Raw genomic sequence first — 72,089 nt, 5'->3', positions numbered from 1 at the left:
ATTAAAATGTGAAATACAAGCTCGCTAACAATGAATCCTAATTACTAAACGTACTGTAAGAAGCATAGCAGAACCAATAGAAGATTGTGGTGCTACCCTTAAACACAGGGACAAATTTTCTGACATCAACAGAGTACTTAAGAGTAAGAAATTTTCTTCAGTGTTATTACTTACAGTTTTATTACTTACAGTTATTACTTACACTTACAGTGTTATTACTTTTACTTTTTAAGTTTATAGAAATTAAATATGCACATAACTTAATAAATGAAATAGCTTTATAATATTTGGTGAGAAAAAAAATAGCTCGCCCACTCATTCCCCACTTATATCTTCCCAGAGACATTTTCGACTATTTCAGTCAATATTTTAAATGTTAACCTCCATTTCTTTAAATAAGATTGAATATTGATGTATTAAACTATTCCTGCAATGGTATGAAGAAATACCTAAGACTGAGTAATTTATAAAAAGAGATTTAACAGGTTCATGGTTCTGCAGGCTGTACAGGATGCATAGCAATATCTGCTTCTGGCGAGGCCTCAGAAAGCTTCCAATCATGGTGGAAGGCAAAGACAGAGCAGGCATATCAGGTGACGAGGACAAGAGCAAGAGAGTGAGAGATTCTGAGGTGAGGGTGTAACATACTTTTTAACAACCAGATCTCATCTGCACGCAGAGTGAGAGCTCACGTATTACCAGGGAAATGGCCCAAGCCATTCATGATGGATCCACCCCACGATCCAAACATTGCCAACCAGACCCCACCTCTAAGACTGGGGATTACATTTCAACATGAGATTTGGGTAGGGACAATATTCAAACTATATCAATTGATATTTATTGATTTTATAATTTTTGGGCATTAGCCATTGAATTTTCACTGTGGAATATAAATATTTAGCTGTATTTTTCATCCCCATTTTGCAATATACACGTGCACATTTCAAAGTCACCTATGAATATAATTTTATTATGGTTTTATTTAGATCATCATTAAGATTTTGCCTGCTTATTTATATTACTGGCAACTTATAACATAGTCTGGATACTTTTTATTTTGTGCACTTTATTTTATTTTGCCTCGAATTAATTATTGCTTTGCTTATTTTTTATTTGTTTCAGTGGATTTATATATTTTTTACAGCTGTATAAAGGTATTTTTGACCAATAGAGATTTTATATGTTTACAGAGTACAATATTATATTTTGAAATATATATATACACACATTATGAAATGATTAAATCAACTAACATATCCATCGTGTCACATACTTATTTTGTGATGAGAGTATTCAAGATCTACTCTCCTAGCAACTTGCTAGTATAGTATATGTATTAGGCCATTCTCACATTGCTGCAAAGAAATAACTGAGACTGAGTAATTTATAAAGAAAAGAGTTTTAATTGGCTCTTTTAAATGTTAAGAGTTTTAAATGGCTTTGTGAGTCATTTAATTGGCTCACAGTTCTGCGGGCTATACAGGAAGCATGGCCAGCATCTGGGGAGGCCTCAGGGAGCTTTATTCATGGTGTAAGGCAAAGAGGGAACAGGCATTTTACATGGCAGGAGCAGGACCAAGCTGGGGAGGAGGTGTTAAACACTTTTAAATAACAAGGTCTCATGAGAATTCTATCATGAGAACAGCACCTATAGGATGGTACTAAACTATTCATGAAGGATCCAACACCATGATGCAATCACCTGCCACAAGACCCTATCACCAACACTGGGGATTACAATTTGACATGACATTTGAGCAGTGACATCATTTAAATTGTATCATATACATGATTATCAAATAGTCACCATGCTCCACAATAGACCTCTGAAACTTATTAATTCTAACAGAAAGTTTTTACCCTTTGACAAACATCTACCCATTCTCCCATCCCAACGCTAAAGATGACTTTGAGCCACCAATATTGCACTCTCTGCTGTTATGAGTTTGACGTTTTAAGAATTAACATGTAAGTGAAATTATGCAGTATTTGTTATTCTGTGCCTGGTTTATTTCACTTAACATCCTACAAATTTGTCCCATGATTGAACAAATGTCACTAGTCCCTTTTTTTAAGGCTTAATAATATTCTCTTGTGTATATATACCATGTTTTCTTTATCCCATAGGCAGAGTATAATTGGATCTTTTTTTTTTTGACGTATTCAATCCCTCCATGACATTTTATTGGAGAATTTAATACATTTATATTTAAAGTAATTATTTATAGGTAAGAACTCTTGTCATTTTCTTAACTGTTTTCTCAATGTTTTTGTTGTTCCTTTGTTTCATTCTTCTTCACATGTGCTCTTCCTTTGTGATTGATTATTTTTCTGTAGTGGTATGCTATGATTTGATTCTGTTCTCTATTTTTGGTGCATCTACTACAGGTTTTCTCTTTGTGGTTACCATGAGGCTTACAAAAAATTTATGGTTAAAGCAGCCTATGTTAAGCTGATAACAACTTCCTTTAGACTTCATACAAAAAACTCTACATTTTAACTTTTCCTTCCTCTACCTTTTGCATTGTTGATGCTGCAATTCACATCTTTTACATATAATGTATTCATTAACTTATTATTGTACCTATCATTATTTTAATAGTTTCATCTAATTTTTATGACAATTAAAAGTGATGTATACTTTTATATGACAATTACAGTGATAATATACACCATTACAGTATTAATGTGTTCTGAATTTAACTATATTCTTACTTTTATAGTGAGTTTTATAATTTTATAAATATTTATGATATTAGTTTGCATCCTCTTATTTCAACTTGAAAAACTCCCCTTAGCATTTCTTTTTTTAATATATATTTTCAAATTTTATTTCAGATTCAAGGGGGTACATGTGCAGGTTTGTTGCATGTATATTGCATGATGATGATGTTTGGAGTACAATTAATCTCATCACTCAGGTAGTGAGCATAGTACCCAGTAGTTCATTTTTCAAGCCCTGACCCCTCCATCTCTCCCCTCTCTAATATTGCTATCTTTATGTCCATGAGTACCCAATGTTTATCTCCGGCTTATAAATGAGAACATGTGGTATTTGGTTTCTTGATCCTACATCAATTAGCTTAGAATAATGGCCTCCAGCTGCACTGATGTTGCTATGAAATACATGAATTCATTCTTTTTTATAGCTGCATAGTATCTCATGGTGTCTGTGTACCCCATTTTATTTACAGAATCCATCATTGATGGACATCTAGGCTGATTCCATGTCTTTGGTATAGTGAACAGTGCTGTGATAAATACACAAATACATGTGTCTTTTTGATAGAATGATTTATTTTCTTTTGGATACATACCCAGCAAAGGGATTCCTGGGTCAAATGGCAGTTCTGTATTAAGTTCTTTGAGAAATCACAAAACGGTTTTTTCACAGTGACTGAACTACTTTACATTCCCACCAACAATGTAGGAGCATTCACTTTTCTCTGCAGCCTCACCAACATTTGTTGTTTTTTGACTTTATAATAATAGCCCTTGTGGGCCGGGCTGGGAGGCTCACGCCTGTAATCCCAGCACTTTGGGAGGCCGAGGCAGGTGGATCACAAGGTCAGGAGATCGAGACCATCCTGGCTAACACGGTGAAACCCTGTCTCTACTAAAAGAATACAAAAAACTAGCCGGGCATAGTGGCGGGCACCTGTAGTCCCAGCTACACAGGAGGCTGAGGCAGGAGAATGGCGTGAACCAGGGAGGTGGAGCTTGCAGCGAGCGGAGATGCACCCATGCACTCCAGCCTGGGTGACAGAGCAATATTCAGTCTCAAAAAAAAAAAAAAAAAAAAAAAAATAGCCATTGTGACAGGTGTGGGATGGTATCTCATTTTGGTTTTGGTCTGCCTTTCTCTGATGAGTAGTGATGAGCATTTTTTATATTTTTTGGCTAGTTTTATGCCTTCTGAGAAGTGTTTGTTCATGGAATTTGCCCATTTTTTAATGGGATTTCTTTTTGCTTGTTCAATTGCTTACATTCCTGATACATTCTGGATATCAGACCTTTGTCAGATGCATAGTTTGTGAATATTTTCTCCCATTCTGTATGTTGTCAATTTACTCTATTGATAATGTCTTTGCTTGTGCACAATCTTATTAGTTTAATTAGGTCACACGTGTCAATATTTGTTTTTGTTGCAATTGCTTTTGAGGATTTCGTCATAAATTATTTCCCAAGGCCAATATTCAGGATGGTGTTTTCTAGATTTTCTTCTAGGATTCTTATAGCTTGAGCTCTTACATTTAAGTCTTTATCTTGAGTTAATTTTTGTACATGAAGAAATATGGGGTCCAGTTTTATGTTTCTGCATAGGGCTAGCCAGCTATCCCAGCACCATGTTTTGAATAGGATGTCCTTTCCCCATTGCAGACTTTCATTAACTTTGTTGAAGATCAGATGGCTGTAGATGCATGTCTTAGTTTCTGCCTTCTCTCTTCTGTTCCATTGGTCTATGTGTCTGTTTTTGTACCACTACTATGCTGTTTTGGTTACTGTAGCCTTGTAGTATAGTTTGAAGTCAAATAATGTGATCCTTCCAGCTTTGTTCTTTTTGCTTAGAAGTGCTTTGCCAATTTGGACTATTTTTTGGTTTCATTATAAATTTTAGAATAGTTTTTTTCTAGTTCTATAAAAAAATGATGTTGGTATCTTGATAAGAATAGTGTTGAATCAAAGCATGGCCATTTTAATGATACTGACTCTTCCAATCCACAATCATGGATCATGTTTTTTCATTTGTTTGTGTCATCTATGATTTCTTTCAGCAGTGTTTTGCAGTTCTCCTTGTAGAGGTCTTTCACTTCCTTGATTAGTTTTGATTAGTTTTCACGGTAGATATCTTTCACTTTCACTATGGTAAGCCCTATGCATTTTATGTAATTTGTAGCTACTGTATAAGGGATTACTTTCTTGATTTATTTTTCAGATTGTTCATTGTTGGCATGTAGAAATGCTACTGATTTTTGTATGTTGATTTTATATCCTGCAAATGTACTATTAATAATAGTCTTTGATGAAGTAAAAATGCCACTTGGTCATGATAGATGATCTTTTCAATGTGTTGCTGAATTCGTTTTGCTAGTATTTCCTTGAAGATTTTTGCATCAATGTTCATTAGGGATATTGGCCTGTAGTTTTCTTTCTTTGATGTGTCTTTGTCTGAGTGGGGTATCAGGGTAAAAGATTTTTCAAGGTAATTAGATTTTTCCAAATATAAGGTCATATCACTGACAAATAAGAATATCTCTCTTTCCAATTTGGGTGCCCTGTATTTTTTCTCTTGTGAAATTTCTCTATCTAGGACTTTCAGAACTATGCTGAATAACAGTGTTGAAAATGTGTATTCTTGTCGTATTTCAGATCTTATAGGAAAAACTTTCAGTTTTTTTTTTTCCATTCAGTATGATACTAGCTGTGGGTGTGTCATATATGGCTTTTATTATGTTTAGGTAAGTTCCTTCTCTTCCTAGTTTTTTGAGGGTTCTTATAATGAAGAGATATTGAATTTTATCAAATGTGTTTCTAGTGTCAACTAAAATGATCATATGGTTTTTGTCCTTCATTCTGTTGGCATGATGTATCATATTCATTGATTTGCATATGTTGAACTGTTCTTGCGTCCTTGGGAAAAATCCCACTTGGTCATGATAATCTTTTTATTTTATTTTATTTTATTTTATTTATTATTATACTTTAAGTTCTGGGGTACATGTGCACAACGTGCAGGTTTGTTACATAGGTATACATGTGCCATGTTGGTTTGCTGTACCCATCAACTCGTCATTTACATTAGGTATTTCTCCTAATGCTATCCCTCCCCCAGCCCTCCACCCCCCAACAGGCCCTGGTGTGTGATGTTCCCCTCCCTGTGTCTATGTGTTCTCATTGTTCAACTCCCACTTATGAGTGAGAACATGTGGTGTTCGGTTTTCTCTTTTTGTGTTACTTTGCTGAGAATGAGGGTTTCCAGTTTCATGTTTTGTTAAATTGGTTTGCTAGTATTTTCTTCAGGATTTTTGTATCAATGTTCATCAGAGATATTGACCTGCAGTTTTCTTTGTTTGATGTGTCTTTGTCTGATTTGGGTATCAGGGTAATAGTGGGCTCACAGAAAAAGTTTGGATGTACACCCTTCTATTCTATTTTTTGGAACAGTTTTAGTATGATTGGTATTGGTTCTTTAAATTTTTTGTATAATTAAGCCATGAAGCCATAGAATTTCAGGCTTTTTTTTTTTGGCTGGGAGAATTTTTATTATAAATTTGATCTTGTTATTTATTATTGGTCTGTTTATGTTTTAGATTTCTTTATGGTTCAATCTTGGTAGGTTGTATGTGTCTAGGAATATATCTATCCCTAGGTTTTCTAATTTATTGCTATATAGTGGAACATAATAGCCACTGCTACTTCTTTGAATTTCTGTGGTGTCAGTTGCAATATTTTATTTTTTAACCTCTGATTTTATTTCTTTGGATCTTCTCTCTTTTTTTCTTTGTCTGAGTAAAGCTTCATCAAATTTGTTTGTCTTTTCAAAAAATCAGCGTTTTGTTTCATTGATTTTTTGTGTTATTTTATTCGTTTCCATTTCTTTTCTTTCTGCTCTGATTTTTATTATTTCTTCTACTAACTTTGGGTTTGGTTTGCTCTTGCTTTTCTAGTTCTTTGAGATGCATCATTAGGCTGTTTATTTTAGGTTTTTCTTCTTTTTTGATGTAAGAACTTATAGCTACAAACTCCCATCTTAGTATTGCTTCTCTGTACCCCATAGGTTTTAGTATGTTGTGTTTTCATTATTATTTGTTTCAAGAGATTTATTAATATCTTTATTAATTTATTCATTGACCCACTGGCCATTCAGGAGCATATTGTTTAATTTCTATGTATTTGTATAGGTTCCAAAATTCCTCTTATTATTAATGTCTAGTTTTATTCCATTACAGTAAGATAAGATGCTTGATACCATTTAAAGGTTTTGAATGTTTTAAGACTTGTTTTGTGACCTAACATATGGTCTGTGTTTGAGAATGATCCATGTACTGAGGAGAAGAATGTATATTCTGCCACCATTAGATGAAATATTCAGAAAATAGCAAATAGGTCTATTTTGTATGGTGCAAATTAAGTTATGTTTCTTCATTTATTTTCTGTTTGGATGATCTGTCCAGTGCTGAAACTGGGATGTTGATGTCTCCAGCTGTTACTGTATTCAGGTCTACCTCTCTCTGTATTTACCAGGGTTCTCTAAGCGGACAAAACTAATAGGATAGATGAATATATGAAGGGGAGTTTATTGGGATAATTGACTCACACGATCACAAGGTAAAGTCCCATAATAGGCCGTCTGTAGGCTGAGGAGCCAGGGAGATAATCCGAGTCCCCAAACCTCAAAAGTGGAGAAGCTGATAGTGCAGCCCTCAGTCTGTGGCCAAAGGCCCAAGAGCTCCTGGCAAATCACTGGTATAAGTCCAAGAGTCCAAAAGCTGAAGAACTTGGAGTCTGATGTTTGAGGGCAGGAAGCATTCAGCATGGGAGAAAGATGGAGTCCAGAAGACTCAAGTCTGCACTTTCCATGCCTGCTTTTATGCTGGCAGCTGACTAGATGTGCCCACCCAGATTGAGGGTGGGTCTGCCTCTCCCAGCCCACTGACTCAAATGTTAATTTCCTTTGGCAACACCCTCACAGGCACACCTAGGAACAATACTTTTCATCTTTCAATCCAATCAAGTTGACATTCAACATTAACCGTCACATTCTCTTTAGCTCTAATAATATTTGCTTTATATATCTGTGTGTTTCAGTGTTTAGTACATATATATATTTACAATTGTTATATCCTCTTTCTAAATTGATGCCTTTATCATGATATACTGACCTTCTTTGTCTCTTCTTATAGTTTTTGTATTGAAGTCTATTTTGTGTAAGTACAGCTACTCCTGTATCTTTTTTGATTTTCATTAGCATGCAATATCTTTTCTATCCCTTTATTTTCAGTCTACATATGCCTTTATAGGTGAAGTGTGTTTTTTTGTAAGCAACTGATTATTGAGTATTTTATTTTATGCATTCAGCCACCCTATATCTTTTAACTGAAACATTTAGTCCATTTACATTTAATGTTATTATTGATAGGTAAGGACTTACTCCAGGCATTTTGTTATTTGTTCTCTTGTTGTTTTGTGGTTCTCTATTCCTTCTTTCCTTCCTTCCTGTCTTCCTTTTAGTGAAGGTGATTTTCTCTGGTGGTGTTTCTTATGTTCTTACTTTTTATTTTTTGTGTGTTTCTTGTGTGGTTTTAGATTTGAGGTTACCATGAGGCTTGCAAATAGTATATTGCAACCCATTAGTTTAAACTGATGAAATCTTTATGCTGACTGCAAAAACTAACTTACAAGCAAAAGGAAAAGTAATAAAAATTCTACACTTTAACATTGTCCCCTGCTTTTTAACTTTTTGTTGTTTATATTTACATCTTATTGTACTATCTATATATTGAAAAGTTGTTGTAGTTATAATTTGTATGGGTTTATCTTTTCAACTTTCTACTTAAGATATGACTAGTTTACACTTCACAATTACAGTGTTATAATATTCTGTTTTCCTGTGTACTTAATATTACCAGTAAGTTTTGTACCTTCCAAATGATTTTTTATTGCCCATTAACTTCCTTTACTTTTAGATGGAAAAACTCCCTTTAGAATTTTTTTGACAAGTCTCATGTTGACAAAATCCCTCCATTTTTGTTTGAGAAAAATCTTTATTTCTTATTCATGTTTTAAGAACATTTTTACTCGATATACTATTATAGGTTAGTAGATTTTTCCCTCGGAATTTTAAATATGTCATGCCACTCTCTCCTGGCCTGTAAAGTTTCCACTGAAAAGTCTGCTACCAGACATATTGAATCACCATTGTATGTTATTTGTCTCTTTTCTCTTGCAGTGTTTAGGATTCTGTCTTAATCATTGACATTTCACAGTTTGATGATTATAAATGCCTTGAGGTAGTCTTTTTTGGGATAAATCTTCTTGGTGTTTGTACTTGAATGCTGACATCTTTGAATAAACTTTTCATCCCTATCTCCACTTTAAGGCCGATAATTCTTAGATTTGCCATTTTCAGGCGATTTTCTAGATTTTGTAGGCATGAATCATTGCTTTTTCTTATTTTTTCTTTTGACTCTTCTGATTTACTATTTTCCAATAACATGTCTCAAATCTCACCAATATCTTCTTCTGCTTGATCAGTTCTGCTGTTAAAATACTCTGATGCTCTTCAGTATGTGAATTGCATTTTTCAACTCCAGCATGTATGCTTGATTCTTTGATTATTTTCAATTAGTTCAACCTGTTAAATTTGTGTGATAGGATTCTGAATTCCTTCTCTGTGTTGCCTTGAATTTCTTTGAGTTTCCTCAAAACAGCTATTTTGAATTCTCTGTCTAAAAGATAACGTATCTCTGACTCTCCAGGATTCCTCTCTGGTAACTTATTTATTTCTTTTGGTAAGGTAATATTTTCCTTTGTGGTCTTGATGCTTGTGCATGTTCCTTGGTGTCTAGGTATTGAAGAGTTAGGTATTTATTGCAGTCTTTACAATCTGGGCTTGTGTGTACTCGTCCTTTTTGGGAAAATTTTTCAGTTATTCGAAGGGACTTGAGCGTTGTGATCTAAATTTTTGGTCACTACAGCCATATTGGCATTGTGTGGTACCCCAAGCTCAGTAACACTGTGGTTTTTGCAGACTCGTAGAGGTACTGCCTTAGTAGTCTTGGATAAGATCCAGAAGAATTATCTGGATTGCCTGGCATAGGCTTTTGTTCTCTTCTCTTACATTCTCTAAAACAAACAGAGTCTTTCTCTCTATGCTGAGCTGCCTGGAACTGTGGGAGGGGTGACATAATCACCCTTGTGGCCACCACCGCTGGGACTGCACTCAGTCAGACTTAAAGCCAGCATAGCACTAAGTCTTGCCCAAAGCCTGTTGTAACCACTACGTGGATACCACCTCTGCCTGGTCAAAGCACTAGGGCTCTGCAGTCAGCAGGTGGTGAAGCCAGATACGCTTGTGTCTTTGCCTTAAGGGCAATGACTTCCCCTAGCCTCTATGCAGGTCCAGAAATGCTGTCATTGAAACAGCCTTGGAGTCAGAAACCTTAGAAATCTACCTGGTGCTGGGGTTGTTTGTTTTTTTTCTTGTAAATTTGTTTGAGTTCTTTGTAGATTCTGGATATTAGCCCTTTGTCAGATGAGTAGATTGCAAAAATTTTTTCCCATTCTGAAGATTGCCTGTTCACACTGATGGTAGTTTCTTTTGCTGTGCAGAAGCTTTTTAGTTTAATTAGATCCTATTTGTCAATTTTGGCTTTTGTTGCCATTGCTTTTGGTGTTTTAGACATGAAGTCCTTGCCCATGCCTATGTCCTTAATGGTATTGCCTAGGTTCTTTTCTAGGATTTTTTATGGTTTTTGGTCTAACATTTAAGTCTTTAATCCATCTTGAATTAATTTTTGTATAAGGTGTAAGGAAGGGATCCAGTTTCAGCTTTCTACATATGGCTAGCCAGTTTTCCCAGCACCATTTATTAAATAGGGAATCCTTTCCCCATTTCTTGTTTTTGTCAGGTTTGCCAAAGATCAGATAGTTGTAGATGTGTGGTATTATTTCTGAGGGCTCTGTTCTGTTCCATTGGTCTATATCTCTGTTTTGGTACCAGTACCATGTTGTTTTGGTTACTGTAGCCTTGTAGTATAGTTTGAAGTCAGGTAACATGAAGGATATGAACAGACTCGCCTCAAAAGAAGACATTTATGCAGCCAAAAGACACATGAAAAAATGCTCATCATAGCTGGCCATCAGAGAAATGCAAATCAAAACCACAATGAGATAACATCTCACACCAGTTAGAATGGCAATCATTAAAAAGTCAGGAAACAACAGGTGCTGGAGAGGATGTGGAGAAATAGGAACACTTTTACACTGTTGGTGGGATTGTAAACTAGTTCAACCATTGTGGAAGTCAGCGTGGCGATTCCTCAAGGATCTAGAACTAGAAATACCATTTGACCCAGCAATCCCATTACTGGGTATATACCCAAATGATTATAAATCATGCTGCTATAAAGACACATGTGCATGTATGTTTATTGCGGCACTATTCACAATAGCAAAGACTTGGAACCAACCCAAATGCCCATCAATGATAGACTGGATTAAGAAAATGCGGCACATATACACCATGGAATACTATGCAGCCATAAAAAAGGATGAGTTCATGTCCTTTGTAGGGACATGGATGAAGCTGGAAACCATTATTCTCAGCACACTATCGCAAGGCCAAAAACCAAACACCGTGTGTTCTAACTCATAAGTAGGAATGGAACAATGAGAACACTTGGATACAGGAAGGAGAACATCACACACTGGGGCCTATTGTCGGGTGGGGGGAGGGGGGAGGGATAGCATTAGTAGATATACCTAATGTAAATGACGAGTTAATGGGTGCAGCACACCAACATGGCACATGTATACATATGTAACAAACCTGCACGTTGTGCACATGTACCCTAGAACTTAAAGTATAATAATAATAATAATAAAAAAAATCTACCTGGGACTGTATTCTATTGCAGATGAGCTGAAACTAACGCCACCAGACAAAGTGCTTTCTACTATTTCCTTCCCTTTCTCCAGGCAGAGGAGTCTCTTCTCATGTCCACCACTACCACAGGCCTACAGGGAGTACAGCCAAGGTACTACTGATGTTCACTTACTACTCAATGGCTTTTCAATGTGTGTTCAGTTCACTTAACACCCATTGCCACTTCATTCAATTCCGGTCAATGATTCCAGGCCTGGAACTCACCCTTCAGGGCAGTGTTCTCCCCTCTGGCCCAGGGTAGGTCCAGAGATTCCATGTAAGACTGGAGGCCTGTAATTGAGGTAAAGAGAAAGTACTCATTAATCTTCTCTCTGCTTTTCTCAAGCAGAAGGGGTCTCTCCTTATAGACACTACAGCTATGAATGTGGTGGGTCACACCCGAAGCCAGCATATTTGAGAGTCTCATCCAAGGCCCATGACATGCTACCTAAGTATCACTGCTGATTATTCAGGGCTCAAGGCACTTTAGTCAGCTGCTGATGAATCCTGCCAGGACTGGATCCTTCTTTTCAAGGAAGTGGGTTTCCTCCTGGCCCAGGGTGGGTCTAGAAATGTCATCTTGGAGCTATAGCTTGAAATGGGGGCCTCATGATGCTGCCCAGTGCCCTATCCTCCTGTGGTTGTGCTGACATACACATTGCAAGATAAAGTCCTTTCAACTCTTCCCTCTCCTCTCCTCAAGTGGAAGGAAGGGGTCTCTTTAAGAGGTGGGAGGTGTGCTGCTCAGAGTTGGGGGAGGGGTGACACAAACACTTTCTTAGCCATCCGGATTTGTATCTTACTAGGTCATGTGCTCTCCAAGTCCACTGGCTCCAAGCCCAGTATAGCACTAGGGCTTGACTAGGAGTTGCAGTCCTCATGGCCTAGACTGCCTTTGAAGTTTGACCCAAGGTGGCAATCCTTGTTGAAACTCAAGCTCCGACCACTGGGATAAGCAATTCCCCTCTGGCTAGGGCTGGTCTAAAAGCTCCTTCCGTGAGCACCAGCTGAGTTCTGCTTGGTGTTGGCAGCATTCTGTGTTGAAGTGCAAAGTCCCACAATTGCTGTGCTGTCCCTCCCACAAGTGCACAGATTCTTTCTCCATGCTACACTGCCAGCTACTGACAGGGTGATGAGACAGGGTTGGTGTCAGAAATTTAAGACTGTCTTTCCTACCCTCATCAGTGCCTTTTTCAATGATATGAAGTTAAAACTAGGTATGGATTGCTCACCCGATTTTTTGGTTCTTATGAAGGTGCTTTTTGTGTGTGTGTAAATAGCTGTTAAATTTAGTCTTCCAGAGGAGAGGATAATTGGCAGAGGCTTTTATCTGGCCATCTTGCTCTGTCTCCTCTCCTCTTTTTATTTATTTATTTTTTTACAGTAAACTATTTCTTTTTTTACATTCATGCAAACATACCATGTTCTGAAAAATATAAAAGCATGCACACTGATGTCATTCTTATAAAGATAAACTAGGTAAAAAAAAAAAAAACTAAGCCATAAGTAAACAAAAATAATAATACAAACAGAAGTTTAATGATGTTGAACAGATTTACAGGTAGGCAGAGAGCTCTTGATTTTAGGAAATGATAATTCAAGTAAATATCCATACATGTTAAAGAGAAGTTTCTAATTTTCAAAACATTTTGTTACAAATAGTTTTAAGTACCATATTTTATAGACCTTTTGTGAGAAGAATATAAGTGTAGTCCTAAAAAAATAATACTCAAGTGATTGTATGCAGGTTTCTTTGTCTTGTTAAAATGAGTTATAATCGACATAATTCCAATGATATTGCTTCCTGAAGTGTAAATTTATATCACATCATGATATTCAAAATAAGGTACACAATTTACATTTATTTTGACCTAGTTGGAAATACGTTCTAGATTTAGTATAGTACTGTTCATAAATTTATTTAACAAAGTCATGGGAGGGATATAAATTTTACTTTACAGGAAACTGAAAATTACAATTTGGCATGAGGACAATTTTCATAAGTTTTATCTATGTCCCCATTCATAGTCAGGCCAACTGCATCCTGAGTATATGTGAACATGTGTATACATCTACATACTACAAATTCATACTATGTGACTTTTCAAAGGTGTTGCTTGAAATGGCTTATTCTCTAGTTTTGGATAAGCAGTGTAATGCAGCCAGATATGATTTTCCTTATTTTTTTCATTTTGTTTATCATGATTCAATCGGTGTGTTTCATTTGGATCACTGGTATAATTTTCTAGCAAAAATTCACCAGCAGTAAGCAGAAATGTTAACATAAAGAATAAGTAGCCAATCAAGTTTAAATTATAACATAAAAAAGAGCATTTCACATTTTTTTAAAAGCATTATTCTATGGAGTATATTATTCCATGAATGGAAATTATGTGATTTCATTCTTGGAACATAGCTCTTGTTCTGTGGTGACACTTTAAATTACTGTATAACTCCATTAAAACTAATGTAATATAAACAAATTAACTCAGTTCTGAAGTCTGTATTCCATTGGCTTGAGGAAGGTGATTTTCTCTACACAAATGCAAAATTCCTCTTCGGTAGCCAGTGAAGCTCACTCACAAGAGCTTAAAGAGTTCAACTTTGAAACAGGGCAACACTGGCTAGCACTGCATTTCCTCACTGCAAGTCTATGCTCAAGCCACTGAGCAGCATCACTGATGGAATTCCAAAGGGAAAGGACTAGAACACAGTGGAAATCTACCAGGGTAACATAAAAGTGATTTTTTAATTAAGTATTTTTGCTAAAGCAAAGAAAAATAGGCACATGGTAGTAAATCTTGTCGAAATGTCTGTAGGCTCCCATTACATCAAATATCTGTGAATTCAAGGTCTAACAAAAGTTCTCACAGGTTATTTTCACATAAAAAAATAAGCGGGAACATTAATGTTTTCAAACACAGCACAAAGGTTGGGAAGTACTAAAGTGTAGCTTAAGTCTTCAAAATGGTAGGCAATTTAAAGTTCTGTTACAGTGAATCAAAGTTACAATTTTAACTTAAACTACATTCTCATATGTTATACATTATTCTTTTGTGTACTACAGGGTGTGCAAATTAAGCAATTTCAATATATATTAGAAAAGTTCATTATTTTGCAAAATAGAAAGTGAATAAAATCAGCTAATAATGCAATGTAATGAAAACATGCACTAAATAGAGCTTCTTCCCCATGAAAATTTTCCCCTTTTCCTTTAACATCTTCATATTTAAATACCATTTATTTCATTCACTTGCAGAAATTAAGAAAGAAGTGAAATATTACATAGCTGCAAGATACTAATTAATGATAAGAGTTTGGAGCTGTTAGGTTGTAATAAATGGAAAATAACAAGAATAGTAAAATATGCTGAAAATTAATGTTCAAATATAGTAATTTGAATTACAAAACAATAACAAATTATGAAATCCTACTAATCTTCTGAAGGTGTCATAGGAAATGTAAAGGATAGCAGAAACTCTGTTTAGCTTTTACCTCACCAGCAGCCTCATGAGTAAAGTTATAAAACCATGTATGATTGTGCAAGACCAACTGCATATTGGCTTTAGTCACAAATTTTTAAATGGTTTTACTGATGGCATGCTTGTGACCAAAGGCTGGAAGGAAACTGTATGTAAAACATGTGGATATATGGAACCTTGCTTCTAGCCTCTGGTCATAAGCATGCCATCAGTCAAACCATTTAAGATGAATACTGATGCTAAAGTCTTCTTGATTCTTAATTCGAAATTAACAGTTTTTCTAAGAAATTTGTTTCTTCTTTCTGGGTCTGGTGAGTCATAGTTCTTTGAAACCTTATTTTTTTATTTCAAAATGTTCATGAAGCTATCCTCTCACATATTCTTGCCCTTCTGGGACACCTTTTTTGTCTGTATCATCAATGTGAATAATAATTTTGGGGCATTCTTTGCAGAGAAATTCAGTCATGGATAGTGATTTTTGAGTTTCTCCTTATTATCTTTTCCTTCATAAACTACAGTCACATTATAAATTGCATCAACTAATTCTTCATAGAATTAACAGCAACATGAGCTGTCTTTATTAGTGGTGTCAGCATGTTTTATTACTGCAAGGCCTTGTTGAGCAGCAAATTGACGAGCTGAAAGGACTTGTTTGTCTGGTGTTATACCTTGTACCTACTGGAAAAAAATCACAAAATGCATAGCAGTTTCCGCATTTATGTAGCTCTGCCACTTGTTTCTCATTTCTTTTTCAATAAATTTGGCACTTTCTTTTAGATTCCTCCATGCTGAGACAAGTAACACCCATATGATGGAAGTCATTTTAATCTTTCAGCACAGAGCACATAGGTCCAAGAACATTCGGCTCAATGGCCAATCTATCAGTAACAATCCAGTCAACTGTGCTTTGATGATTTGCTAAATACATTATACTTTTCTTAATTTTTGGCAAACTTCCATGTAGCAAAAATCTGTACTCTGGTGTAGTTCTCAAAGAGCGCCACACTCTGGTAGATGCAGTAGAGCCAGCTGTCCACCTCCTGGAAGAAGCTGGCAGACGGGATGATGGAGGGCAGCTACCAGACTCCCCAGGCCGGCACGTGGGTGAGCACCATGCCTAGGAGCATGACATCTGAAGCAGGCGAGTACATGTGAAGCACTGGAGACAGCAGCATCTTCCTGGCTCTGTGGCTGAAGGCTCTGCCTGCTCTTCCGGCCCCACTGCCCAGGGCCCTCAGCCAAGGCAGGCTAAAGGTCAATCATCACGCCAGCCAGGCCCACCATCACCCCCTCACTGCTTGGTTCCCTGCCATAGTTTTCAACCTCCTCCCCCAGCCACTAGGGTCACATGGCCACTGGGCATGTGGAGGTCAGGACAAGCATGGGCCTGATGTATTTGCTCAAGGTCTCATGTCTTCTCTTAATTGAACCTCTTTCTCTCTCTTTTTTTTTCTTTTTTTCCTGATTTGGAAAGTTTATACTCCAAATTTCTCTTAAGTTGAAGCACATGAGACACAATATTTAATGAGTTGTTATGATTAATATGTCTTTATAGTACTTTAATTGATAATTTAGTTAGCTGTATAATTTTAGGTTTTGTAATTTTTTTCTCATAATTGTAGTGTATTTTTCATTGCTTTTAAGCTTCCTGAGAAACTGCTGAGAGGTTAGTGTCATTCTAATTTGTGATTTTTCTTATAAGTCTTGTTCTTTTATTTTTTTCTGAAATCTTGTATATTTTCAGTGTAACCTGTATATGAACATTTCATGGTTATGTTGCTTAATGTAAATCTGTTTTAATTAATTGCATTCAGTGGACACTTTCAGTCTGGACACTCATCACTTGCCCTTCTAGAAAATTTTCTTGAGTTTCTTCTTTGAAGAAACTCTTGTTGTTATTGTAGTTTTCTCTGGTATCTCTTTCTGTAAATCCTACTATTTAGATGTTGGAATTTTTCTGCTGGTCTATATTTTTCTTATAAATTTTCTCTTGTTAATTACTTCTTTTTACTTTTAATACTCCTTTCTTGGAGATTTATTCAACTTCATATGCCAAAGATTCTACTAAGATTTAATTTGTTTTCATATTTTTAATTTTCAAGAGATCAATGTTGACGATCTTTCTTTCAAAGTGTCTTATTTTTGTTTTTTGGATACAATATTTACTCTTATTGTCTAAGGCTATTAATAGAAATATATTTTCATGCATAATTTCCCCTGAATCGTCTCATTTCCTTCAAAATTGATTTTTGTTGTTTATTTGATTAGATCATTGACTTTCACATTAAATGATTTCCTCAAAACCCTGTGCTCCTGTTGGTCTGTGCATAATTATAAAGAGACAATATAAAAAGATGTTTGAAACAGCATGAGAATGGGGTTTATTAACTACATTTCTACTATGGATAATACGGCTGGACAGTTTAACTGAAGAGTCTCTAATACCATTGTCAATCTTTTATTTATTTTTATATGTATTTTTCCCATTTCAATTGGTTAAATTTGCCAGAAATTATTTCCATTCCTTTTTCTGGAGGATATAACTCTGTCTACGAAAGTTCTGGATGTGAAGAGAAGAAAATCAGCTAAGGTATCTCTATATTCAGTACCTAAACTTTCAATTAAGCCCTCTTTGAGTAAGCTACCCCTGACATAAATTGCATCTTATTTCACCTAGTACAGATACTCTGTTTTGTCCTCATAGAATAAACCTGTTTTCTGCAGGGATGATGAAAAGACAATCACCCACTAGAGGGAACGTGGATAGGTCATCTAATTGCTTCTTAATAATATTTTCAACCAGTTCTTCCAAAGGTACACGGTGCCAATAATTAGGGGTCCTTTTGGGCATTGTATAATTTAAATTGAGTTTCTTTCTTCAACTTTCTCTATTGCCAGCTTGTGATTCACATATCTTAGTATTACCTTGCTTAAACTTTGTGGTAGCTCAACAACCACTCATCTGTCTGATTTTTATCTTTAATTTTTTCCTGCTACTTTTCTTTCATTATTTAGTTTTTATGAGATTATGTCTTTAAAATGCCTTTTCTATAATGTTAATGGTGTTTTTGAGGGAACAGAGCTGAAATGATGTTTTTAATCCACCATCATTAACTGAAAGTCAAGATATATGATTTTCACAGAACTTTCTCACATCATGTTTTTAGTTCAAGTACCATTGCTGGGCCTCTCCATATCACAAGCAATTTGAGGCTGCCAAATCCATTTCTATCTCAGAACAGCCCAGAGTGTTTCTGCAGACCATAATGAAAACTCATTGAAAAATACAAACTATATATTTTCTCATTGAATTCAAGAAAATGTTTGGAAAAGAGAAAGTGCGACTAACACAGTCTGGTTGTGTAAACACAATCACTAGAGTCATTTCAGAAGGATATTCCTGAAAGTTGCTATGTTTGATGGATTGCCAAAGAGAAACTTCTTTTAACAATAAAAAGGTTCCTCAAGAGACAACAGATATCTATCTCAAGAGAGAAGCCATAGCCTTGTATTGATGGGCACTGAAATACACAGGTTAAGTTCAGTTGTGTGTATGTTCCTAACTCCCCTCCATCATGTCTTTGAACAATTCTCTTTATATGAAGTAATACATATAAATAAGTTCTAGCATAGCAAAATTTTACCTCTCCCTTGGCATTTACAGTAAACAAATCTAACAATTCTCTCTCTTTTCAGTCAGCAAATATGCCTTCTGTACAATTTGACACACCGCTATCTTGCAATATTTATTCAGTGGAGTTTTATATACTTCTGATAAGCAGATCTAGCACCTTGTATCTGACACACACTCAGTATTCAATAGTGTAATAAAGACTGATATTGTCTAGTGTATAGCCACTGGTGAACTGAAAGTAGGTACAACTAGTCTCCATTTTTTTTCCTAAACTTATATTTTATTTGATTTATTTCTTATATTAAGCTATATTAAATTTTACATTACACTAATGTAGGAAAACTCCCAAATATTTTTCTTAAATCTGTTAATTTACCAAGACTATCTTTTTTTTTTTTTTTTTTTAATTTGAGACAAGGTCTGACTCTGTCGCCCAGGCTGGAGTACAATGGTGCAATCATGGGTCACTGCAGCCTTGACCTCCCTGGCTAAGATGATCCTCCCATCTCAGCCTCCGGAGTAGCTGGGACTACAGGCACACATCACCACGCCTTACTAATTTTTGTTTTTTGTTGTAGAGATGGATTTTCTCCATGTTACCCAGTCTGGTCTCAAACTCCTGGGCTCAAGGTGTCCACCTGCTTCAGCCTCCCAAAGTGCTGGAATTACAGGTGTGAGTGACCACACCTGGCCAAGAATAATATTTTATAGAAGCCTGGCTAATACAAGGAATGCTGTCTCTAGATCACCATGAAAATGTACTAGGAGAAATAAAGTAGGTTTAAGGAATTTTTCATTTGGAATTTCTAGGCAGCAGGGGCTGAAATAGGTTTTCTAGCAATCCAGCGGGCTGTGGCTAAACCTAATACTGACACACAACAGCCTAATTCCCTGAGATACATTTAAAACATGGTGAAAAAAACCCTAGAAATTCAAAGGTCTCTGGCAAACTGTGGATAGAGGTAAGCAATTTCAGGGACTTCACCAAGTAACAGCAACTGTTATATAGAGTTTCCACTTTGAGAGAGAAGCACAAGGTCATTCCTATAGTGTGACATGTAATAAGCTGTCTGTTATAAAATATGGACTTCTAACATGTGGAATCACTGGTGACACGATTGTGTACTGTGGTTCAAAAGACCACAGAAACGGCAATTTGAATATAGACAGACTGAAATTATTTGATAAGCACTATTACATATAGACCTGAAAACTAGGAAAAATACATGGAAAAGGAGGAGACTGTAAGAGTTTGTAATCACCTGAGGTATTTTCTTATGACAGCCACCTACCAGCAGACAGAGCGACGTGGTGACTGATTGCTGATACTACCAAGTCTATGTAAGGAACACAGGAAAATTTACCTGCTACATTTAGCATCCTGAATATACTCAAGACTATTTTGATTTGGGATATATGATTTGCAATAACTATCAGGATATCAAAAAATATACTTTATGTGGAGACAAAAAAGAAGTCCCTAGCTGCTTGCATATTTATGAGCTAAGACTGGATATTTGCTAATTTTTTCTACCATAATACTGATGACATGCTATTGACCATCTTGTCATATTGTCATGAATGTGGTAAGATTTTAGCAAATAAGAAAATGCTTAATTTTGTGCAAAATGAGGCAGTATAATATATACTTTCTATTCTTATTAAAGGCATATCAGTTACAATGGCGGGTTGCAAATAACTAAAAGTGACTTTATGGGGAAAATGCAGAGTTCAATGTAATAGACAGAAAATTATTTCAAAATACTGGCACTTCAGCTATCATTGGTAACAGATATTTTGTTGCATGCTGTAAAACTACTAAAAAAATACACAAGTGCCACGATTTTATGGTTCAAAACTGATATGTCTGACTAGAACTTATACCTAAAATTTGTACCAGGCTTATTGAATAACACAACAAAGGAATAAATTTACAAACTTATTCTTCTGAAGAAGTAGACAGGTGATAGTTTCATTAAAGAAAGATATAAATAACAAAGTTTCAGAGGCTGGATCTTTGGGAAAATGGTGGGTAGGAGGAAGGATTAACTTACAGCTCCCACTTACATGGACAGAGCAGCGTGTGGAGAGCCATATCCAAAACTTTTGCTTGAAGAACCACAGCAGGACCCTATCAGGAAAGCCAAAGGAATCCACAGACCCTTTGAAAGAAGTGAATTGCTACTTCAGGCTCCAGGAAATGGCCGAAAAACTGTGAGTGCCCAAAGTGTGAAAATGTGAAAGGGGGATCGTCTGCCCCTAAACAAACATCCTCACTGGGGAACCTTAATGTCCACATCATGGGAGAAGGATTTGACTTTACCTGGAGCTGAGATGGACTTAGAGAGCTGAGCAAAATACAGGGATAGAGAAAGCTGTGGGAAGAGGCCTGTTGGCATTCTTGGTTTCTGGGAAAGCCATTTCTGACTTTATCTCACAAGGATCCTTGGGGAAGGCCGCCAGTGGAATTGGGGAAAGACCACAGGGAGAAGGAAACCGCCAACTGAACTTTGTAACAATTTTGACGGAACACAAAGTTTCCTCGACATAATCTGGGGGAGAGGGTTAACTGGGGAGTGGAATCACAGCACAGAAGTTGTGGTTGGTGGGGAGGCATGAAACCTAAAGGCCCTGCTTGCTTTCACAGCTGGGAGACCTGGAGCCTGGAGCAAGTCCTCAGCCCTGCACACCGGCTGCCTGGAAATAAACTCGGTGCTGATGGTGGGGGCATAGTGGGAGTGAGACCAGCCTTTTGGGCTGCATAGGAGCTGGGTGAGGCCTGTAACTGCTGGCTTTCCCCCACTTCCCTGGCAGCCTGCATTATGCAGTAGAGGCAGTCATAATCCCCCTAGAAACATTCCTCTATTGGCCTAAGAACCACACCCCAATCCCACACAGCGGCCTCAGCAAGCCTGGCCCAAAGGGAGTCTGAACTCAGACACACCTAACCCTGCCCGCACCTAATGGTCTTTCTCTACCCTTCCTGGTAGCTGAGGAAAAAGAACATAATCGCTTGGGAGCTCTATGGCCTGCCTGCTGCCTGAGAAACTTAATCCATGTGACCTTAGGCAAGCTTGTATCCTCCCTATACTATAGCTGATGCTTTCTTGAAAGCGCCACCTCCTGGCTTGAGGCCAATCAACACAAAACTACCACAATAAACAAAAATACAACCAAGAACCCTCACAGAGTCCACTTCACTCCCCTGCTACCTCCACCAGAACAGGTGCTGGTATCCAAAGTTGAGAGACCTGAAGATGGATCACATCACAGGTCTCTTTGCAGACATTCCCGAGTAGCTGGGCAGCTACATCCAGAGGAAAAATAACAATCACTGCAGTTCACTTCTCAGGAAGCCACATCCCTGAGCACCCACATCCTGGGAGCACCCCATGGGACAAAATAATCTGAACAGCAGCCCTTGAGCCCCAGGTCTTCCCTCTGACATAGTCTACCCAAATAAGAAGGAACTGGAAAGACAGTTCTGGTAATGTGACAAAAAAAAGTTCTTTAACACTCCAAAAGATCATGCTAGCTCACCAGCAATGAATCCAAAGCAAGAAGAAATATCTGAATTGCCAGAAAAAGAATTCAGAAGGTCGCCTTTTAAGCTACTCAAGGAGGCACCAGAGAAAGGTGAATACCAACTCAAAGAAATTTTTTAAAAGTTACAGGATATGGACAAAAACAATCTCCAAATGAATACATAACATAAATAAAAGAGCAATCAGAACTTCTGGAAATGAAGGACACACTTACAGAAATGCAAAAGACCCTGGAAAATTTCAGCAATAGGTTAAACAAGTAGAAGAAAGAAACTCAGAGCTTGAAGACAAGGCTTTTGAATTAACACAATCCTACAAAGACAAAAAAAATTTTTAAAAAGACAAAGTCTCCAAAAAGTCTGGGATATGTTAAATGGCCAAATTTAAGAATAATCGCTGTTCTCGAGGGAGAAATCAGAAAGTTTGAAAAACATATTTGAGGGAGTAATTGAGGAAAACTTCCCCAGTCTTGCTAGAGATCTAGACCTCCAAATACAAGAAGCTTAAAGAACACCTGGGAAATTCATCACAAAAAGATCATCACCTAGGAACACAGTCTAAAGAATATCTAAAGTCAAGATGAAGAAAAGAATCTTAAGAGCTGCGAGGCAAAAACATCAGGTAACTTATAAAGGAAAACCTGTCAGATTAATAGCAGAAACTCTACAGACCAGAAGACATTGTGGTCCTTTAGCCTCCTTAAACAAAACAATTATAAGCCAATAATTTTTCATCTAGCGAAACTAAGTTCCATAAATAAGAAGATACATAGTCTTTTTCAGACACACAAATGCTTAGAGAATTCACCAACTACCAAGCCAGCACTACGAGAACTGCTAAAAGCAGCTGTTTTGTTTCAAACTCTAAGTCTTGAAACAAAACCTCAAAATAAACCAAAATAGAACCTCCTTAAAGCATAAATCTAACAGGACATATATAAAAATAACACAGTGAACATAATCCAAGATATTCAGGCAACAAATAGCACAATGAATAGAATAGTACCTCACATCTCAATGCTAAAGTTGAATGCAAGTGGCCTAAATTCTCCACTTAAAGTTACAGAATGGCAGGATGATTAAAAATTCAATGGCCGGGCGCTGTGGCTCACGCTTGTAATCCCAGCACTTTGGGAGGCCGAGGTGGGTGGATCCCGAGGTCAGGAGATCGAGACCACAGTGAAACCCCGTCTCTACTAAAAATACAAAAAATTAGCCGGGCCTGGTGGCAGGCGCCTGTAGTCCCAGCTACTCGGAGAGGCTGAGGCAGGAGAATGGCATGAACCCGGGAGGCGGAGCTTGCAGTGAGCCGAGATTGTGCCACTGCACTCCAGCCTGGGTGACAAAGCGAGACTCCGTCTCAAAAAAAAAAAAACAAAAAACAAAAAACAAAAAAAAAACAAAAACAAAAACAAAAATTCACCAACCAAGTATCTGCTGTCTTCAAGATACTCACCTAACACATAAATACTCATATAAACTTGAGGGAAAGGAGTGAAAAAAGATTTTCCATGCAAATGGACACCAAATGCCAGTAGGAGTAGCTGTTCTTATATCAGAAAAAAACACACTTTAAAGCAACAGCAGTTAAAAAAGACAAAGAGGGATTATATAATAATAAAATGACTTGTTCAACAAGGAAATATAACAATTCTAAATATATATGCACCTAATACTGGAGCTCCCAACTTCATAAAACAATTGCTGCTGGACCTAAGAAATGCGATAGACAGCAACACAAGAGTGGGGGACTACAGTATTCCATCGACCGCACTAGGCAGGTTAACAACAGCGACAAAAAAAGACAGAAATTAACAACAACAACAAAAAAATGGACTAAAACTATACCCTAGAGGGGCTGGGGGCCGTGGCTCATGCTTGTAATCTCAGCACTTTGGGAGGCTGAGACGGGTGGATCACTTAGGTTGGGAGTTCGAGACCAACCTGGCCAACATGATGAAACCCCGTCTCTACTAAAAATACAAAAAGTTAGCCAGGTGTGGTGGTGCATGCCTGTAATCCCAACTACTCAGGAGGCTGAGGCAGGAGAATTGCTTGATCCTGGGAGGCAGAGGTTGTGGTGAGCCCCTAGAATAGATGGACGTAATAGATATTTACAGACATTCTACCCAATAACTGCAGAATATATATTCTATTCATCAGCATAAGGAACATTCTCCAAGATAGGCCATGTGATAGGACACAAAGCAAGTCTTGATAAATTTAAGAAAATCAAAATTATATCAAGTACTCTCTCAGACCTCTTTGGAATACAACTGGAGCCCGACTCCAAAAGAAACCCTCAAAAGCATGAAAATACATTGAAATTAAATAACCTGCTTCTGAATGATCTTTGGGTCAATAACAAAATCAAAATAGAAATAAAAAAATTCTTTGAACTGAATGATAATAGTGACACAACCTATCAAAATCTCTGGGATGCAGCAGAACATGTCTAAGAAGAAAGTTCACAGCCTTAAATACTTACATCCAAAAGTCTGAAGGAGCACAAATAGACCATCTAAAGTCACACTTCAAGGAACTAGAGAACTAAGAACAAACCAAACCACAAACCAGCAGAAGAAAATAAATAACAAAGATAAGAGCAGAACTAAATGAAGGTGAAAGAAACAATAGAAAAATACAAAAGATAAAACAAAAAGCTTTTTCTTTGAAAAGATAAATAAAATTGATAAACCATTAGTGAAATTAACAAAGAAAAGAGAGAAGATCCAAATAGATCAGTTAGAAAGAAAATGGAAGATATTACAACCAATACCACTGAAATACAAGAGACCATTCAAAGTTACTATGAACACCTTTATGCACATAAACTAGAAAACCTAGAGGATATGGATAAATTCCTGAAAATATGAAACCTTCCTAGATTAAACCAGGATTAAACCAGAAATAGAAACTGAACAGACCAATAACAAGCAGTGAGATTGAAATGGTGATATAAAAATTGCCAACAACAACAACAAAAAGTCCAGGACCAAATGGATTTATAGCTGAATTCTATCAGACATTCAAAGAAGAATTGGTACCAATCCTATTGACACTGTTCCACAAGATAGAATAAGAAGGAATCCTCCTTATATCATTCTACGAAACCAGTATCACCCTAATACCAAAAACCAAGAAAGGACATGGGAAAAAAAGAAAACTAAAGACCAAGATCCCTAATGAACATAGATGTAAAAATCCTCAATAAAATACTAGCTAACCAAATCCATCAGCATATAAAAAGATAATCCACCATGATCATGTGGGTTTCATATCAAGTATGCAGGGATGGTTTAACATAAGTAAGTCAATAAATGTGATACACCACATAAACAGAATTAAAAACAAAAATCACATGATCATCTCAATAGATGCAGAAAAAGCATTTGACAAAATCCATCATCCTTTATGATTAAAACCCTCAGCAAAATCGGCATAGAAGGGACATAACTTAATGTAATAAAAGCTATCTATGAGAAACCCACAGCCAACATTATACTGAACAGGGAAAAATATAAACATTTCCCTAAGAACTGGAACAAGACAAAGATGTCCACTTTCACCACTTCTATTCAATATAATGCTGGAAGTCATAGCCAGAGAAACCAGATAAGAGAAAGAAATAAAGGGCATCCAAATTGGTAAAAAGGAAGTCAAACTGTCACTGTTTGCTGACGATATTATTTTATACCTAGAAAACCCTAAAGACTCATCCAAAAAGCTGATATAACTGATAAGTGAATTCAGAAGTTTTAGGATACAAAATTAATATACTCAAATCAGTAGCACTGCTATACACCAACAGATACCAAGGTAAGAATCAAATCAAGAACCCAACCCCTTTTATAAAAGCAGCAAAAATAAAATAAAATAATAAAATAAAATAAAATAAAATAAAATAAAATACTTAGGAATATACCTAGCCAAGGAGGCAAAAGACCACTACAAGGAAATTACAAAACACTGCTGAAATAAATCATAAACAAAATAAACAAGTAGAAACACATCCCATGCTCATGGATAGGTAGAATCAATATTGTGAAAATGACATACTGTCAAAAGCAATCAACAAATTAAATGTAATTCCCATCAAAATACTACCATCATTCTTCACATAACTAGAAAGAAAATTCTAAATGTATATGGCACCCCCAAAAAAGAGCCATCATAGCCAAAGCAAGACTAAGCAAAAAGAACAAATCTGGAGTCATGACATTACCCAACTTCAAACTATACTGTAAGCCCATGGTCACCAAAACAGCATGGCACCGGTATAAAAATAGGCACATAGACCAATGGAACAGAATAGAGAACCCAGAAAAAAGCCAAATACTTACAGCCAACTGATTTTCAACAAAGCAAACAAAAACATAAAGTGGGAAAAGGACATCCTATCAACAAATGGTGTTGGGATTATTGGCTAGCCACATGTAGAAGAATGGAACTGGAACCTCATCTCTCATCTTTCACAAAAACCAACTCAAGATGGATCAAATACTTAAATATAAGACCTGAAACCATAAAAATTATAGAAGAAAACATAGGAAAAAACCCTTCTAGACATTGGCTTAGGCAAAGACTTCATGACCAAGAACCCCAAAGCAAATGCAACAAAGACAAATATAAATAGATGGCACCTAATTAAACTAAAAAGCTTCTGTACAGCAAAAGAAACAATCGGCAGAGTAAACAGACAACCTACAGAGTGGGAGAAAACTTCTCAATCTATACATCTGACAAAGGACTAATATCCAGAATCTACAAGGAAGTCAAACAAATCAGCAAGAAAAACCAACAGTCCCATCAAAATATGAGCTAAGGACATGAATAGACAATTCTCAAAAGAAGATATAGAAATGGCCAATAAACATATGAAAAAATGCTCAACATCACTAATGATCAGGGAAATGCAAATCAAAGCCACAATGCAATACCACCTGACTTCTGCAAGAATGGCTGTAATCAAAAAATCAAAAACTAATAGACGTTGATGTGGATGTGGTGAAAATGGAACACTTTTACACTGCTGGTGGGAATGTAAACCAGTACAACCACTTTGGAAAATAGTATGGAGATTCTGTAAAGAACTAAATGTAGATCTACCATTTGATCCAGCAATCCCACTACTGGGTGTCTACCCAGAGTAAAATAAGTCATTATACAAAAAAGATACTTTCACATGCATGTTTATAGCAGCACATTTTGCAATTGCAAAAATATGGAACCAGCCTACATGTCATCAATTAAGGAGTGGATAAAGAAAATGTGGCATATACCATGGAATACTACTCAGTCACAAAAAGGAACAAAATAATGGCGTTCACAGCAACCCAGATGGAACTGGAGACCATTATTTTAAGTGCAGTAGCAGGAATGGAAAAGCAAGTATCATATGTTCTCGTTCATAAGTGGGAGCTAAGCTACGAGGATGCAAAAGCATAGGAATGATACAATGGACTTTGGGGACACAGGGGCAAGGGTGGGAGTGGAGTGAGGGATAAAAGACTATACACTGGGTACAGTGTACACTGCTGGGGTGATGGGTGTACCAAAACCTCAGAAATCACCACCAAAGAACTTATCCATGTAACCAAACACCACCTGTTACCCCAAAACCTGTTGAAATAAAAAAAAAATAGCTACAAAGGCCTCCAGATATTCTTAACACAATATGACATGTTTTAAGCTTTTTATGAATAATCTTGTTTTAGATTAAGCAATACAATAAAAAGATAAGAAGCTTGAACTCTAGATCTATATTACCTGATTTTAAATCATGTATTTAATTCATGTACTAACTTGAACTATGTTCTTGGCAAATTAACCCATCTGTACCTTAGTTTCCTCACTTGTGCAGATATTTACTGTACATATTCATGATGGCATTGTGATAATTAAATGGATTAATGTTTATATAGCAGTTGCTGGCACATATGAAGCACTACATGAATCATATTTATTATGTGTTCCACTAATGAAATATATCCTGAACTGTGTTATGTGTTGTATGCCATGGGAGTTGGAATAGTTGTTTAATTTTTAAAATGTGTATATTTGATTTTACGGTGTCTGCCAACCTGAGCAAATCTAATAAGAAAGGAAATTCTATGCTTGCTATTCAAGAATCACAAGCAAGGCTGGGAGCAGTGGCTCACGCTTGTAATCCCAGCACTTTGGGAGGCCGAGGGGGGCGGATCACGAGGTCAGGAGATCGAGACCACGGTGAAATCCCGTCTCTACTAAAAATACAAAAAATTAGCCGGGCGTGGTGGTGGGCGCCTGTAGTCCCAGCTACTCGGAGAGGCTGAGGCAGGAGAATAGCGTGAACCCGGGAGGCGGAGCTTGCAGTGAGCCAAGATTGCGCCACTGCACTCCAGCTTGGGCGACAGAGCGAGACTCCGTCTCAAAAAAAAAAAAAAAAAAAAAAAAAAAAATCACAAGCAAACAGATTTCGCCAGTTGTGGAATAATGTGATTTTGTCCACCTAGAGCAAATATAGCCAAATTGACTTCCAAGGCTTTGACAGCCCAAATAGCTAAAATGCTATTTATTTAGAAATGAAAAACATTAAAATTATTTTGAACATTGAGGAAAATTACAATGTATCTATGTCCCTATAGTCACTTCGTTACAGATATTAGTATTTTTTATATGTTGGTCACAGTTGTGAACATCATACTTATAACAATTTTTAAGAGCAATAGTTAAGTCTCACCTGTTAGTAATGAATCAGCATTAAAATGCAAAATGTCTCCCTTTCAGGGTGCTAAAATTAGCCTTAGGAAATTGTGAGATAAGACTTAAGGTATATACTGTGGGCAAACATAATCAAATAGTCATTACTAAGACAAACAATATTACCTCTTTAGACTATGAAAAAAACATCCTACCAATCTCACTGTGACATATGTGAATTGAAATGACAAAATACAGAACAATAGTGATTTGATACTATGTACTAAATGGTGTAAGATCCCTTGATTTTGTTATAAATTTTCTTAAAATCTCGGATTTGCATTTTCAGACATTTAGAGATAAAAATATTTGTTTAAAAATTAGAAAACAAAAACATTTTGATGTCCTTTTATCTTACACAATGAGTGCCTTGGTTCAATTTTTCTAAAATTAAAAAATTAACATAATCTATTAATAATTAAAAGAATTATTAGTTCTCAAAATGAAACTCTATAATCAGAAATCTTTAATTTGCCACCACATTTTTATGTTCATGGGAAAAAATGATTAGTTTGTACCTATAGAGAATTAAAATACCTATTCAATATGAGACAAAGGTTTGTTTAGAAAAATTCATCCATGTTTATTTAAATTGTACTGTAAAATGAATTACCACAAGACATTATTAGAGATTGATCATTAAATTTTCACAAATGAAAATTAGCATATATGAGCACTGTGTATTAAACAAGTAATATCTAGTAAGGTACCCTACCAGAATTTCTTGTTTTATGAAAGATGGCAGCAAACAAAACTAATTAAAGAAAACACAATAAATTTTATAGATGATTTACTGAGGAAGTTGAATTTTACGTACGTTAGGTGCCTCATTCAAATCTTCAAATTATTATTTGAACGTTTGTGTAGGACACCAAATTAATATTCAGATATGTTCAATTTAATGTTGTATTTCATTATTTGGTGTTGTATTTTTAATTATTTTCAACTATAGTTTTTTTAAAGTAATCTTACAGATACCGTGAGTCATTGGATAAGAATGAGCAAATAGTAAGCATGCAGTTCATGATTAGAAAGATTAATTTGCTTTCTTTAATTTATAATCACATGTTATGTCTAAATCTTCCTCACTGTACAGGGACAGAAGAATGTACTTACAATGGGTAATCCAGTCGCAGAAGTGAAAAGGAATTACAACTCGGCTGCTTTTCGCTTGTAGTCCCAGCTACTCAGGAGGCTGAGGCAGGAAAATGGCGTGAACCCGGGGGGTGGAGCTTGCAGTGAGCAGACATCGCGCCGCTGCACTCCAGTCTGGGCGACGGAGAGCGAGACTCCGTCTCAAAAAAAAAGGACTTGGCTGCTTTTCTTCTGCTGTTATTGCTCTCCTTCTCCTTCTCTCTATTTTCCTTCTACTTCCTCCTTCGGCTTCTTTTTGTCTTCCTCCTCTTCCTCCTCCTTCTTCTCTTACTTTCCACTTTGTTTTGGATGGGCACAACTAGTGAAGCTACATTTTATAAAAGCGGAATTCATCAAAAACAACAAAAAATGTTTTTTGGAGTAAATGTATTATCTGACAAGCAGTTACTGGAATTTCATCATGCCAAGAAATATGTACATGAAGGGTCAATCTTCTAAGCAACTAATCTACATATCATATTTTGAAATATTCTGATACTTGACTGAAGGTTAATGCTCTAGTTAGTTTTTAGCTGTCTATGTGCATCTTTGTTGGTATATTGGTTCCACGCATGTTTCCAACTTTGCTATAAATTGTATTCTCCAGAAAAGTACCAGATAATCTCTTGAAAAATCAGGTAACTTTTCTCTCTGTTCTTTAATGCCTTTCGTTTATTGACCTATATGCTTTAGGAAACAAAATAGAATGTTTAATATGTAAGCATATGAAAAAATAAAGAGATTTTGCCCTCATATCAATGTCATCTAAATAACACTTATATGCATGTGTGGAATTAAGCAAAGTGAATACAATAATATATTTATGCATCTTGCTCCTCTTTCACTATGTCTAAATTCAGTGAGAGTAATATTAAAAATTCATAATGAAATTAATATACACATAATCTTTCAATATGCAAAAGATATTTTAACTTCTATGGAACATTAAGCAAAAAGAGACTAGTTTGCTTTCATAATTATTTTGGGGGAGCTGTAAGTTCATTAAAAGAATAATTTAGAAGCATTCTATGGATACTGAAGTATAAAAATATGTTGGAACATTAACACCTGAGTTGTAACTTTCATTTTTAACAGACTTTCCTCTTTAGTCAGAACTGTTGCTTATATTCATATGTAAATGTGATAAAATAGCTGTCATTAAATAATAGTATGGATTAAAGCTGGGTTTCACTTAATATTTACCTAGATTAGAGGAATTTTGAGAAGTGCTGTAGTATTTTTGGTAAAAAATGGTTGTTATGAATAGGGAGAATTCCCCATAATATATTTATCTAAAATGTTTGGCATTAGAAATATAGGATCTGTATGGAATATCAAAATTGCTTTTAAATTGTTACAAATATTGAAATAAATCTCAGGATAGCGATGCTCACATCATACAAGTCTGTCCCAGAATTTCATCATAAAACAAGTTTAGGTGTGAGATTGTCCTGGATTTATTAAATTGTTTTTTAATTAGGCTTGCAAATATCTAATTTATAAATTGCTTTATGTGTTGTGTGTTTGTGTGTTGTTGTTGTTGTTGTGATTTGTTGGTTCTGAATATTGCCTTATAGTAGAGGTATAAAATAAAGCCTGAATTTGACAGTGAATATATTTGTTAATGTAAATTAGGTTATATTCTAGTAACAAACAACCTCTCCCTAGATCAGTGTCTTTATAATACAACATTGCCTCTTGTTTACTACATATTTCACATGGAAAGAGAATAGATTATTCCAAACTCAATGACTCAGGATGAAGAAAGCACTACTTTCTTCTAACTGCAGTATTTGAAACACATGGCCTAAACCAGAGCGATTTGGAATAATTATGAGAAATCTTATTGAAATCAGCATAGAAATCACACACACACACACAAACACACACACACACTGCTTTCCTTCATGGTTCTTTACCCAGAAAGAGCTGCCAGATCTCACAAAAACACAGCACATATGGAAAGTGCAGGCTTCCTTCTATCTGAAAGAACAAGTGAAGCAGCCGTGAGAATGCACCAGTAATCTCTACAATTTAAGAAATTTCCTTTCTGTCTCATGAATTACAAAACCTTAAATAGATTAATGTGTAAGTTGTTTTTCAGGTCTCCAATATATTGTAGGAGGGTGCACAGGGGGAGAGGGGAGTAAAAGTAGAATACAGTGTCAAGATAAATATCTAGTCCAAATTAGCTTTAAAAAGAATATAATTGATATTTATATTACTAGGACAACACTTTGGTATGTCCTAGAATTCAGAGCAGATTCTTAGGGTAATTTGGATTGAATTTTGTTACTTTCAACAAAAAGTTCTAATTTGATTACCATATGGTTTTTTGATGTATATAATTTTATTCCAGTTTTTGGAAATTCGGGAATATATCTAGAGAATGATGAAAAAATTGTAATAACCTATATTTTAAAGCAATCACTGTGTTCTGAGTACTATGCTGTATATATTTTATCTCATTTAAGTTTTCATCATGCCTGTGAGGTAAGTATTTACCCCCATTTTACAGTTGAGGAAACTAGGTATCAGGAATTCAAATAAATGGCTCAATGTCTTACAGCTAGTGAGTTATCTAACTAGTATAATATATCTAGTGAGCTGAGATTTTAAACCCAGATTTACCTGATTCCAATAATTTCAAAGCCCATGTATCTAAATATAAAACTATTTTCACCAAATATACATGAAAATGTTATAAAAACTTAAATAACTGATTATTATAACTGACTAAGTTAACTGATTAACTGTTAAATAACAGATTTATTATAATAAATGTTATAAAAAGTTAAATAACTGATTATTCCACAGCCCTGCCAGGAAGCAAAGACTTATGCTATGTATGTAAATTGAAATCATATTTAATGAAGAGCTGTAATCGAATTTGTGAGCAATAAACTCAAATAACCTAAAATTTTAAAGTAGCAGTGTGGAATGGAATTTACATTCTTAATTGTTGTTGTTGAGACAGAAATAAACAAAAGCAAAAATTAACAAAGCGAATTCTCTAATTCTGAAGTGTCATGCTATTTACATTTCTCATTTGAATTATTTCCACAGCAGTTACAGTTAAATGATATCAATTCCCTGAAAATTTCCTAAAATAAACAAAATATCTGTGGTTCATCTCTCCATTTTTGCCCATATCTAGTAGGTGAAATTACCACTTTATTATAGTAAGGCAGATGTAAATTTTTCATTTTGTCCACTTGAAACTGCATTTTTTTCTTTTTAGTTGAATTTACTTTTTTTTCTATTTTTATTTTTATTTTATTTTTATTTTTATTATTATACTTTAAGTTCTAGGGTACACGTGCACAATATGCAGGTTTGCTACATATGTTTATATGTGCCATGTTGCTGTGCTGCACCCATTAACTCGTCATTTACATTAGGTATATCTCCTAATGATATCCCTTCCCCCTCCCCCGACCCCACAACAGGCCCCGGTGTGTGATGTTCGCCTTCCTGTGTCCATGTGTTCTCATTGTTCAGTTCCCACCTATGAGTGAGAACATGTGGAATTTGGTTTTTTGTCCTTGCGATAGTGTGCTGAGAATAATGGTTTCCAACTTCATCCATGTCCCTACAAAGGACATGAACTCAACCTTTTTTATGGCTGCATAGTATTCCATGGTGTATATGTGCCACATTTTCTTAATCCAGTCTAGCATTGTTGGACATTGGGGTTGGTTCCAAGTCTTTGCTATTGTGAATAGTGCCACAATAAACATACATGTGCATGTGTCTTTACAGCAGCATGATTTATAATCCTTTGGGTATATACCCAGTAATGAGATGGCTGGGTCAAATGGTATTTCTAGTTCTAGATCATTGAGGAATTGCCACACTGTCTTCCACAATGGTTGAACTAGTTTATAGTCCCACCAACAGTGTAAAAGTGTTCCTATTTCTCCACATCCTCTCCAGCACCTGCTGTTCTCTGATTTTTTAATGATCTCCATTCTAACTGGTGTGAGATGGTATCTCATTGTGGTTTTGATTTGCATTTCTCTGATGGCCAGTGATGATGAGCATTTTTTCATGTGTCTTTTGGCTGCATAAATGTCTTCTTTTGAGAAGTGTCTGTTCATATACTTTGCCCACTTTTTGATGGGGTTGTTTGATTTTTTCTTGTAAATTTGTTTGAGTTCATTGTAGATTCTGGATATTAGCCCTTTGTCAGATGGGTAGATTGCAAAAATATTTTCTCATTCTGTAGGTTGCCTGTTCACTCTGATGGTGGTTTCTTTTGCTGTGCACAAGCTCTTTAGTTTAATTAGATCCCATTTGTCAATTTTGGCTTTTGTTGCCATTGCTTTTGGTGTTTTAGACACGAAGTCCTTGCCCATGCCTATGTCCTGAATGGTATTGCCTAGGTTTTCTTCTAGGGTTTCTATGGTTTTAGGTCTAATATTTAAGTCTTTAATCCATCTCGAATTAATTTTTGTATAAGGTGTAAGGAAGGGATCCAGTTTCAGCTTTCTACATATGGCTAGCCAGTTTTCCCAGAACCATTTATTAAATAGGGAATCCTTTCCCCATTTCTTGTTTTTGTCAGGTTTGTCAAAGATCAGATAATTGTAGATGTGTGGTATTATTTCTGAGGGCTCTGTTGTGTTCCATTGGTCTATATCTCTGTTTTGGTGCCAGTACAATGCTGTTTTGGTTAATGTAGCTTTGTAGTATAGTTTGAAGTCAGGTAGTGTGATGCCTCCAGCTTTGTTCTTTTGGCTTAGGATTGTCTTGACAATGGGGGCTCTTTTTTGGTTCCATATGAACTTTAAAGTAGTTTTTTCCCAATTCTGTGAAGAAAGTCTTTGGTAGCTTGATGGGGATGGCATTGAATCTATAAATTACCTCACAAAGAAGTTAAAACCTTGAAAAAACATTAGATGAATGGCTAACTAGAATAACCATTGTAGATAAGTCCTTAAATGAACTGATGGAGCTGAAAACCATGGCACGAGAACTACGTGATGCATGCACAGGCTTCAGTAGCCCATTTGGTCAACTGGAAGTAACAGTATCAGTGATTGAAGATCAGATGAATGAAATGAAGTGAGAAGAGAAGTTTAGAGAAAAAAGAGTAAAAAGAAATGAACAAAGCCTCCAAGAAATATAGGACTATGTGAAAAGACCAAATCTTCATCTGATTGGTGTACCTGAAAGTGATGGGGAGAATGGAACCAAGTTGGAAAACACTCTTCAGGATATTATCCAGGAGAACTTCCCCAACCTAGCAAGGCAGGCCAACATTCAAATTCAGGAAATACAGAGAACGCCACAAAGATACTCCTTGAGAAGAGCAACGCCAAGACACATAATTGTCAGATTCACCAAAGTTGAAATTAAGGAAAAAATGTTAAGGGCAGCCAGAGAGAATGGTCGTATTACCCACAAAGGGAAGCCCATCACACTAACAGCAGATCTCTTGGCAGAAACTCTACAAGCCAGAAGAGAGTGGGGACCAATATTCAACATTCTTAAAGAAAAGAATTTTCAACCCAGAATTTCACATCCAGCCAAATTAAGCTTCATAAGTGAAGAAGAAATAAAATACTTTACAGACAAGCAAATGCTGAGTGATTTTGTCACCACCAGGCCTGCCTTACAAGAGCTCCTGAAGGAAGCACTAAACATGGAAAGGAATAACTGGTACCAGCCACTGCAGAAACATGCCCAATTGTAAAGACCATCGATGCTGGGAAGAAACTGCATCAACTAATGAGCAAAATAATCAGCTAACATCATAGTGACAGGATCAAATTCACACATAACAATATTAACCTTAAATGTAAATGGGCTAAATGTTCCAATTAAAGGACACAGACTGGCAAATTGGATAAAGAGTCAAGACCCATCAGTGTGCTGTATTCAGGAGACCCATCTCATGTGCAGAGACACACATAGGCTCAAAATAAAGGGATGGAGGAAGATCTACCAAGCAAATGGAAAACAAAAAAAAGCAGGGGTTGCAATCCTAGTCTCTGATAAAACAGACTTTAAACCAACAAAGATCAAAAGAGACAAAGAAGACCATTACATAATGGTAAAGGGATCAGTTCAACAAGAAGAGCTAACTATCCTAAATATATGTGCACCCAATATAGTTGAATTTATATGTTATTATATAATTATTGATTTAAAAACACACCTTAGGATAAGATATAGCTTAGATTCAGAATGGGAATAACGTAATTGCTAACATGTCTATGTATGAAGCTTCTAGGTAAATATTTGACAAAAGTGAAGTAGGCAATTATTTTAATCCTGTCTTTTGAAGAATGGTGAAATAGTGTTCAAAGCAAAACCAGCCCCTTCGCTGTCCTGGTTTGGTAGTTGAAATCATCAGGATAATTTTTTATTTTAAGATCTTTCCTAAAGTCTTAAATTTATGTGGTTGTGTTATAGGAGTTATCTATAGTATCTGTTATTTACATTAATATTATCTAAAATTAAGGATATCTTCATTAACAAAAACAGAAAATATTTTCTAGAACCATTTCTGACTACAATCTTCTAGAAAAGAGGAAGCGGCTTTAAGAAAAGGAAACGCAGGATGGAAGAATTTTAAGGGATAAGAAGAAACAGTAAAGAATGCAGCCTTAGGCCAAATTAGCATATGATGATGGATTATGGACCTAAGCCCTCCAGAATAAAGCATAAAAATATTGGTGGATAGGAGAAAGCAATAAAGAGAGAAAGAAGAGTTATCCAATGTGAGAATGAACTTGAAGTAGGCCAGTCGGGAAGTGTGCCCAAACTAGTGGTGTGCCCAGAACTCAAACCATAATCATAATATTTATACATTAAATCTTGTGCATCTTTATTTCAAAGAAACCGACCTTCTCAAATCCATTTTGAATCATTTTCATGAGAAGTAGGGCAGTCAGCCTGATGTATGTCAGTATATCTGAATTCCCAGTAGACTAAAGTGTGTTGGGAAATTGTAATATATTTAGTAAACTCATATTATGTCTCTTCAAAAATGCAAGTTAATCATACTGTATGACAAAATAATATGAACATATTGTTGTTACAAACTTATTTTTATGACTAAAGTTAGAGATTCAAATAGAGTGGTTAGATTCCTAAACTAGTTTTTTCTCTGCCCTATGAGGCTAAGCCAGGTATTCTGGGTCTTTTGCCTCTCCATATAAAGCTTAGAATCACTTTGTCAATATCCACCAAATAACTTGCTGGGACTTTAATTTTGATTACAATAAATTTATAAATCATTTTGAGAAAAAATGAACATCTTGACAACATCAAGTCTTCCTATTCATGAAATGAAATATCTCTTCATTTACTTAGTTTTTCTCTGATTTCTTCATCAGAATTTTATTTTCCTCATACAGATTTCATACATATTTTATTCGACTTATATCTGAGTGTTTCAATGTTGGTGGATGTTAATGCAAGTCATATTTTGTATTCAGTTTCAAATTCCACTTGTTCATTGCTGGTATGTAGGATTTGTGTATTCAGTTTCAAATTCCACTTGTTCATTGCTGGTAGGTAGCATAATAATTGACATTTGTATATTAACCTTATATCCTACAACCTTTCTGTGATAACTTACTAGTTGGGGAAGTGTTAATTTTTCACCCAGTCTTTCAGATTTTCTACATTGACTATCATGTCATCTGCAAAAAAAGACAGCTTTATTTCTTTCCTCCTGCTCTATATACCTTTTATTTCCATTAATTGGATTATTGCATTATGGAGGACTTCCAGTAAAATGTTAAAAATGAGTAATCAGAGCAAACAATCTTGCCTTATTTCTTATCTTAATGGGAAAACTTCAGGTTTCTCACTATTAAGAATGATGTTAAGTGTAGGTTTTTTTGTAGCTATTCCTTATTGAGTTGAGAAAAGTCCACTCTATTCCTAGTTTGCTAAAACTTTTTGTCATGAATAGGTTTTGGATTTTGTCAAGTACTTTTTATGCATCTATTTATATAATCATGTGATTTTTCTGTATTAGCCTGTTGATATGATTAATAGCATTAGTTGATTTTTTAATGTTGAACCAATCTTGCATACCTGGGATAAATTCCACTTGGTCATGGGATATAATTATTTTTATACATTGTTGGATTTTATTTGCTAATATTTTGTTAGGAATTTTTGCATCTATGTTCTCAAGGCATATTGGTCTAGGTTTTTTTTTTTCTTGTAATGTGTTTGTCTGATTTTGGTATAAGGGTGATGCTGGCTTCATAGAATGAGTTAGAAAGTATTCCCTTTGCTTCTATCTCCAGAAAGAGATTGTAGAGAATGGGTGTAATTTCTTCTTTAAATGTTGGATAGAATTCACCATTTAATTCATCTGATCCACCTCACGCTTTCTTTTCTTGGAACATTATTTGTTATTGATTCAGTTTCTTTAATAGATGCTGTTGTTTGGCTCTGTGTTCCCACCCAAATCTCACCTTAAATTGTCATAATCCCCACATGTCAAGGGCAGGACCAGGTAGAGATAAGTGAATCACGGGGGTGGTTACCACATGCTTTTCTCGTGATAGTGAGTGAGTTTTCATGAGATCTAATGGTTTTATAAAGGGCTTCCCCCGTCACTTGCCACTCATTCTCTCTCCTGCCACCCTGTGAAGAGGTGCCTTCCACCATGATTGTAAGTTTCCTGAGGCCTCCCCAGCCATGCAGAACTGTGAGTCAATTAAATCTTTTCTTTATAAATTACCCAGTCTTGAGTATGTCCTTATAGCAGTGTGGAGAGTGGACTAATACAATAGACATAGAAAGATTTAGATTGCTTCTGTTTTCTTGTGTGAGTTTTGCATGTTTTTTGTGTGAGTTTTCTTGTATGAGTGTGTCTTTCAAGAAATTTGTCCACTTTAGGTTGTCAAATTTTAGGCATAGAATTGTTCATAGCATTTCTGTATTATGTTTTAATGTTCATGTGAATTGCAGTGATGTCTCATAATTTACATTTTCTGTCTCTATTTCTCTCTTATTGCCAGTCAGCTAACTAGAGGATAAATGATTTTACTGATCTTCTCAAAGCACTAGATTTTGGGTTCTTTGATTTTCTCTACTAATTTGCTGTTTTCCACTTCTTTGACGTTTGTTCTAATTTATACTATTAATTTTTTTCTACTAACTATAAATTTGATGTGCTCTTTTTTCCTACTTTCCAAAAATGGAAGCTTAAATGATTAATTTTTCATCTTTCTTCTTTTATAATACAGCTTGAGTATCCTTAATTCAAAAATCCAGTATCTGAAACTTTTTTGGGGCCAACATGGTGCTTAAATGTAATGATCACTTGATGATTTTGGATTTCAGATTTTGGATCAGATATGCTCAACCAGTAAATATAATGCAAACACTCCAAAATCCAAAAAATATCCCAAATCTGAAACTGTTATGGTGTCAAGCATTTTTGATAAGTGATATTCAAACTGTATATGAGTTTAATGCTATACATTTTTCTCTAAGCACTGTTTTTATTTCAACCTACACATATTGATAAATTGCCTTTTAATTTATATTTAGTTAAACAATTTGTTTAACTTTTATTTTAGGTTTGGAAGGTACATGTGAAGGTTTGTTACGTAGGTAAGCATGTTTCATGGGGATTTGTTGTGCAGATTATTTTATCACCCTGGTATCAAGCCCAGTACCCAATAGTTATTTTTTTTCTCCTCCTCTACCTCATCCCACTCTCCTCCCTTAAGTAGGGCCCTGTGTCTGTTGTTTCCTTCGTGTTCATAAGTTCTTATCATTTAGTTCCCACTTACAAATGAGAACATGTGGTGTTTGATTTTCTGTTCCTGAGTTAATTTGCTAAGGATAATAGCCTCCAGCTCCATCTATGTTCCCATAAAAGACATGATCTCATTGTTTTTTTATGGCTGCATAGTATTCCATGGTGTATATGTACCACCTTTTCTTTATCAAATCTGTTCTTGATGGACATTCAGGTTGATTTCATGTCTTTGCTATTGTAAGTAGTGCTGCCATGAACATTTGCACACGTGCCTTTATGGTATTTAATTAAACTTAAGAGCTTCTGTACAGCAAAATAAACTATTAATAGGGTGAGCAGACAACCTACAGAATGGGAGAAAATATTTGCAAACTATGCAACTGACAGAGGTCTAATATCTAACATCTGTAAGAAACCTAAATTTACAAGAGAAAAACAACCCCACCGAAAAATGAGCAAACGACACAAAAAGATGCTCCTCAAAAGAAGACATACAGGTGGCCAACAAGTATATGAATAAAAGCTCAACATCACTGACCATTAGAGAAATGCAAATCAAAACCACAATAGATATCGTCTCACACCAGTCAGGATGGCTATAACTGAACAGTCAAAAAATAACAGATGCTGGTAAGGTTGTGGAGAAAAGGGAACACTTATACATTGTTGGTGGGAGTGGAAATTAGTTCAACCACTGTGGAAAGCAGTAGGACAATTCCTCAATGAGCTAAAATAGAACTATCATTCAACCCAGCAATCCCATTACTGTGTATATACCCAGATGAATATAAATTATTCTACCATATAGCTCAAAATATTTTAATGTCTTTTGATATTTTTGACCTATGTGCTATTTATAAGTTTATTATTTAATCTCCAAGTATTTTGGGATATCCATCTCTCATTACTGATTTCTAGTTTAAGTGCATTGTGGTCTGACAGCAGACTTTGAGTGATTTATATTTTTAAAAATTGGTTAAGGTATATTTTATCACCAAGAATATGGCTTATCTTGGTAAATGTTCCATGTAAGCTTAAAAAACATGTATTTTGCTGTGCTTGGATGAAGAAGTCCATAGATTTGCATTAAATATTAGAGAGTATTTTAAATCCAGGAATAGTCATACTACAACGGGATGACTAGATTTCATTCCAGCCTATCTATCTGTTAAGATAGAAGATAGATGAAAACTGTAGTGGAAACATTATCAAACTCTTTATTGAAAAAAGCCATGGAGAGATTATAGATTTTTTTAGGACTATTTTTCATGACTGTTCAAATTCTGATATTCATCTTCTACATTTATATCAATTATTTATTATACATTTGTTTTTCTTTTGTTTGTTTTTTCTTTTCTTTTGTTTGTTTTGTTTTCTTTTTCTGCAAACTTTTTTCTTTGCTGATACCTTCTCTTTATAAAAAGTCAACCCTGAAAAATGGAGTAATATATTAACTAGAAAATTATGAGCACAAAAAAGCTAGAAACATCTTCCTTAAAGTCAAGAATGATACAATGCTACTCATGCTTATTGCACTTTAATTATGGACGTCCTAAACATTACAGTTATAGAGAAGAAACAAGTCAGGCATAAATAAGTATATAAAAGTCAAGTCAAGCATAAATACATATTAAAAAATAAGTCAAGCATAAATAAATGTATAAAAGAGCACAATAATTATCTATTTTTGAAGGTGATGTAATTGAATTTCTGGGAAGCAGATCAAGTTAATAATAATGTATTGTGTATTTTGACACTGCTGAAAGAGTAGATTTTAAACATTCTCACTACAAAAAAAGTTCAGATAAAGTTTATGTTAATTAGCTTGATTTAATATTTTATAATGTATATATGTATATATCAAATCATCATATTGTGCTCCATAAATATATACAATTATTATTTGCCAATCAAATATATTGGCCAAATGATCTTAAGATTTCCAACCATTCCTTCAAATCACAAAAATGCAAAATCATGTTCTCATAACTTCAATTTTACAGTGTTGGTTCTAGAAACTAATGATAGAAATTAAATTACACATAAATACATAGAAAGATACAACATTGCATGAAAAGAAAAACTCAGCATTGTTAAGATGTCAATGCTACTCATAATTATCAATGTCATTAATAAAATGGAGCTACAGATTCAATGTATTCCTAATCAAAATTCCAGCAGGCAAGTTAGGGAAATTGTTAAGGTGACATAAAACACGTATGGAAACAAAAATGACCCAGAATAACTAAAATAAAATACATATATACAGAATATGTGAATGACACATCTCAATAACAAAAAGACAAATAAATTAAATGGACATGTCTTCAAAGAAGATATACAAATGGACAATGAGCCATTATTACATCATTATTCATCAGCAAAATCCAATGAAAACCACAATAAAATATTCCTTCACACTCACTAAGGTGGCTAGAATCAAAAGTCAAATAAAAAATGTTTTTCCTTGGATGTGGAGAATTTGGAACCCTCATACACTCCTTGTGGAAATGTAAAAATGATGCAAATATTTTGTGTAAGAGTCTGGCAGTTCCTCAAATGATTCAACACAGAAATAACAGATGACCCATTGATTACATTCTGAGGCAGATAAAATGAAAACATATGACCATACCAAAACATTTAGAAAATTGTTTATAACTGCATTATTCATAATGGTAGGAACAGCCAATGATAGCAACAAGCCAAAAGTTCAATTAGCAAATGTATAAAAAATGTGGTATATTTATAAAATAGGATATTATTTTGTCTTAGGAATAAAACACTGATACATGCTACAACATGGATGAACATTCTTCTAAGTGAAAGAAGCCATTCACAGAAGCCTGCCCATTATGTGATTCCATTTATAGAAAATGTCAAGTGCTGGGAAATCTATAAAAACAGAAAGCAGATTAGTGTTTCTCTAAGGCAAGGGAAGGAGGTGAGGGAAGGTGAGGGTAATTGATAAGTGGTACTTGTTTTCATTTTGCTGTGAGGAAAATGCTTTGAAATTGACTGTGGTGATGGTTAAACATAAAGGTGAATATATTAAAAAAAAAACCATTAATTTGTACTGTAAGGACTAAGGGAATACTGCCCCTTCACCCTCTGAAGGTTCACTGAAAAGCAACCAAAAAAAACCAGATTAATAGGAGGAACGGCATACAAATTTATTTGATCAATTTTGCGTGACACAGGAACTTTCTGAATGAAGATCCAAAGATACAAGGGAAACTGTCCATTTTTATACTTATAAACAGCAAAGTATTGATGCCATGTAGACGTATGTTTGGACAAAAAGTTTATGATGTATTTCTAATAGACTGAGTAGAAAAACCTGGCAAGACCAATCTGTTTAGATTTTTCATGGCCTCTCTGTGCAGCAACCCTTCCTCCTGGGATAAGACAGAACCTTCTCTGGAATGGAGGTCTGATGACCTATAATCAAACATAGTCGATCAAGTGATTTTTTATGGCAAATTTTTACACAGAAAAGTGGCAGAAGGAATACATAATCATTTTAGGTGTTGTGTCTGGCTTTAGAGAAAAGGGTTTCTGGTTTCTATGACCCACTTTGAAGTAGTTGAGTTTCTAAGATCCACCTTCTACTGTCTATGGCTAGCTTTGGGGGAGAATGAGAACCAGAGACAGAAGGGTATGAGAGTGTCAGAGAGAAACTATTGCTTCTGAGGCTACTTCTGAGACCTTCATTCTTAGCACCAACATTCTCCATTCTGAAACTTCCTTAAGAATTTTCACAGTCCAGAAATTAGGTCAGTGGATTATCTTATAAGCCATTGACTCAGTCTCTCAGTCTCAGAATAGGTCAGTCCGGTTAAACAGTTAAAGCTGTGTCTCAGTTCAGGCAGTAGTGTTGAAGATGGTCTTCTACCAATGTCAGGCCTCTATATGATTTGAGCAACCAGATATTTAATAAAAGGTATTTCTATGTAAACAAAAGAAATCCAAAGGTTAATGGCTAGAAAAAACTATAAACTCAATTTTTGAGTCCAAAAAGCTGCCAGTTGAGAAGAATGTTAGATGTTCAGCTTGAGGCATATTTGGATGGCATGAGAACAGATAGTGGTAATCTGACAGAATTTTCCTGTTTTGCAGTTTCCAGTGAACACCAGATGCAAACTGCAAACCAGGAAGATTCTGAGTAGTACACTCAGTTATAGGCATAAAAGTTGCCTATACATAAGCTATTGCAGTGATTTCTATGAAGTTTTTATCAAATTGTCCAATTTTAGTTTGCAGGATTTCAGGAAATAATAAATTTCAGTGATTTCAAATAAAAGCTGTGGGAGAAAAATGGCAAATATTAGTTCAGAAAGTCATAGTCATATATTGAAGAAAACTAAAAAAAATTTCAGGATTCAATTCCAGATTTTAGATTGATAATAAACCCTCAAAAGCAATGAGGTAAAGACTATTAATAGGTGTAATATAGCATTTTTCCCTAAAACCTGTTTTTTTTTTCTCTCTACAGTCACCCCCATTTTTTACCAAAGATAATCCTGGTAAGACTAATTCGTTTGCAAAGTAAGTTTAGTATTTGGCCTGATTATTTTTGTAAAGTACAGTAATAATAGTTACTTGCTATATAGACTTTTTAAAAGTTGGCTTTGCTAAAACTTTTTAATAAGGAATTTTAGGTCAGGTATTTAAAAGTCTCTTGAGGCTGCGAAGCCCAACCAAGGATTCACCTTCAGACTGTTCCTGTAATATCTGTATAAATTCGGTAATTTCCTCTCTTCTCAAGATCCCAGAATATCTTGGGATTCCTAACCCTGTCAGAAACTGACATTATTTAGTAACTACAAAGATAAGAATCCTGTAAGGCCATCATGTAGACAAGGTACCAGATTAGTCACTTTCCAAGTCTATTGGCTTTATGAAGTAAGGATAATTTCCTCAATGTAGTCTGGTCATATTTGAAACGATGACAATTTATTTAAAGCCATTTGTATGCCTTCTTTTGTGGAATATCTATTCAGATAATTTTCCCATTTTGTAAATTGATTATTGTGTTTTAGTGTTGGGAGTTGAGTTCTTTGTATATTCTGGATATTAATCCCTTATCAGATGAATAGTTTGCATATATTTTCTCCCATTCTGCAGATCATCTCTTCACTCTGGTGATTTTTGTTTCCTATGAAGAAGTTTTTAGTTTGATATCATATTATTTGTCTATTTTTGCTTTTGTTGTTTGTGCTTTTGAAGTCTTATCTATAAACTCTTTGCCCACACAAACGTCCTGAAACATTTACCCTATGTTTTCTTCTAGTAGTTTTATAGTTTTGGGTCTTACATTTGAGTTTTTAAATCATTTTAATCTAGTTATTGCATATAGTGAGAGGTAAGGGTTTATTTTTATTCTTCTGCATATGGATATCTAGTTTTCTGAGCATCATTTATTGAACAGGTTTTTCTTTTATCAACGTATGTTTCTGGTTCCTTTGTTGAAAAGCAATTAACTGTAAATACACAGATTTATTTCTGGGCTCTCTATTCTGTTCCATTGGTTGAAGTGTCTGCTTTTATACCAGAATCATGTAGTTTTAGTTACTATAGGTTTGTAGCATATTTTGATGTCAGGTGGTGTGACATCAGGATGTTCTTTTTCTCAGGATTGCTTTATTTGTGGTCATTTTGTGGTTCCATACAAATTTTTGGATTTTATTTTTATCTTTGAAGAATGTTAATGGGTATTCTGATAGAAATTGCATTCTGTCTGTAGATTCCTTTGGGTAGTATGGTCAAATTGACAGTATCAGTTCTTCCAATTCATGAACATAGAATGTCTTTTTATTTTATGTGTGTCCTCTTACATTTATTTCATTAGTGTTTTATAGTATTTGTTGTAGAGATTTTTAAATCTCCTTGGTTAAATTCATTCCTTGGTATTTTTGTAGCTATTACAAATGGGATTTCTTTCTTTTATAAGCTAGTTCATTATTGGTGTGTGTATATATATAATTAATAATTTAATAATATACTTTTAATTATATACCCATATGAAAGAAACTAGAGCTAATAAATATATCCCTATAAAAAAACACAAACATAAAGCAATGTTTTCTTTCAGCACTTTGGCAAGTAAAGTATAAGATTAACATTGTATTTCTTTTTGTGTTGGAATGTATGAAAACTCTCATGGAGTAATGTATCAAGTTAAACCAGCAACATACATATGTAGACAGCACAAACAGCTGTTTACATAAGAGGGCTTATATTAGTCACAAATAGAATAAAATATGTAGTAGACTAAAATACTTTAAATGTATAAAATTGTATATTCATAATTATAATGATATGATTTAAAAAGCCAAAAAAAACCTCATTGAACTCCTATAGAAATAAACAAGAAAATAACAGTGTTGCCCTAAAAATTTGCTTTGTACCTTTAGTGATTTTAATCAGCTTGGATATTAAAAAAATAAATCTAATATGTGAAACATATTCAGATTTGGCCAAAAATATCTCTGAAAATTATGTGTAATAAGAAGGAATAGCTCTAGGGCAAATTAAAAACAATTGTTAATCTCTAATAATAAAAATATGGGTACTGAGTTATAAATATAAATTAGGTCAATGGAATAGACTAGAGAAGTCATAATAGGCCTAAAATCCATTAGGATATTCTGAATAACATAAAAGTGACATTTTCAATAGGCACGAGAAAGATAGCTTTTTTGATAAATCATGCTTGGGAAAAAGAATATTACTTGGAAAACTATACTGTTTACCTGTATCTCTCTTCTTACACTACTATAGATTTCAAAAAGGTACAATATAAACACAATATTAAAAATAAAATAAAAACAAAAACAGAGGCCACAGTTTAGATACCCCAAGGCTATGATTACAACCATCCTTAGCTATACAATCAAAACAAAAGTCATCCTGATATCCCCCAAAGTGTTTTTTTCCTCATCAGCATAATTCAAAAAAAATTAAACCAATAAGCTATAGACAAATACGTTTAAACAGTTCTATTTGACTTTAAATAAATGTATGGCCAACATAGCAAAACCCCATCTCTACAAAAACATTAGCTGGGCATGGTGGTACATGCTGCTAATTCCAGATACTCAGGAGGCTGAGGCAGGAGAATCACTTGAACCTGGGAGATGGAGGTTGCAGTGAGCTGAGCTTGTACCACTGCACTCCAGCCTGGGCGACAGAGTGAGACTCTGAAAAGAAAAGAAGACAGAGAAGAGAAGAGAAGAGAAGAGAAGAGACAGGATGGGACAAGACTGAAAATAATTGCGCTAAATTCTAAACTCAGGAAGTTAGAAAAAATTAAAAATAAGCCAGATAATGTGTGTGGAAGTGAGGGATAGAATTAAGGGAGAGTAAAAGCAAAATCAATTAAATTGAAATGTTACAAAAATAATGGCCTATCATCTAACTAACTAAAGTCATATCAGCTGCATAATTTAAAAAAATAAAACTCAAGTCCAAAAAATGAGGTATGTCCCATAGAAAAGACATACATATCTATCTATCTATCTATCTATCTATCTATCTATCTATCTATCTATCTATCATCTATCATCTATCTATCTGTATTGACACAAGTAGAAGACCACATTAGGAATGACAAATAAAACATAACTACAAATTTGTATATTTAAAAGTTATAAAATAATTATATGTATGTGTTAGTCTGTTCTCATGCTGCTAATAAAGACATACTCGAGACTGGGTAATTTATAAAGGAAAAAGGTTTAATTGACTCACAGCCACATGGTCGGGGAGGCCTCAAAATCATGGCTAAAGGTGAATGAGGAGCAAAGTCATGTCTTACATGGTGGCAGACAAGAGAGCTTGTGTAGGGGAACTCTTCTTGATAAAACCATCAGATCTCGTGAGACTTATTCACTATCACGAGAACAGTGTGAGAAAAATCCACCGCCATGATTCAGTTACCTCCCACCAGGTCCCTCCCAATGGCACATGGGAATGATGGGAACTACAATTCAAAATGAGATTTGGGTGGGGACACAGCCAAACCACATCAATGTATACATATATAATAATAAAGTTCCAAATATGAAAAAAGTGAGGTTTTTGTCAGGCAAACACATGGGACCCAAAATGTGATCCAAAATAAGGTTGATGCTTTCTTGTCTTTACTGAAAATATATCTCGTATGCTTGGAATATAGGTACTTAAACACAAAAAAAGGTCATCAAGATTACTTACTGTTAGAGCTATCATAAAATACAGTATCACTATTTTCATGGCATGTAAATATACACCATACTTGAAAAACTTTGTTGAGAAAGGTTACAATTATTTTTTAAAATAGTTTAATGGCTAAATAGTTTATAGTAAAGTTTCCAAGTTCAATACGTATTTAAACCAAAGTATTAATATATTAGGACCCTTAGAATCAATACTATGTAATTAGAAAGCAACCACTTTACCTAGTGTTGTCATAATTATCCCTGCAATTTAGATCCAATAATGGTGTTAGCTACAAGACACAATCATTTCAATCTAAAAAATGATAACAATGTTTTTTCTGCACTAGTACCTGGTGACAGGTTTGTCCAAGATCTGTGGCAATGTGTGTAGTGCACAGAAAGCTAGAAGCAACTTTTCAACTTTAAATTGCAATGGAAATGTGTATGTAATGTATTTGCTCTTCTGGATATCTAGAAAAAGAAATAAAATGTATTTATTTGAATTCATAAAATCAACAAGACTGTCTAAAATCTGGAACTTAAACTTTCCTTCTTTTGACTTGCATGTTAATGTATTCATGATTTCCTAATTCTAACTGTGTTCTAACAAAAAATAAACAAAATGTCTAGTTTATTCTGTAGTAATAGGATATGCTGTTCAAGAGCAATGAAATATTAAGAAACATAAATTTGTAATCCAGTTTCACTGATTCAATCCTTCTATAAGAAAGAAATAACATTTTGTATGATTTTATTTACAATATTACATTGTGGTTCAGCAACTTAGTAAAAACTCAGGCTTCCTGAACTTCCAGAAATTCAAATGTATTTAAGGAGCTTAAATGATATATTTGTTTCTTTTTTATTATGTTGCTTTATTTTGTTTCAACCTTGCTTCTTATTTTAAGTCCAAAGGGAAAATACACAAATTTTTTTAAAGTTATAGGAAGAAAATAAATTTCTGACAAGTTTGAAGCTTTCTGTAATTCATTTAAGCTTGCCACAAGAAATACATTTTATTTCTTCAAGAAAGCACTGAAATGATGTAAAGGAAAAAAATAATACATTAAAAACATGGTTGGAGAATTCCCTTGTCATGATAAATGTTTATTTAAGGCATAATATAGTATAATAGATCAGATAGCAGTTTAAAATTTTAGAAAGATGTATTAAAGCCATGTTGGAGCTGCTATAAAGAAATTCCAGAGACTAGATGATTTATAAAGAAAAGAGGTTTACTTGGCCCATGATTTTCTAGTCTGTCTTGGCATGGCTCTATCATCTGCTTCTGGTGAGGGCCTCAAGAACCTTACAATTATGGTGGAAGGTAAAGCAGGAGCAGGCACATTACATGGTGAGAGCAGGAGCAAGAGAGCCAGAGATTAAGAAGAGCAAGCCAGGCTCTTTCAAACAGTTACTTCTCATGTGAACTCACTCATCACCAATGGTATAGCATGAAGCCATTCATGAAGGATCTGCCTGCATGATCAAATCACCTTCCACCAAGTCCTACCTCCAACATGTGATTTAGAGGGGACAATATCCAAACCAGGTCATTGCATCCCTGCCCCCTCCTATCTCATGTCCTTTACACATTGCAAAATACAATCATCCCTCCTCAATATTTCCCCAAAGTCTTAACTTGTTCCAGCATCAACTCAATCAAATGTGCCAAGTACCATGTCTAAAGTCCAAGATCTCATGTGGAGATGAGTACCTTTTACCTATGAGTCTATGAAATCAAAATCAAATATTTTACTTCCAAGAAACAATGGTGGTATGTGCATTGGGTAAACATTTCTGTCTTAAAATAAAGAAATTGGCCAAAAGAAAGAGCTAATAGGCCTCATGCAAGTCTAAAAGCTAACAGGGTAGGCATTATATCTTTTTTTTTTTTTTTTTGAGACGGAGTCTCGCTCTGTTGCCAGGCTGGAGTGCAGTGGCGCCATCTTGACTCACTGCAACCTCTGCCTCCCGGGTTCAAGTGATTCTCCTGCCTCAGCCTCCTGAGTAGCTGCAATTACAGGCGCACCCCATCAGGCCTGGCCAATTTTTGTATTTTTAGTAGAGACAGGGTTTCACCATGTTGGTCAGGCCGCTCTGAAACTGCTGACCTCGTGATACACCCACCTTGGCCTCCCAAAGTGCTGGATTTACAGGCATAAGCCACCATGCCTGGCCAGGCATTATATCTTAAAGCTCCAAAATAATTTTTGACTCCATGTCCCACATCCTGGTTTGAGGGGTGGGCTCCCAAAGCCTTGGACAGCCTTGTCCCTATGGCTTTTCAGGGTGCAGACCTGTGGCTGCTCTCATGGGTTGGAGTTGAGCATCTGTGGCTTTTGTAGGCTCAGGATACAAGCTGCCTGTAGCTCTACCATTTTGTGGTCTAGAAGGTGGCAGCCTTCTTCCCACAGCTGCACTAGGCAGTACCCCAGTGGAGACTCTGTGTGGAGCCTCTAACCCCATATTTCCCCTCTGCACTGCTCTGGGTAGTTTCTCTGGGGCTATCCACCCCTGCATTACTCTTCTGCCTGAAAACCCAGGCTTTCTGACATATTCTCTGAAATCTAAGGGGAAGGTGCCAAGCCCCCTTAGCTCTTGCATTCCTTGTGCCCACAGACTTAACACCACAAGAAAGCACCACCAAGGCTTACAGCAGCTTGCACTCTTCAGAGCTGCAGCCTGACCTGTATGTGGGCCCCTTTAAGCCAAGGCTGAAGCTGGAGAAGCCTCCTGGGGTGGTACAGGGTAGTAGGGCCCTGGGCCTGGCCAGTTAAGCCATTTTCTCCTTCTAGGCCTCTGGGCCTGTGATGGAAGTGGCTGCCTCATAGATTTCTAGAATGCATTTGAGGCCTTTCTTTCCATTGTCTTGGCTATCAGCACCTGCTTCTCTTTTAGTCATGCAAATCCCTCTAGCAAGTGCTTGCTCTGCCAACTTGGATTCTTCCTCTGAAAATGGACTTTTTTTTCTACCACGTGGCTAAGCTGCAAATATCCCTACTATGATTATCATGCATATAATGAACTATTATGCTCTGCATCACTTTCAAATATGCATTCCAATTTTAAGTATTTTCTTTGCTCCCACCTCTGTGGTAAGTGGTTAGAAGCAGCTAGGCCACATCTTGAATGCTTAGTGGCTTAGAAATTACTTCTGCCCGATACTTTAAGTTATCACTCTTAAGTTCAATGTTCCACAGATTCCTAGGTCATGAACACAATGCAGCTAAATTTTTTGCTAAGACATAACAAGGGTGACCTTTGCTCCAGTTCCCAGTAAGTATCTTATTTCAATCTGAGACCTTGTTAGCCTGGACTTCACTGTCCATATTACTATAAGTGTTTATTTTTATTTTTATTTTTATTTCGAGACAGAGTTTTCCTCTGTCACCCAGGCTGGAGTGCAGTGGCACAGTCTCGGCTCACTGCAACCTCCACTTCCCGGGTTCAAGTGATTCCCCCCAACCTCAGCCTCCCGTGTAGCTGGGATTATAGGCACCCACCACCATGCCCGGCTAATTTTTTGTATTTTTTTAAACTCCTGACCTCAAGTGACCCACCCATTGAGGTCCCCCAAAATGCTGGGATTACAAGTGTGAGCCACCAGGCCCAACCCACTATCAACATTTTGGTCACAGCTATTTAACTAGTCTCTAAGAAGGTCCAAACATTTTCTCACCTTTATGTCTTCTTCTGAGCCCTCTGGTCTCTTCCCACCTCTGTCTATTACCCAGTTCAAAAGCTGCTTCCGCATTTTAATGTGTCTTTATAGCAATGCCTCACTCCTTAGAGCCATATTTCTGGGTTCGACCATTTTTGCATTGCTATAAAAAATACCTGAGACTGCATAATTTATAAAGAGAAGAGGTTTAATTAGCTCGTGGTTCAGCAGTCTGTACCAAAATGGCTCCAGCATCTGTTTTCGTTGAGGGTCTCAGGAACCTTACAATCACGGTGGAAGACAAAGTGGGAGCAGGCATGTCACAGGAGCCCACCTCTTGCAACAGCATGACCTGGATGTGAGACATGGAGTCAAAGGAGATCACTTTGGAACTTTATTGACTGCCTTGTTGGATTTCAGACTTCCATGGGGGCCTGTACCCCTTTGTTTTGACCAATTTCTCCCATTTGGAATGGGTGTATTTATCCAATTCCTGTACCCCCATTGTATCTAGGAAGTGATTAATTTGCTCTTGATTTTACAGGCTCATAGTCAGTAGGGACTTACCTTGTCTCAGATGAGACTTTGGACTTGGACTTTTGGGTTAATGCTGGAATGGATTAAGATTTGGGGGGACTATTGGAAGGGCATGATTGTGTTTTCAAATGTGAGGACATGAGATTTGGGAGGGGCTAGGGGCAGAGTGATATGGTTTGGCTCTGTTTCCCCACCCAAATCTCACCTTGAAGTGTCATAATCCTCATATGTCAAGGGCGGGGCCAGGTGGAGATAATTCAATCATGGGAGTGGTTACCCCCATGCTGTTTTCATGATGGTGAGTGAGTTCTCATGAGATCTTATGATTTTATAAGGGGCTTCCCCCTTCACTCAACACTCATTCTCTCTCCTGCCACCCTGTGAAGATGTGTCTTCCACCATGATTGTAAGTTTCCTGAGGCCTCCCCAGCCAGCAAAAGTGTGAGTCAATTAAACTTCTTTTCTTTATAAATTACCCAGTCTCAGATGTTTCTTCATAGCAGTATAAGAATGGGCTACTTTAGAGTGGTAAGCATATTTTTCGCTACTCATTGAACTTTTCAGTCTATTTTCTCTACTCTTTTGTCCTTTCATGTCAACAGATTACATGAGAGTTCTCTGTTCTGAGAATTTGATAGAGAGCAAGGCAGATAAAATTTCTTTCACCATAGAGAATAGTTTTCATTCAAAATATACTGATAATAAAGCTGAGTAAATAGACAATAATAAATGTCTATATATTTTAACAATATACTATTGGATCCCAGTGGATAAAATAGTTATGATATATTTTGTTGGTGAAAACTTAGTCTATTCAAAGAGAGTTTCAATCACATATTTAATATTAGTTGGCATATATTCACAATTTGCATAATCCAATAACTCTATTAACATAAAGACATAAAAAGCCATGTGAAAAAGGGTGAGATCTGATGTGTAAAAAGAGAGATTATAAAAAAAGAAAAATGAAACATTGAGAGGAAAATATATTAAGAAGTTAGGCTTTTAGATTTCTTTTTTGATGAATTTGGTATATAACATCACCGGACCCTGATTAAACTATATATAATATAAAATATCCAGAATGTAATTTCACTTTTAAAAAAATGACAACATTTCCTAATGGAAGAAAAATATTACACAAAGAGATAAGACTGTTTCTATGCATATGTGATTTGAAATAACCTTAAAATATTAGTTTTTGGAGTTTTTTTTATTGTTCCTAGAGAGGTTAAACATGAATGAAAGACTACTTCCAACATCATATAGAAGAATATGAAAGAGAAATCTTAGAGAATTATTTGGAAAATATGAAGTGCTTTTAAAATTTTAATTAATAATCACTTTAATAGTCATAGGAGTCATTTATCAGTAAACTGATCACTGTTTTGTAGGGGAGAATACTTCCCTATAATGTATATAGAAATAGAGTGTATAGCTGTAAAGATTCACTGATGCCATTATTTTCAAGTCATTTGCAGAGTAGGGTTAATCCTTAATGTTGGAGGTAGGGCTTGGTGGGAAGTGATTGGATCATAGAATTGTTCCTCATGAAAGGTTTAGCACCACCCCCTTGGTGCTGTTCTTATGATAGTGAGTTCTCACGAGATCTGGTTGTTTAAAACTGTATAGTACTCTTCCACTTCCCACCCTCTCTCTTGTTGCTGTGGCCATGGGATGCCTTGATGCCCCTTTGCCTTCTGCCATAATTGGAGGCTTCCTGAGGCCTCCCTAGAAGCAGAAACCACTACACTTCCTGTACAGCCTGCAGAATCATGAGCCAATTAAACCTCTTTTCTTAAAATAAATTACCCAGTCTCAGGTATTACTTTATAGTAATGCGAGAATGGACTAATACAGTGTATGTGTATAAATGTGTATGTTAGTGTAAGAAAGCACTTAGATAAAGTTATTTGAACTAAAAATAATAAGGCCATTAATACATTTATATTTTTCTTGACTTCATTTACTTTTATGTTTATTTAAATGGCAGGGTTCCTCATATTGATAAGGCAAAAATAATACTGCCAAGAAAAGTTTTATAGAAGAAGCTTGGCTGGGCATAGTGGCTAATGCCTGTAATCCCAGCACTTTGGGAGGCCGAGGTGGGCAGATCACCTGAGGTCAGGATTTTGAGACCAGCCTAGCCAACATGGCGAAAACCCATGTCTACTAAAAATACAAAAATTAGCCAGGCATGGTGGTGTACACCTGTAGTCCAAGCTACTTGGGGAGGCTGAGGCAGGAGAATCACTTAAATCCAGGCAGAGGAAGTTGCAGTGAGCCGAGATCTCGTCACTGCCCTCCAGCCTGGGCAACAAAGTGAGACTCTGTCTCAAAAAAAAAAAAAAAAAAAAAGATGCTTGCTATTATTTTCCTAGTTTTGTAAGAATTGGATTGACAAGACTTTAAACACTTTCCTTCTAGAAAAATGTCTTCATATTTTGTAAGTTTGAAATGGTTACCTGAGATGCACTTTATTGTTCTAGCATATACCTTTCTTATAGGTGAATTTTAAGCAATTATACATAAAATATAGCAGAAACACAAAATAGTACAGATGTTTCCTAACTTAGATAGTTCTATGTGTATGCTTCTACTTTTATTGTGTTTCTTTTCATTAAGAAAACTTAACCTCAATGCCCTAAAACTAGAACCCTGTTGCCTAACTGAAACTTCCCTGAGACCATGCTGAATAAATTTTGTAAGTGAGGAAAATATAGACATCAATGGTTCCATAGATATTTAACTTTGCATAGCATTAACATTATATAGTATTCAGTCATTCCTGCACACTGAATAACAATATTTTTAAATTATACATTTCTAAACTTGAATGCCATTTGAAGATCCTTGGAACAATGAAATATCCCTATATTTGCTATTGGGTAAAAATACAAATGCATACCAAACTTCACTAAATATATACAGGAAGAATTGCAACCTTTCCAGCCATGCATAAAAATTCTCCAAAAGACAATATAAAAAGTAGGTTAAATACTGGGTGTTTGTTTTTAACATACTTAATGTTTGTAAAATACTTCAATGTTTGTAAAGCAAAAAAAAACTATGTAGTAAAAAAAAGCATGATGGTTAAATTATCAACCTTGATATTGTTTTTGAATAAATTGTGTTTTTAGAATAAGAATGTCAAACTAAAAGTTGTGTTTCCTTGCAGAAACAAAAATTCAACCTTCAAAGATGCAATATGCTCTCATGCTTAGCAAACAATTTCAACTGGATGAGGGTCAGCTATGTATTCTAGCGATACAAGTTGGAGTCTAAAAAGGGAAAAGTCAGAGAAATTAGGCAACTTTTTTTTCTTAAAAATATTAATCAACATTTTATATATACTAGTTTTCTCCAGTTTTAATATAATCATTCCTTTTTTAGCTTATGATATTTGATAAATATTTACATCTATTTTAACAAAACTTGGTTTGTCCAACTAATATAGTATTTTATAATTTATCTTTTCACTATATCTTCTATTGTCATTTAATTAGAAAAAATCTTAGATTTATAAATGTCCTTTGCTTTATTTATAGTTAAAACAGCCACAGTTCATTTACAATTTATTCCAAGAGAAATTTTAGGTTAACTATGCTAAAATTCAAATGACTATTTCCTGCTTTTTTTAAATCTGAGAGTCACAGATAAAAAGTATTTTAAGAAAATAGCATAATAATTTATTGTCTACTTGTTTTGATGACTTTCACATAATAGTTTTCACTCAGATATTTTTTCACATGATCATTAATCTTTAACATTTTAATCTTTATAGCTGAAGCTTCTGTAATGTCTAATTATTATGTTTAATGTTAACTCATTAAACTATAAAACTAGAATATATGCATATATGTATTTAATTTTATACTTTTAAACTACAAAAGTACTGTATGCTTGTTGTAGCCATTGAAAACATAAAGAGATGTATAAAGGTCATATACTAGCGGTGCCAATAGCTTCTCTAACTTCCAATGCTCTCCTGCCAAGGTTACTAAAATTAACTTTCTGGTATGTATCATTTTCTGTACTTATACAAGCAAATGCTAGTTCAACAAGCATAATATTTCTGAAATATTTTATATTTTAAGTTTTTTAAAGCCAGCATCTTTCTTGCACCCTTACTCACTTACCCAAGGGATTATAGTGAAGTGAAAGGAAAATAGGACATAAAGTTTCACCTAGAGAGAAAATAATGGAAAAATCAATATTTTCTGATATGGAGGAGTTAAAAATTTAATTCATTTTTAAAGGAATCATCTTTTGGTTTCATTGGTTTTCTATATTGCTTTTGCTTGTTTCTAGTTCATCGATCTATGCCCTTTTTTAATATTTTTTTTTTAGTTAAATTTGTGATTCTTTTCTAATTTTTCAAGATGGAAGTTTAGATCACTGGTTTTTAATACTTTTATTATTATTCTTTTCTAATATAGGCATTTAAAGCTAGAATATTCCTAATAAGTGCTGTTTTAGTTGCATTCCACAAATTTTAAATACATTTTATTATGATTTTGTCATTTCAAAATACTTCCTAATTTATTTGTTTGATTTATTCTTCCACCCAGAGATTATTTAAAATTGTGTTCTTTAATTTTCAAATAATTGGAATTTTTCTTTTTATATTATAATTCATTTCTAATTTACTTTATTTTGGCAAAATAGACTCTTTCAGATTTTAATCTTTTTACGTTTATTGAGCCTTGTTTCATTGCCAGTATATGATCTATACTAATAAAATAAAACACGTGTACTTAAAAATGATATATACCATACTTATCAGATGTATACTATTTAAATATCAACTAAATCAAAGTAACTATAGTGTTGTTCTGATCATAAAAGTGTCTATTTCTGTGTTCCACTGATTTTGTGTTTGCGTCTCCACATATAATAATGAATTTTTCTATTTCGCCTAGCAGTTCTACCAGTTTGATCTTATGTGTTTTGACACATTTTTCTTAGGTGCATACACATTGAGGATTATCATGTCTTCTTGGAAGATTGCTCTCTTTATGTAATGCCCCACATTATCGCTGATAATTTTCTATGCACTGAAGCCTGCTTTGTTATTATAAATACTCCATATTTCCTGTGTTATTATAAATTCTCCATATTTCCTGTGAATATCTTTCTCAATTTTTTAACTTTCAATTTATCTGTTTTCATATTTAAAGTGGTTTTCTTGTAGACAATATATATGCAGGTCATTTTTTCTTTATTAAATCTGACATTTTCTGTTCTTTAATTGGTGCATTTAGACCTTTAACATTTAAAGTAATTATTGATATAGCTGAATTATCTATATGTTTTCTATTTATTGTCCATTTATGTATTTATTTAATTTTTCATTTATTTTCTGGCTTCTCTTGCTTTAATTGAGCATTTTATGGAATTCTCTTTTCTCTTCTCTATTAGTATACTGACTTATAACTATTTTTTAATTTCAGGTGGTTGCTCTGCTAAGACTAGTTTTTTGCTAAGGATTTTATACGTCAAAAAATATTTTGTTTTGCTTCACTAAGGATAGTCTTAATAGACATTTTTAAATCCTTGTCTGTTACTTTTAATACGTTGTTCACCCGAAGGTCAGAATTCACTGTGATTTTTTTCTGTTTGTTTTTTTTTTGAGACATGGTCTCGCTCTGTCAAGTAGGCTGGAGTATAGTGGCTCAACCATAGCTTACTGCAGCCACTGTAGCCTTGACCTCCTGGGCTCAAGCAATCCTCCTACCTCAGCCTCCTGAGTAGCTGGGAATACATGTGTGTGCCACCATGCCTAGCTAACTTATTATTTTATTTTGTGGAGACAGGATCTCACTATGTTGTCCAAGCTGTGATTTTATTTTCTTTAAGACAGTGTGCTGTTTTCTTGGTTCTTCATATATTCAGTAATATGATATTACAGATGTTAAGTTGTCTAGTTTCTGGATTTATTTATTGTCATTATAATTTTTATTTTTTAATTATGTTTCTCTAACGAATATTCTGTTTCTTGTTTTAGTAGGTTGCCTCTTTTTTTATTTGCTTCATTAGTTTCACATACTGATTCTTATCCAGTACTTCCAACTCCCTTCACATTTCTGTTTTTATGTCTTTATTTAGGTTTATTAGAGTCTGGTCTGCATGTTAATGTTTCAATTGCCTTAATAGAGATGCGAGTAAGCCATGTTTAGGGATCCCCTTTGTGGCTCTTTTTCTACCAAAATTCCTCCATTCTCTTAGGCTTCCTCAGATTCACATCTTCCCTTCACAGTGGAACACTATAGACTGTAATTAGCCCTAGGCCCTGGAGGCATGAACTGAGTTCTCTATCTTCCCTCATCCGTGGTACACCCCTTGTATGAGTCTTTCTGCCTCTTTTCACTCTCAGTAACTCAGGTAGTTGCTTTTTAAAATTATATCTAGGGTTTTGTTGACAAAAAGAGTCAAACTCTATAAAATATTTGAAGATATTTATTTTGAGCCAAATGTGAGTGACCAATGGCTTATGCCACAGCCTTCAGGAGACCACAAGAACATGTGCCCAAGGTGGCCAGGCTACAGCTTGGTTTTATACATTTTGGAGAGACATGAGACATAAGACATCAATCGATGCATGTAAGACATACATTGGTTTGGTCTGGAAAGGTGGGACAACTGGAAGCAGGGGCTTTCAGGTCATAGGTGGATTCAAGTATTTTCTGATCGGCAATTGGTTGAAGGAGATATTATCTAAAGACCTAGAATCAATAGAAAAGAGTGTCTGGGTTATGATAAGCCATTATGGGGACCAAGGTTTTATCATGCAGGTGAAGCCTCCAGATAGTAGACATCAGTAATAATAAATAGTAAATATCTGTTACCAGACTTAAAGAGTCTGTTCTATCAGTCTCTGTGTTGATGTTAATGCTGGTCAGAGGTACTGAATTCCAAAAGGCAGGAGGGCATACTGAGGCATTTCTGACACCCCCTACTCATCATGGCCTGAACTGGTTTTTCAGGTTGTCTTTGGAATGCAATTGACCAAGAAGAGGGGTCCATTGATATGGTTGAGGGGCTTAAGTTTTATTATTAGCTTATAGTTTGATATCATATCTGAATGCAGAAAATGTAGTCACCTAATTTTTGACAAAAGATCCACACACATTAAATGAGAAAAGCCTAAAATTTTTACCAAATGATGAAGAATAAATTGACTTTCTGCATGGAAAAAATAAACCTTGAACCAAAGAAAATATTTCAAAATTGTATCTTAGATAAAGAAACCTGGTATCTAAAATGTAAAACAAAACATTATAACTTTCTAAGAAGCCCAGGCAATAAAAAAATGGAGAAAATTGTTGAAAGACATGAAAGTTGTTTAGCTTGATTGTTCATCACAAAAATGCAACTAACAACCATAATTTTACACTACTACACATAAACTAAAAAGGTTAAATTTAATAAGATTTATAATCTAAAGTGATAACAAGAATGTGGAGCTACTAATTTCACGTATTACTTCTAGAAATGCACAATGCTACAACTTATTTGTAGAATTGTGTATCAGCCTTGTATAAAGGTAAGTACACACCTACTATATTGCCCAGTAATTCTACTTTTAATTAAAATAAATGGAAATATATATCATCAAAAGACTAAAATAACTACTCATAACAAATATTTCATAGTAGCTAAAAATATAAACAACTGCAATATACATGAATAGGTGAATACATCAGTGAATATGGGTATAGTCACACAACAATATAACAAAATATTGATATATACAAACAACCTAGATAAGCTTTCAAATTATTATGTTGAACATTAGAACCAGACAAAAGAAAATCTATGGTGTTTTATTTCATTAATATGGAGTTCCTTTTTTTTTTTTTTTTTTCGTTTTTTTGAGATGGAGTCTCGTTCTGTCACCCAGGCTGGAGTGCAGTGACACAATCTCCACTCACTGCAACCTCCGCCTCCCAGGTTCAAGCGATTCTACTGCCTCAGCCTCCCGAGTAGCTGGGACTACAGGCACATGCCACCATGCCTAGCTAATTTTTTTGTATGTTTAGTAGAGACGGGGTTTCACCGTGTTAGCCAGGATGGTCTTGATCTCCTGACCTTGTGATCCACCCGCATCAGCTACCCAAAGTGCTAGGATTACAGTCATGAGCCACCGCGCCCGGGCCAATATGGAGTGCTAAAAGATATAAAATGAACCTGTAGTGAAAGAAAGATTTGTGTTTGCCAGAAGCCATTGATTTCATTTAAATTTATGCCTCACATATCAAAAATTTAACGTGATGTTAAACTTTTATTAGATCAAATTTCAGTTAAAATTTCTCTGTAAGGCTGGGCATGTTGGCTCATGCCTATAATCCCAGCCCTTTGGGAGGCCAAGGCAGGCAGATCATGAGGTCAGGGGTTCGAGACCAGCCTGTCCAACATGGTGAAACCCCATCTCTACTAAAAATACAAAAATTAGCCAGGAGTGGTGGCAGGCACCTGTAATCCCAGCTACTCGGGGGACTGATGCAGGAGAATTCCTTGAGCCTGGGAGGCGGAGGTTGCAATGAGCTAAGACTGTGCCATTGCACTCCAGCCTGGGCGACAGAGCGAGATTCTGTCTAAAAAAAAAATTCCCTGTGAAAATTTTATCCAGAGTTATATAAATTCTTATTGACCAAGTTATCAGTCTCTACCATTTGAATAGATAATTGAGAGTTGGATGTACTAAATAACTTCTAATAGTTTCTCCAAAAATAAGGCTGTGTAGCAGGATAGAATCTGCAGGTTTTGGGACCAGGCATGGTGGTTCATGCCTGTAATCCCAGCGCTTTGGGAAGCTGAGGCGGGTGGATCATTTGAGGTCAGGACTTCAAGTCCAGCCTGGGCAACATGGTGAAACCCAATCTCTTTGTATTTTGTAAAAATACAAAAATTAGGCAAGTGTGGTGTTGTGCACCTGTACTCCCAGCTGCTCAGGAGGCTGAGGCAGGAGAATCACTTGAACCTGGTGAAGGTTGCAGTGAACTGAGATCATGCCCCTGCACTCCAGCCTGGGCAACAGAGTGAGACCCTGTCTCAAAAACACAAAAACAAACAAAAAGAATCTGGACATTTTAAGATGATACTCTTCTTTCATATTATTTTTTTCTTTTTTTCACATATGAAATGAGCAACATTCATTACCCTTAAGGAGAGTGCAGGTAGAGCCAAGAATAAAAAGTCATTGCTCAGCAATGATTTTAAGATAGAGATTCTAAAGTCAATGATGGAGAAAATAGTCTGAAGGTCAGTACTCTTTTGATTTTCAGAGCCAAATTCTTGAGACAAAGTCTATTCTGAAATTTTAAAATGTGTTTTACTGATTAGTAGCTACCATGTAATATTGAATCACCCTTATGTTCCTCAAATACATTCTACTTGTAGGGTCAAATGAAGAACTCACCCTTCACCTTCTAAAGGTTCACTGAGAACTGAGAAAAGGTAGACTAATAGGAGAGAAGACTTAAAGTGTATTAGTGTACATGGCAGAAGAGGGGAATCACGGAGTGATTACCCTATCACCCAATGGCATACAGATGCTTATATGCCATTCTTCTTAGAGAAAAGGAAGATGGGGAAGTATGGATGATTTTCAGAGGGCAGCAATTTTTTTTTTCAGGAAAGTCTAATGGACTTGAAGAAAATACAATAACCTGGCAGAAACTCTGTTGGGCCCATACAACAAACAATGGTTTATGACGAAAGTCTGAGCAGGTGTTTTGACAGCCTTCAGTTTTTCTTCCTGTGATATGAGTTCAGTTAATGAAACTCGGAGAACGGACCAGAGGTAATTGTTTTCTTCTTTGGAAATATGGACTATAGGCAGAAAATAGAACTTTGGAGACTAACTTTATCCTGTGCTTTGGGAGTGATGGAAGATGGGTGGTGCGGAGAGGTGTGAAAGGTCAGAGAGACCTTGAAACTTCTGCTTCAGCATGTCAAAGCATCATATTACTTTGGGAGTATCAGTTTCTGAGACCCAGCATTATATTGCTGGATTACATCTACTATGTAGTTTAAAAAGTTTACATCTATATTGATAAGTGAAATTGGCCTATAGTTTTATTTCTGTACTATATTAAATTTTTAGTATTAAAGTTATTGTGACCACATACACTATAGTAGAGAATTAGTCATCATTTTCTACCATCTCATAATATAATAAACATTTCAATAACCTATCATGTTAAAGATTAGATAGAACTGATACATCTTTTAGTATCAGTTCTAGATTAGATAGAAAAGATACATCTTTTAGTGGTTCCCTTTTCAATAGAAAATTATAAATCAACTTTCTAATCTGTGCTGTGGCAATTGCTGAATTTAAGTATTTTTAAAGTTAACTTTAACTATTGATATTTTTCTAGGAAATCATTCTTTTGTTAAAGGTGTCCAAATTTATTTTCATAGATCTGCATATATCAAATTCTTAAAAATGTTAAATTACTAGTTATGATTCTCTTTTCTCATTTATATAATCAGCTATTTTAGCTCTTTTTTCCTCATAAATAATTTATCTATTTTACTAAACTATAAAAAAGAGAAAATTATTTCAACATATACATCCAATTCATTATATTTATTTATTTACTGTTTTATTAACTTAATGTTATCTGTTATGTTAACTAATTCCTTTTTCTTACTTTCTTTTGGTTAATTTTGTCATTTTTTTCTAATTTCTTTAGAGTAGCAAACTCTTTTTTTTTGGTTTCTTCTTGTAATTAAAACATTTAAAGTTTTAATTTTTTCTTTGAGAATTATATTTAATAAGTTTGGATATAAGGTGTTTTTATCAATTCATGCTACATATATTTTTATATTTCACTTTTGACATTCTCTTTTATTGAAATTTTTTAAGGAGGTTTCAGATATCCACATAGTTAATGCTTTTTGTTTACACTTTTTATTATTGCTATTTTATTATTGTTTTCTAATTGTGTTGGATTATTATCATATATTGTAAGGATTTTATAATTTTCAGTTATATATTATATATATATTACTTTCAAATATACATACATTATTTCCAAGTATATGATTGATATTTTCACCAAATATTGCATGGATAGAGAAAAACATAAATATATCTAAATTAAGGTTATAGTTTTGTTTTACATTTATTTTCTGTGATGTTTGGGGTACACAAGACATGTGAAAGAGTTAGAAAAATATGTCCCCACTAGTTTACATAGTGTTACAGTCACATATCTTTATGGATTGAATAAGATTCATAATAACATAGGACAAAGCACTCTGTACTCCAGCATGAGCTGGATCTCAATCCCCATATATGTTTGCAGCCAGTAACTTATGTAGTGAACACTATGTACAACCAGAAATGGAAGCCCTACCTGACTTATAATTGTCAACTTATGATTTAACAAAAATGGCTCCTTTTATCATAATGTAATATTTGATGTCTAAGATAAATATTTTTACTTGTGCTTTCTTTTTCTTTGCATTTTTGGGTAGTAATTTATGACATTTATTTCCAAACTTCTTTTAAAATATATTTTACTCTTTTCACTATTCTTTTAGGTTCAGAAATACATGTGCAGGTTTTTTACACAAATAAATTGTACATTGTGGAGGTCTGATGAAGACATTATTTTGTCACCCAGATAATATACATAGTACCTGATAGGCAATTTTTCAATCCTCACCCTTCAGCCACTCTCCACCCTCAAGTAGCCCCTGATTTCTATAGTTTCCTTCTTTTTGTCCATGTATACTCAAAGTTTAGCTCCCACTTATAAATAAGAATATGCAGTATTTGGTTTTCAATCCTGCATTAGTTCACTTAGGATAATGGCCTCAGCTCCATCTATGTTGTTGCAAAGGACATGATCTCAGTCTTTTTATGGCTATGTAGTATTCCATAGTGTACATATACCACATTTTCTTTATCCAGTCTACCACTGTTTGGCATTTAGGTTGATTCCATGTCTTTGCTATTGTTAGTACTGAAGCAGAAGTTAAAAAGGGAAAAAACAAACTTTCTTTCTTTTCTTTGGTATGAGCAGCTTATCCCTTTAATCCCTCCCCACTCCATGCCATTGTACCCTGCTCTGCAAGTTTTTATGAGTTTATAGATTCCCGTTTTCTGTAACTAGTGTCTGTAGCACCAAGAAGGTCATGAGAAATGCTTGAGCAAGCTTAGATTGCAGCCATCTGGGCACTGTTGAGGAACGCATGACATAAGATTGTGCAAGCATCTTGAGCAAGCCTAGATAACAGCCACATGGCCCGCACAGCAAGAGTCACATGAAAGCCTGAGTTATAAGCCTGTCACTGTTTGTTAAACTGTCTTTGTTCTACCTGCTTTCGCACCGCTGCATTTCACGCCACAGATGCGTGTATAAAAGTCAAGCCCTGTATTTGTCTGGGGCTCGGCCTTTTGGGTGCAAACCCGCTGAGCTGGTGCACCTAAATAAAATCCTCCTGTTCCACCCTATTGGTCTTTCCGGTCTCCTGATTCCTGTGACATTTTGGTGAGCCAGCCAGGAGTTGGAGACAACAGGTTTGCTGTCTCCTTTGCCTGTGGGTCTGGGGCCCAAGCTGGGGGAGACCTATGACCTCAGGTGCCATCATGGGAACTTAAGCTGGAGAAGGGATTGGTTCTCCTGTGACCTGGTGCCCCTCCCGGTCAGCACAATGGAACATAAGGGGCTTCAGGATGATTCCAGGGACAGTGTGCTACAAGACCACAGTAAGGTTTGGGACCCGAGGCAGGACTCATTCCATAAGGACAGAAGGGGAGCCTGATCACTTCCCGGGAGTGCGTTGAGTATTCTGACCTAGGGTGTGAGAGTGACTCGCAAAGTTGGATGAAACTTGCACCCGGGGTGTACTGAGTAGTACAAGCCACAAGAGTGGCCCACAGAGTTGGATGAAACCTACACCCCAACTAGCGAAGAGGAACTGGGAGCGGGGAAGTATGTGAATGCATGTGAAAGAGGTGGTTCCAAAAGGAACCAATGTGGGGAGTGACATGTGTGAGGCCGCAGGTCTCTTAGCATAGACTGTACGCTCCGAGTGAATTGTGGGACCGACCGGGACTAGTGATGATCCACATATGGCTTAGGGAGGTGGCCCACAATCTAGTAATTGTGGGGGTTAAAATGGAGCCTCCAATGCTAAGTAACGCCTGAAATACTCCCGCGAGAGGGACGGTCTAATCGGTCTGAAGCGAAAGTGAGAGGGAGTGAATTGCACCGTAACTGGGAGGAAATGGGAGGGAAGTCATCGAAACCCACCCTGTTAGAATGTGTGTTACAGAACTTTAAGAAAGGTTATAAGGGGACTATGGGATCAAGTTAACCCCCAGAGGTTGAGAACTCTCTGTGAAGTAGAATGGCCCTCTTTTAGTGTCGAATGGACGGCCGAAGGAACTATAGATAGGGAAACAATTGGCCGTGTATTTAAGGTGGTGACTGGGGTCAGAGGACAGCAGGGCATCCAGACCAATTTCCATATACTGACTCATGGCTAAATATAATTCAAACTCGACCTGTGTGACTGCAGCCCTGCCTGGCAGTGCATTGCAAAACACTCGTAGCCCAAGCCGAGCCTATGTTGAAAGAAGGATCAACTTTGCTGGGAGCTTTGGAGAGAAATAAAAAGCCACAGGAGAGTCAGGAGAAACCAGTTTTACAGGAACTACCAGAGGAGACAGAGATTCTTCCTCCTTACACTTCAATCTACCCCCCTTTATCGAGGCTGGCCCCTGAGGAGTTAAGCTCAGATGGTGGTAAGTCCGAGGCTTCACCCCAAAGGGACGAGTCCGAACTACTGCCTCAGAAATGCAGGGAGGGAAGTCAAAATGACCAAGCAGGCCTCCTCCAGTCTGGCTGCTCCCAAGCCTTAAAATGCCCCTCTGGGAAACTCGAGGATCCATCTATTATGATGAACAGGGCCAGGTACCAGGAGGGCAATGGACCTTCCTCTACCAGCCTTTCTCAACCACTGACCGCCTTAACTGGAAGCACCATATTCCCTCCTACACAGAGAAGCCCAAGGCCCTCATAGATCTGATGCAGTCTATTTCTCAAACACGTAATCCAACCTGGCCAGATTGCAAGCAACTCCTCCTGACGCTGTTAATACCAAGGAGCTTTGGAGGCTGACCCAAGCACCCCTCCACCGGCTAGAAAACAATGCACCTTTAATGTCCAGACATACACTCATGACCAGTTCGCAGAAGCAGACCCACACTGGGACCCAAATGAGGCAGCCCAACTATAGCAACTGCACGGGTACTGAGAGGCACTCCTGCAAGGTTTGAGAGAAGGCAGGACAGAGGCACTCAATATGGGAAAGATTTCGGAGGTGCTTCAGAGAGCAGATGAAAGCCCTAGCCAGAGGTACTGAGAGGCACTCCTGCAAGGTTTGAGAGAAGGCAGGAAAAAGGCACTCAATATGGGAAAAATTTTGGAGGTGCTTCAGAGAGCAGATGAAAGCCCTAGCCAGTTTTATGAGAGATTCTGTGAGACATTCTGGCTCTACACACCATTTGACCCCAAGGCTAATGAGAACCAAGGCATGGTGAACGCGGCATCTGTAGGACAAGCCCAGGGAGACATTAAGCCGAAACTACAAAAGCTGGAAGGTTTTGCAGGCATGAATGCCAGCTTTTGGAAGTAGCCACAAAAGTGTATGTTAACCGCGACCAGGAGGCAAAAAGGGAAGCTGATCGGAGACTTAGGAAGAAAGCTGATTTGCTGGCGGCAGCACTCACGGAGAGAAGAGTGAGTATCGCGAGAGGACGTGGACATGGGCGCAGACAAGGAAGGGGTCAAATCGGGAAAAGACCTGAGAATCGGGCAAGACTAGATAGGGACCAGTCTGTGCGGTGCAAAAGGAAGGGACACTGGAAGAATGAATGTCCAGAGGGCAATGAGGGAAAGGACGAAGGCCATAGGGCTAGAAGACTACTAGCCAAAGGAGGCCGCATTCAGAGGGAGCCAGACACTGACCTTATCGGGCTGGCAGAAACTGAAGGGTATGAAGATTAGGCAAGACTGGGCTCCATCTCCTTAGGCTGCCAGGAGCCCATGGCCATGGTGGAAGTAGGGGGCCAACTGATGGACTTTATGGTAGACACTGGGGCTGAACACTCAGCAGTGACACGGCCTGTGGGGCCACTATCCAAAAATTGTATGACTATCGTTGGGGCTACAGGGGTGCCAGAGAAAAGGCTGCTCTGCTGGCCCCAGAGATGCGTCATAAGGGGACTAAAGGTCCAGCATGAATTCCTGTACCTCCTGAATTGCCCAGTTCCCTTGCTAGGAAGCGGCTTACTCGAAAACTGCAAGCCCAGATTGCTTTCGGGCCGCAGGGGAATATGACTTTAAGCCTGCCCCACCCAGAAGCAATGGTGTTCACCCTTACCGTCCCACAGGTGGAGGAATGGAGACTGTGCACAGAAGGATTGCTAAAGCCAGAGCTAGATGAGCTGTATGGGTTGCCTAGTAAAATTCCTGGAGTGTGGGCTGAAGATAATAAGCCCCCTGGACTGGCTGGAACCAGGCACCAGTGACAGTAGAACTAAAAAATAAATATCAACATGTCTTACTTTAATGCACCCCTCAATTCACATAACGATTTTCATAGGCTCTGTCACATATGGGAATCCCTTTAATATGCCAGTTTTCCATTGCTTTTTGGCTTTACCTTGTGCCAGGCCATTGCCCACCACCTATGTGTTAGTGAAAACACAAAGTGACAAACAGCATGCTATTTGGCCAACAAGCTAATTTTTTTTTTACCTCCTTACATCAGAATGGTGGTCTTCCTAATAAGATACGTTCCATTCATCTTTGAACTGCCTTCCACAAGCCAAGCAGTGAGAGATGTTCCTCTAAGCTGCATCTTGTTGGCCATCTTGGCTCCCCTCTCAACCTTTTATTTATCACTTTATTTTTGGAAACTTTTTTGAGATTTTGCCATTTAACTCAATCTCTAAAGATTTATATGTAATAGAGAAGTCCCATGTTTCACATTTAGAATTATTACCAATAAACTTGAAATTATTTTATCTTACTATACATGCATTATTCATTTTAATTTATTATTTCCTCATTTTTTCATTAGATTCTTATTTTATGGCTTTGATCAATATAGCTTTTAATTTTATGATTTTTTTCCTTGTGTATTTCATTGCAAAAGTGTGCTTTTCCATGTTCTTAATGGTTATCTTTCTTATCACTCATAAACATACACATATTTCTCTATCATTTAAAAATTTAAATACAAAATATTTTCCTACCTGAGGCATTTGTATTTCCCTATTAAAACAGAATGTCTAAAATGGTTTATATTTACTCCTTTAATTCTTCACCTCAATATAACAGAATGTATTTAACTTCTCACGTGCACTTTCCTATCCATTGTATGTTTTACTATGTTAATAGTATTACTTCTAAAGTATTATTATATTTTTTCTTGTCACGTTTCCTTTTATTTAAGTGCTCATTAGTATTTATATTACAAATGCTAAGTTGTCCATCACTGACTGTATGGAAATAATTACATATGAAAGAATACTCATTTCACATTATTTGTCTACTCTTTGCTTCATCCTTTCTACCTTGTGGTGTCAGTAATGATAGATTTGATGTTGTGTTAAATTCTTTGTTATTTTACTTCTGACAGCAATGCTTGGAAAGTGAAGACGTTGTTATATTGTGGCTGTAAATATGAATTGTTACAGCCTTTTATAAAAAATAATCTGACGATCTCTATTAAAATTTGAAATATAAAAACTTCTCAACTCAGTAATATTAATACCATATCTGGGGATCTATCCTATAGAAGTAAAAGCAACAATGTGTCAGAATACAGCACACACACACACGCAGGTATGTAAGTGTGTGTATATATTTCAATTCAACACTGAAGGGAGATCTTTTTAATTTTCACAAAAAATATATGGTGTGGGCTAACTCAATTCTGTTAAGATGCATATGAAAGAAAGCATATGTTAATCAATTGGCATTTTATTGTATAATTCATGATATATCTACATCATGACATACTATGCAATCATAGAAAAAATAATTAGGGAAGTGAATTTACTTATATTAGATCTCCATATGACATTGCTGAGAGAGAAGATGCAAAATAGTACATAGAATATGGTACAATTTTAACAAAATACTGGAAAAATTGTATGTGGAGAAACACATGCATATATGCACTTATTTATTAGTGTGTACCTATAAATTTATGATGATAAGAATAAAAATAAAAAAATTACATTATTACTCTTGGTTACCTGTGGGTAAAAGAATTGTGTTATTTAAAGAGGCTGAGGAGAGAGTGAAGGGGGAGGAATAAGAAAAAAAAAGATGGTGATATAAAACAAAATGCAACCACAACTAGAAGTAAAACCAATAGTTAATTCTGACCCTTGAGGACATAAATTTAAAATCAAGAATCAGAGAGTAGGTAAAATATCAAACGATATTAAAATCTCCAGTTCTAAGATAAATTATTGTTTATTTATTTATTTATTTATTTTTTGAGACAGAGTCTCCGTCACCCAAGCTGGTGTGCAGTGGCGCAATCTTGGCTTACTGCAACTTCCGCCTCCTGGGTTCAAATGATCCTCCTGCCTCAGCCTCCCAAGTAGCTGGGACTACAGACACATGCTACCACTCCTGGTTAATTTTTGTATTTTTAGTAGTAATGGGCTTTCGCCATGTTGGCCAGGCTAGTCTTGAACTCTTGACCTCAGGTGATCTGCCTACCTTGGCATCCCAAAGTGCTGGGGTTACAGGCATGAGCCACCACGCCCAGCCTCTAAGATAAAATTAATACAGAGTGTAGAAATGAAATTTGGAGGAGATAAGTATAGAGCCTCAGTGTAGTGGGCCTCTAAGAAATGCATAGGGCTAAAACCTTAAATTGGGGCTGGAGAGGTAAGAGACATAATGACAGTTTAAAATTTTTGTTACACCTCTTAGTGGTCAAGGTCATTTTCATAGTTTGCATCCACATTTTCTGTTTCAACGATCCTCAACAGCAAAATTGAAGGACCTACAGATAAACTCATCTGTAGCAAGGAGTTCCCTCAACTTACTATTGGTCAGGGAATATTTTTTACATTATTTATTGTGTTATTTGTACTTTTTGTTTGTGTTACTCCAAAAGTGGATGCTGAGCCAGAGACTTGGAAGCAATTAGTTTATTTGGAAGGTAGTATGAGAAAACACATATGAGGAAATGGGAAAAGTAAAACAGGGAAGGGAACAATACCAATAAGGGGTACATTTACGTGATGTGCCTCAGAATTGTCCCAGAAAAGAATAGGGAGCCTGAGGCATTTTTCCATTGACAACCACCCTTGATTAATGGTTGCTGCCAGGAAAGTGAACTCACTCACACCTCTGGATTGCTTCTGCTTATGGCAGAGCAAGCATCTGTACACCAGGGAAGGCCTTAAGGTATAAAAGGATGGTGATACGATTTCTTGAGGTGCATCTGAAAATGCTTAGATCATGACGGGACAGCTCTGCTCATATATTTCTTTAATGATAAAGGGTCATAATTTACCTTTAAGACCATTGGATTTTCCAAGTGATATAGCCAAGCAGCAAAGCATCTTGAATCACACCTTGGACTTGCCACAGAATCCTCATATTCTCTGCCTTGATTTAAATTTTTAATTCAAGTTGCTTAATAAATATGTTGAAGCAATACTCAAGGAAATCATTAAAAAATAGACATAAAGAGGACAACATACATAAAGACACATTATCAGTAATACAGAGAGGTTTGTAAAATAACTTTTTAAATTATACTTAAATAAAGGAAAGATAGATAAAATAGTTAAATTTTACCAGATAATTGGGATTCATAAAAAGTGTTATATGGATATTTTCAAACTATATATATATATATATATATATATATAATTGGGAGGCAATAAAGAAAACCAGAAAACACACCACTGCACCATTCCTCAAGACAGAAAATAGAACTACTCTATTTTTTCCTGGGACCAAACTCTTTGTATCATTAAAAAATACGTATGTATCCATCCATCTATCTACATATATATGAACTTAAGAATTTAATAAATGAGTAAAAAATTAAAAAGACGAGAGGATTAATGAAAAGGTAAATAAGTCATTAGCAAATACAAAATACATATCAGAGAGAAAAAATGAGAGAAAAAAACAGAAGAGTCCATATGAAAAATTTTCAGTGAAAAGACTTAAATCATGAATTGGCAATCCAAAAGATGTTCATAATTAACAGATAAAATAGTTAAATAGTTGTGTGTAAGCCTCATAAAAAACATTGGCAGAGAAATTCAAGAAATCACAGTAAATTCCAAGAACATAAACACAAATAAACTACTCGTATGCACATAATAGTAAAACTTTTGGGGAAAAAAAGAGAAAATATTTAAATTACTAAAAAAAGTATATAAAAATGAGCAAAAATAAGATCTACAGAAGACTATAAGATCTGCTATTTAGTAGATGACAGAATAAACTGAAATAAAGACTTTTGCATATAGAAAACAAAACTATCCATCTAAGGTATTATACCTATAAAAATATATATTTTTTAATCATACAAAGAGTTTGGTCCCAGGCAAAAATAGAATAGTTCTATTTTGTGTCTTGAGGAATAGTGCAGTGGTGTGTTCTCTGGTTTTCTTTATTGCCTGCCAATTATCCTGGACAGAGTACTGCAAAATCCTCCAATTAAAATTAATGACAGCCACAGGC

Source organism: Nomascus leucogenys, chromosome X (genome assembly GCF_006542625.1).
Source record: "Nomascus leucogenys isolate Asia chromosome X, Asia_NLE_v1, whole genome shotgun sequence".
Lineage (NCBI taxonomy): Eukaryota > Metazoa > Chordata > Mammalia > Primates > Hylobatidae > Nomascus > Nomascus leucogenys.
The sequence above is the reverse complement of the archived record's forward strand: the minus strand, read 5'-3'. Positions refer to the sequence as shown.